General features: G+C 38.4%; 1 protein-coding gene across 4 annotated transcripts; it reads right to left on the bottom strand.

Moving 5' to 3' along the window:
- Positions 1-4,922: 4,922 nt before the first annotated feature.
- LOC103696821 (protein MICRORCHIDIA 7-like) lies at positions 4,923-59,088 on the bottom strand. Of its 4 annotated transcripts, none has more exons than XM_039117594.3 (20): positions 58,544-59,088; positions 53,146-53,223; positions 52,925-52,959; positions 52,752-52,830; positions 47,914-48,006; positions 47,710-47,794; positions 46,553-46,628; positions 39,945-40,070; positions 38,825-38,923; positions 37,451-37,552; positions 23,036-23,197; positions 22,837-22,932; positions 7,480-7,531; positions 7,290-7,401; positions 7,125-7,195; positions 6,466-6,920; positions 6,215-6,312; positions 6,060-6,135; positions 5,545-5,667; positions 4,923-5,363 (listed from the first exon to the last, which is right to left on the bottom strand). In XM_039117594.3, exons 1-20 carry the CDS (start codon positions 58,968-58,970, stop codon positions 5,307-5,309), a joined length of 2,502 nt encoding a protein of 833 aa, XP_038973522.2. In that variant the 5' UTR covers positions 58,971-59,088; the 3' UTR covers positions 4,923-5,306. The 4 variants fall into 4 exon arrangements, with proteins under 4 accessions (XP_038973522.2, XP_038973521.2, XP_088565990.2 ...); XM_039117593.3 differs by having other exon boundaries at positions 6,215-6,351; positions 58,544-59,037; XM_088709864.2 differs by having other exon boundaries at positions 6,215-6,351; positions 53,146-53,217; positions 58,544-59,012.
- Positions 59,089-72,089: the final 13,001 nt, after the last annotated feature.

Here is a 72,089-nt window from a genome sequence, read left to right on the forward strand (position 1 = left end):
CCCGATGATCCTCCCACCACATGCACCGACTCCTTTTGGAGACGATGGTCCTTCTCAAAGGTCTGCAGTAATCCCAGCAATCCGTGGTAATTAACTGCAGGCTTTGTCATTCTATAATGAGTATCAAACAGGCGGTAAGATCCTGGAAGGAAATTCAGAATCGCATCCTTCTCCAATTGATCGTGCAGGAGAAATCCGAGAGTATTTAGATGCTCAATTAACTCGATCATGTACAATACATGATCAGTTACTGAGCCCCCTTCTCTCATTCGGGCGCTGAAAATGGCACAACTGGTCTTATGTCTTTCAACATTGTCGGGAATGCTAAAAGACTCGTTCAACATTTGAAAATTGTCTTCGAACTGAGCGTTCTCGAATTTGCGACTGAACTCGTTGTTCATCACAGCCAGCATAATGCACTAGACTGTGATTCGGTCACTAAGCCATTTATAATAAATTTCTCGGACCGTTCTCCGGGCATTGGGTGCGATCTGCTCAGGTGCCGGATCTGTCAAAACGTACAAAATCCGTTCATGCTCTAAAACTATCTTAAGCTTTCTAAGCCAGTTATTAAAGTTGAGTCCTGTTAGCTTATCGCTATCTAATAGCGTTCTGAGCGACAAATTTGTGGCCATTTCTGCATAAAGAAAAATCATGACACTTATTAGTATATGAATTAATTAAACCTAAAGAGTTGGACTTTAGTCTAGAGGTTCTTCCACTATTTTATATAAATTGTTAACCTCTACATTCAATTTGAAGAATTACCCTAATCCTTTAGTGGGCACTAGAATCCACATGATCGCATATGGGCCCGAGTGTGGCTCGCTAACCCATGTGCATCAATGGGTAGGTTTTTAACCAATTGTTGCATCTAAACAATTTCTAGTGTCAATTTTTACCCCAGGCTCCTCTTCAGCAGGCATGTGGCATCTCTACTGAAAGTCCTGATTAGGTCCAACCATGAACATGACATAATTCAATGTAACCTACTAATAGATAACCAGGCCCGAGTGTGGCTCCGCTAATCTGATCACTTATAGAAGGCACAACTAACTCATCATATTATGAGTGATAATTCCATTGGACGATAAGCACCAGGTGTGTGGCACCTCCAATGATTATCGTACCATTGGACCCATTATTATTCAACTTATGGGAGGCTTTGAGCTAGTTATCTCTATAACTATTTTATTTTAGGGACCTAATAATTTTAGAGCATTTGATTTAATAGAGAAGAGAAGAGATGAACCAGTTAATCTTGATCCTCCCACTGACTTCACCAAGTCAGATTAAAAAGAAACTAGATTCAACCCGGTTCTTAGGCACCTAAATCAGTCGCACTGATTTTTCTTATAAGCATGGATTAATTCGAATCATTAAGTGATCGAATCAAAACGTGATTGACCAAGTTGGCCAGGTAAGTGATATCGGTGGGAGGGATGTGCTATTAACTCGACAAAGACTAATCAGTTCGAGTAGCTCCCAATTAAAAACCACCGGTCAAAACTGTCAAACTTACCTTAGACACCGACTGGTTAGTCAATTTTGATTTTGACCGTCCTAATGACTCGGGCTTAACCATTGAGCCTCAATCAAGTTCCATTTGATCAAGTACAACTATGGTATTTGATTGAGTCTCTTTGACCTAATCTAATTACTACTTTGTTAGATTTTAACAATTACTCCAATTAGTCCATCTTTGATTTTAACCCTAGTCTAACCCAGTTTATTAGAACCTGCTTTGAGCTAACCCAAAAACCCCCAAGATTTATGCAACGTCAATTAGAATTTAATTCACAATTCTAAATCACTTAATTTTTAATTAAGTGTAGGTTTATGAAAAAATTTAGATCACTGCATAAGTCTTAAATCACATATTAATTACAAACTTTTAGTTCTTAAAACTTATTTTCAGATCTGAGTTTGTCAATTAAACATGCTAATATCAAATTTAATTCATGTTTATATCTGATTTTATCATGTTCATACATCATATATATAAACTAACATAGATTTAACCTAAACAATGTACATCATATGCAACTGATTTTTAGATTTGATTTGTCATATAAAAATAGAAAGTAAATCAATCATAAATCACTTTTAGATCTGATCTAAACATATCTATAATTTCAGATTTAATTAGAAAGATTAAAACTACTTTTAATCTTCTTTTCGTGGTTCATCTTTAAGGATTGGATCATAGTAGTACCCGTACACGCCATAAGAGATCCCATTGAATGGGAAGAGAGGGTTATGAACCCTTCTTTTTCCTATAGTCGGACAGCCTGGTGATCCACCCAATCTGATTACTTGACTACTAGGATTAGAAATCATGTTTTAAACATAAACATTTAAACATTACATCGAACCTCGCTCTGATACCATTGAAAGGAACCCTTGTGGGTTGCATGCATGATTTTAAAAATTTTCTAAAAATCAACGGAAGCAATTAAAAATTAAACTCTTTAATTTTCATGCATGCTTGAGATCTTATCTCTACCATAAAAATAAAATTCAAGATTTAAATATTTATGTAAAATATGAAACTTTGATTGTATTCTAACATATAATCCTGAAATTTCAGCAACCCTGAAATTTCAGCAACCATGTTTAAGATCTAATCTTAATTTCTAATGAGATCAAATCTTATACCTGATTCACTGGAGGTCTTTGATGACTTCTTGATCACGCTCTGTAGTCATACATGCATCCGGCCTTTATGGATCGTCCACGCGAAGCTCCAGGAAGATCGACGACTGTGGAAATGCTAGCTCATGCAGAGGTGCTGCAATGGCTGAACCTTTTCTCTTTCGAAGCACTCAACCTTTGATTATTCTTCGAGAAGATGAATGATAGAGATGAAGGAGAGGAAGAAGAAGAGGAGGACAGCCCAATCTCAGAATTTTCATAAACCTTTTGAAAACCCAAAGAAGCATCTCATGAACCCTAGGTGTGGAGGTCCTTTTATAGCCTTGGACCCCCCACGCCACACCTCTATTTTTGCCAACTTATTTGGCTGATAAAATCTCCCAAAATTCTAAAAAATACGGCAGCAAAGAGGAGAATAATCTCTCTTAATTTTATGGAACACCCCTTCTCTAAAAAGGATTACCAAAGGGATAAGGATGAGGTGTCACTTTTCTCCAAAAGATAAAGCTAGACTTCTAAAATTTAGGAATTCTTTTCCTTATCTAACTCTGAATTTTTGGACTCATAATCCTTATCAAATAAGGACTTCTAATTGACTTGGGTCAAGCCCAATCCAATTGGGTCAAGTTCCATCAATTGGGTCAAGCTCAATCTACTTGGGTCGAACCCAATCCAATTAGGTCAAATCCTGATGTAGCCCAAATTGAAGCATATTCAATTTGGCTCAACCTAAGCCCAATCATTCAATCAAATTAAGTTCATTAGCAATCTAATTGCTAATTAATCCTTCAATAATTCAATAATTATTTTATTACAACTTTTGCTTAAGATAATTTGTCAATCGAATTAACCAAATTACCCCTAAATAATTCTTAATCATCAATCAGCCATTTGATCAACCTAGAAACTTCTATGCGTGTGACCCCATAGGTTCTAATTTTGCTTGAGCCTTTCATGCTCTCCTCATTCTGTGACTTTAGCTTTTTGGAGCACGAGATCTCCATGTTGCCCAAGGTGACAAGCCAAGAGGGGGGGTGAATTGGTTTCTCTTAATTTTAACTATCTTACTTATGTTAATTGATGAGTTAGTGGAATTAAAACAAATCACAATACAAACAACAAGAAGTATAGTGGTTCGGTGCTCTCCTGAGCACCTACGTCCACTCCCCAAGCGATCCCTTGGGAATTCACTATAATCCCGCGGATTACAGTTGGATTGTTTTCCGGGCTCATAATCCAAAAACCTTTACACTTTGGTTTTCCGGGTTCACTAAAAACCTATGTTGGTTTTACGGACTCACCAACGAACCTATGTTGGTTTTTCGAGCTCACCAACGAACCTTTACAATTGGTTTTACGGGTTCACCAATCAACCTATACCGTTGGTTTTGCGGGCTAACCAACTAACCTTTACAAGGAGTTTAATAAACAAAGTAAGAAGATTTAAGCTCCTAGATGAGCAAATATAACAATATAATGTACAAAGAAGAGTTTAAAAAATAGTTATCGCTTGATGTGACTTCTCTCTTCTTTGTCAAGAATGCTTCACTCTTCAAGGATGGATGGAGCTCTTAATGACTCTTGGAATCTGCTCAACCACTTTCTTTTTACTCTTGAATGAAGCACTTGGATGAAGAAGATTAGGACACTTGTCTTTCTTGTGTACTCTTTGATATTTTGCAAAAGGATGTTCTCTCTGATGAATAGTGCCACTTTAAATAGTTTCCTTCATCCATTGGACAAGCCCCAATGGTTAGAATTCAAAAACTAGCCGTTACTCACTGTTGAGAAGTCAAAAAGTATTTCTACAGAACTAGCCGTTATGCTTCTGCCCGTGCTTAGGTCGATCCAACTTTAGTAACAAAAATTACATCCTATATGGCTCTTGGGTTTCACATCCAGATGTACGCTACAGAAGACCGCAAAACTGAAAGCCACTCCTGTAGATTTTCTTTGGGATGGACACCAGAGAGATTGTCCTATGGGAAAGGGCAGTTTTGGTACGGTGATGTTAGAGCCCCTCGTAGAACGGTAAAACTTATTTTCTTTTTAGGACACCTCTAAGGATTTGAAAAGAATAATTCTTCATTCATTCCTCTGAATCAATACTTGTATAGGCTATCACCAAAGCAGCCAAACCTACCAATAACAATCCAGTATCGCGCCAAATGCTAAAATATAAAAATATGAAAACTGAAAAGCAAGGTCTGTTTTGAGTGAAGGAATCACTGCCTCCTGCTTAAATTACAAGCACTAAGAGTCCGAGAGAGGAAAAGATGAATTTAATTTTTTCTATACAGCCTAACATTTAAAATTGTTACAACTAGTTACTATTGATAGCATAAGCTATACAAATAAAGGTAAATAACAAGCAGATAAAGTTGCATCAGAAAATTCCCTTGCTACAATGTGATTGTAATTTCTCAATACAACGCAAGCCAACACCATAGAGTTGACTATAAGAAATGTCAAAAGTATCCACCATTGCTGCAGTCAGTTACTGGTGCCATCTCTACGACCAAAATGTGATCCCTCCAACATCATGTGCAGGTGCTTCATGACATATCCATTTGCTGACACCAAATAAAGATATTGGTGTCTTTGAAGGCATACAATCATCTTCGCCTTTACCAACGTCCTATGTCTTGTGCTTACTTCCGGCTAGTACCCAACTTCTCTATCAACTCTTGTATTGTTAAAGAAGCATCCTTCAACAGAGAAGGCAATTATAATATCAAAATCTATTAAGGCTTGTTGAGTGTTTCACAGTGCAATATTGCAATAGTGAGAATAGAACAAAATGTTCGGAGCACCCTCATGCAACAAAATGGAACATTTGAGTAATAAGAGCGGGGTTGAAGTTCAGACCAAGCCCTTCTCAGTTCTCACCTTTAACTTCTTCCGCAAATTTTCCTCCTCTTTGTCTCGCCGACCTCTTTCTTCTGAAAATATTTCAATCAGAGCCTCTTGCTCTTTGTTTGCCGCCTCCAATTTCTGGTGTGCTGCTTCAAGCTGGTAAATTCACAAAGCATAATCATTAGGAAAATAAATGCCAATATCCAAATCCAACATTTAAAGCAAAATCAATGGAAGGTCATTTTTGACTGCTCATCAGCGAGGCACCAAGGCTCCTGCCTCCCATCAGCTGAAAAAACTTGTTTACTAATCTTGTTAGGTGATGCAATTGAAATGAAGGGGTTATTATAATGGATTTATGTTATTATAATAAGTGATGCAATCATTTAGTTTAATTTGCAGCTACAATACTGGCGTTCAACCTAAGTGTTTTCTCTAGATACACATCTATGGGATATTGCACACGATACAACTGAAGTACTGAAACCTTTTGCAAGAAGAACATATAGTTGTTTCCTAGAAATGAAACAATGTATCATTATACTCACTTGCTCATTCAATGATTTATTCCTATCCCTCTCATATTGCAGTTCTTGTAACATTGATTCCTCCATCCTTTTGAGCCTACAAAATGAATACCAAAATTACATATGCATCAATATTTCCTATTTCATGCTAACTGTGTCATCATGTGTTAGCAGACCTGTTGTTCAACTCTTTGTTTTCATCCTTCAACTGTTTGATACTAAGCTCTGACTCTTCAAGATCTTGTCCACTTCCATTACATAAGACAGTGGATGCCTGCCCATCATATAAGTATAACATGAAGTTTGTTGCGAGCTGAAAAATAATTCCAAGCACTGAATTTACCTAGATATTAATTTATCTAAAAATAAAATGAATATCAGCTTGTGAATGATCCAAGATATATCCAACTGAATTAAATCTATTTACCTTTGAATGTGATCTGGTAGTAATTTGGTTGATCCCCCCATCTTCATTTGCAGCATGATTTCCTTTAGTTAAATTATTTGTTGAACATTTTGGACCACCAGAATCATTTACAGTTTTCTTTGAAGGGACGCATTCAATCTCCAGGTCACTATCATCGCTTATGTGTCGTGTTCCATTTGCCTTTGAAAGTGGAGACCTTATATCTTTTTCAACTTTCTCGGCACTTTTTACATTACGCTCTCTTAAAAACAAAGAACGTGCAATGCCCAATTTACCCGAACCAGTGGGTGAGTTTCTGGCATTCCCTGCCTTGACATTTGATCCTGAAAAAGACTTGCCCGTAGATTGAATCTTGATTGAATTTTGTGGTTTGCTTCTGTGAGATACACCATTTGGAGAAGCATACTTCTTAGAATGCTGGGATATTGAATGAGAAGGGGCTTCAGGTGAGCTCTCTGTCAAAAAGTGACTATTTTAGGAAAATAACTAGCAGATAAAGTATATACTCGACAAAAGTAAAAGATTTTATCCAGATATGGTAAGAATGCCGAATGCATCCTCAGGATACTAAAAGTCATTTATCCATATTGCAAGAAACCAACATGAAGTCATTGCATGAACTGTTCTCATTTCTAATAAATGTGAAATGCTTTCGCTACCTCTGTCTTCACAGTCAGTTTGTTTTTTAGTACGCCTTGGAGCATAGCCAATTCTATGACAATTTGTTGACCTGAATGCAACAACAGACGATTTCGATGAAAGAACAAAATAATTGGTTGCTATTTCATCCTCAAGCTGGAGATCCATCGATGATAAGAACAAACCAATATGTTTTCTGCATCTGAACTAGTCGTGTTTCTAGTCTTGAAAGAATAGTTGTCCGTTCAAAGTCTTGCTTATCATGAGCTGGCTCAACAAAATTGGCCTCCAATACACCTGTAATGGAATGTACTTCTCAAGAAATCATATTACAGGGAGATGAAACAACAAATTTGAAATTAGAAAAAGTGGTACCTATAACTCCACGCCCATCACTTCCAGCAGCACTCCATACTCTCCAGAAAGGCTGGCAAGGGTACAAAACAAGTAAAAAATAATTTGATGAGTTACAGAAGAAAACAGCCCAAAAAATGATGGTTTCTAATCAATGATTTAAATCCTTTTCTAGAAACTGAATTAATGCAGAGTAACAGAAATAGCACAGAACTTGCTCGGTAACAATCACTTCTCTGAAATGAGCTTAGAAATGAAAGGGAACACTTTGTAATAGTTATCAGATCACAAACAAGCACAGTAAACTTGACAAGTAGATGCTATACTCCTTGTATCTTGCAAGATTAATCATAGAAGTAAAGAAAAACAGTGCAGCCTTGAGGCAAACCAAAATAAGATCTCTCAGAAGCTCAAAGGAGCAAAGCATATCCTAGAAGATATTCTTGAAAATTTGAGATCCATGAGCAGAACCCAATGAAAAGATCTCTAGTTCTCTCTTTTCTTTTGTTTGCTTTTTTTAAGAAACTAAATGACCATGCTGGCCTGGTCTGAGTTATCCATGACTGCACTAAAAACTGACATTGCAATACAGCATGCTATGAATTCAAATTATATGGTCCCGCTATATCAAAAGCAAAAGCTGCACACTTCGAGGGGATCATACCCCCCAAAGCAAGAGAAAAACTCAAGCAATTAATATAATGGTCTTTGGCTCATAAGGCATTTAGAATTAAATGATTTAGCGACAAAAAAAAAATGATAAACTCCTAAATAGAGTAATTTCCTACTATGATAGGCTTAATCAGATCCTTCATAGGCTCCTAGTACAATAAGGACCAAATTTAAAATAGACTTTCCAAAACATCAAATAAGAATTTTCAGTAAATGGCCACATATCATCAAACTGCAATAACAAAGCTACTAAGGAACAGCACAATTTCAACTTTCTAGAACAAAATATGCATAAATCACATCAATAAAAGAAAATATCTATAAAAGCAGTGTGTGTCATGCTTATAGAAACCCTACAATTTGAATTGTTGTCCAGCATAACCACAATGTTTTTCAGGATAGTTTATTAGTTTGTATCAACGTTCGTTGTCTCAACCCGAATTGCATGGTTTGGCATGTACCAACCCGTTCCAAGCAAAAACAAAGTCAAGACAGGTTTGGTTCCGATGAAGCCTCAAACCAGCCTGAACCGATTTGAACCAAGAAAAACCGCCCAATCCTGCTTTTTTCAGAGTGGTTCACTGCCTTTATAACACCTCCTCCAGACCCAGCCCTAAGTCGCCTTGCCTCCCGCTCTCTCTCGCATTTGGCTTGGGCTAGGGATTCAACACCCGCTCCTCTCGCCACCACCATCACCTCCAAGGATGGTCAAGGTGCGAGCTTTGCCCTCTGTCTCAGCCTCTCTCCCCTGAAGATGATGACCCCAGTGGCTTCCCCTCTCTCTCTTAGTCTCTCTCCCTATAGAAAACAACGATGACCCTAGCAACTTCAACCCCCCTCCCTCTCTTAGTCTCTCTCCAAAAGACAACAACAACCTTGGAGGCTTCACCCCCTCTCCCTTCCTTGTCTTCTCCCTCCCCTCTCCTCCCTCTCCCCCAGTTCCGATAAACCTCGAGTCAGCACATTATGTACTAGTACCACACTAAATCAATCGCTAACTGGTATGACTCTCAAAACTGGTTTGGTGAACCTTGGTTTGTATTGTTATTTCCACAATTCACAAATATAACATCTCAAAAGATGCATAATGGAGAAAAGCACAAGCACATATGCACATGTTGCCATGTGCAAACATAAACTTACGTGTTTATGAGGATGCATATGCATTCACAATGCCCCTTTGCATTAACTAGAACCAGTTTTCAGAGAATGAATTCTTAAGTTTGCCCATGTAATGCTTGTTAAAATGTTCAAAATTTCCATAAAAACAAAAACTATAAGCAACAAAAGTTGTTCCACGTATCTGGCAACCGAATTCATTAATTTATTGCTTGCTTATTTAAGTTGTGTCGCTTGTAGCAAAACTTGTGAGTGTTATCACAAAGTTTTCATTCAGATTGATTCTTCAATTCTTTCTCTGAGATTGACTAGAGAAAATTCACCTATCTATCCAAGACAATCACTGTATTGAGTAATCATTAGAAAATCATGCTAGATCACTGCCTATTATTCCACTCTTATACCAACTGCTCTAATCTTCTGATTGAATTCAATGATGACAAAAAGTAAAGTGCATCATCTCTTCATCACTTAATTATAGTTGTGTTGAATACCATTTCATCTTCCTCTCCTATTTTATTATAGGTTTATATAGGTAGAATAGGAATCTATGGATATATTGACCTTCAAGTATGACTAAAGACTCATTTCTAAATAGTATACACACTTCCACCATTTATAAACTTCAGTTTGGCTTACACCTGCATTCTTGGTCATACCTTCCCATTCTGAACCTATTTTCCAAGGCATGTGATTTTCCACTGTCCACTTTGTACTGGTGTATAGTTGCTAACACCAACAAAATAGGGGGTTCAAAAGTTTTAGCATATGGTATCCATCTACACAATGTCCACCACTTGGAACTTTTCATTATTTACCTAAATGTATCATGTTAGAGAGAGAAGCGAAGGCCGATGCCTAAGTCATAGATACTATCTCCTGGACTTATCCAATGCATCATCATGAATCGAGTTATTTTCTATCTCTATGTTATAAAATAGTCTATCCTTCTTTTCTGTCTAAATGCATATGCAATTCCTGGTTGTTCCTTTCCATTCTGAACTAGCCATCTCTTATCACCATGGCGCAAGATAGAAGAAGAAAGAGAGAGAAGAAGATGAAAAGGGAAGAGGAGGAGGAGAAGGAGAAGAGAATAGGTGGAGAAGAAGAGAAAAAAAAGGCAGATGAAGAGAAAATGGTGGAATTCTCAATATTCTAGAATGAAAGAATTCTCAATATTCTGTAATCTCAATAATTCAAGCTATTCTCCGTTAACATAGCAATAGATTTATTTAGATAACCCAAAACCCAAATAAGAGTCTGGTTAAAAATAAAATACGAGAGCCCATATAAAATACTAATTCTAGAATCCACATAACTCTAGTTCCAAATAAAAATAAAATTCTCTAATTTTTAAATCAGATAAAATTTTCTAATCTCTATATTTGCAATTAACACATATGCATCTAGATCTCTTATTAATAGACAGTCCTTCGTCATACTCTCCCAATTAGAAAAAACTCAACTCCAGAGAGTTTGACTACAAATAATACTTGAGAAACGCAAAAAGGTGCGAAACTCATCCTCTGTAATCCAAAAAGCATCAGATGAAAGGCAGCCTTTCTATTGAACAAAATAATGATAGAAGTCATCATCAAGAGAAGTAACAATCTCGTCATCTAAAATTGTCTCAATTTCATCTCTTTGTTGAGAAAAATGCAGAGCTTTAGGAATTGTAGAACCTGCATGGAATTTTTAGGCAAATGTTCTGGATGAATACAAACCATAACATCTCTTCTACATTAAACTTCTTAACCCTACGATGCACATCAGCAGCAAGTTTTTATAATCCGCATGACTCATAGTAATTTTGCATCTAACTTTATGGTTCAGAATATAGATACCTTCTCTAACAAAACCCCAAGGAAAGTGGCTTATTCTTAGATCTAGAATCTTTACTTCAGGCTAAGTATGGGTCGAGATAGTATTCTTGTTCTTATGCTTAAACACATAAGTGTTCTCCCTACCATGGTGGGTCACATCCATGGGCACCCTGATAAAATATATGCCACATCCATAGGTAACAGATCACGCATGGTATGGGTCGAAATAGTATTCTTGTTCTTATACTTAAACATGTGTTCTCCCTACCATGGTGGGTCACATCCATGGGCACCCTGATAAAATATATGCCACATCCATAGGTAACAGATCACGCTTGGTATGGGTCGAAATAGTATTCTTGTTCTTATAATTAAACACATAAGTGTTCTCCCTACCATGGTGGGTCACATCCATAGGCATCCTGATAAAATACATACCACATCCATAGGTAACAGATCACAATACACCTCATCTTTATAATCTTCCATTTTAATAAACATCTCCCAGTCACAGGAAAGGTTGTCTTATTGACGCAAGCTAACTTCAAAGGCTGGATATGGCTCTATCTTAAGATCCAGTCTAACTATAGTAGCCTTGGAGACAATATTCATTGTACTACCCCATCTATGAAAAATATTAGTATACTTCCACTCATCACTATTCATAGCGGTGGACAAAATATACATCACTATATTGCAATGATGGTCATTTATCTCTAAATCATCCTCAAATTCTCACCCCAGAAAGTTTTCTGATCCTCAACCTCTTGTGGATAATCAAACTCTTACTCTAAAGGCTAAAACTCTCAGGGCTTTAGCTACCCTCTGACTTAATTACTCAAATTGCTGACTCATTCACTCAAATTTCTAATCTATGAAGTTCATAAAGATTTGAGGGTCAAATTGTGGTGCAGAAGTGGAGGGAATGACATTTGAGACAGTTTGATTCATGATGGAGAGGTCGTCACTCTTTGTTTTTGGGTATGGTGTGATGCAAAGATAGACTTAAAATTGCAATAAGCAATTATAAATCCTAAACAACTACGACGCACACACGCAAGACTAGTATGTTCAATGCAAATGATATGCCAAAGTCCACTTAATGCAACAAATGAGGCTAGGTGAAGCAAATAAGAAAGCTAGATGCAAATAAAGGTAAGGTGCAACAGACCAGAATATTGTCTTTTTTTTGTGGCGGAAGCAAAGAGATAAGATTAACTTGGAACTAAAGCAATTTACTAATCACCCAATCAAATAAATATCAATCAAACTTTCAAAGAAAAAAAAAATCTTACCTCAGAAAAGAATTTTACCTTATAAAGAGTATTCTAAACCACTACACATTTTAGGGAAGAAAAACTCATTGTAGAGGCAGAATCAGCGGAACCGGATGTCAAAAATGAATTAGCACATCAAAATTAGCTAGGGACAAGCTTTGGGTGTTCATGTGGCAGACATTGCTAGCATGATGCAAACGTGGAAGCTGACATTGACAAATGGCGTGTCGCTGCCAACTTGGAAAAAGGCGTTGACTGGATGCTGATATGGCACTACTGACCGGCTATTGATGTGGCAAATGATGATGATGTGGTGTTGACTAGATCGGGATCTGACCAAGAAACCGGGGCTGGATCAAATTAAAGACAAACAAGTCTGGGCTCTAAGAAGGTTCAGTTGGATCTAAAACCGTGGATCCGGTTGGATCTGGATTTGAACCTAGATCCACAAGGGGCTTTCTTCCTCACAAGGCCTCGTGCTAACCCTAGACGAAGGAGGCAAGCACAGTACAAGGCTGGCAGAGTGAGAGTAGCAACAGAGGCTAGAGAGGCCAGAGAGCAAAACATGTGAGAGGGTCCGAACAAGGTGCTGGATTGCCACCTCCCATGTTAGCTGCGAGAGGGACCAAATGGCTTGCAAATCACCGGCGAGGGAGAGCGACGAGAGGGAAAGGTGGAAGGCCAAGATGGCAAGTTGTGGGAGGGTGGCATCGAGACAGATCTGCTCGTCAATGCAATAACAAGATTGAGGTTGGTTCAAGGCCTTGATCTAGGCGGCGATAAGGCAGAGGAAAAGGAGAGATTGTAGAGGGAGTCTAAGCAGGAGAAGGGATTTGCAAGGTAACCATAGCTAGAGGCTACAAAGATTGGTGCGGTTGTGATGGAGCAAGAGGGTTCTGGCGAAGGGGGTGGTGGGCCATCGATGGCCAACAGCAAATAGGAATGAAGAAATGGGAGGGACGGCCGCAAATAGGAATGGTTTTTTTCCTCCTTTTTTTGTTTTGTTGGTGTTGGTGTGGTGACGAAGGACCTTCCAATAAGAAATCCAGGTGCGCTTCTATTAGACACAAATATAAAAATTAGAAAAACTTATTTTATTTCAAAATTAAAAAATTTTACTTTTATATGGACTCTAGGACTAGAATTTTATGCAGACTCCAGCATTTCACTTCTATACAGGCTTTTATTAGAATTTTAGGTGATCTATATAACCACATTAATGTGATAATTGAGAATGTAGTTTGGATCATAGTTTACCGAACCGGGCCGAACCGTTCGATTCAGACAGTGTCGAGCCGACTCGGTGCGAAACCAGATCGGTTCCCTTATTATTTTCGGTTTCGGCCCTGATCCGACTAGAACCGGTACCGAACCGGCCGGAGCCAGTCCCGAACTGACTAGAACCGGCCGAAAAGGGTGCGAACCGGCCGGAACCAGCCAAAACCGTTCAAACTCAACGCAAACCGGCCAATTCACACTTAGTCAACCCGGTTCCAAACCGGGTTTCCAATAATGACTTGCGTGAGGCATTATTTGATATTGAAAAGGCCCAAGAAGGCCTTTCCAACAACAATTGAAAGCGGCAGAGAGGTTTTCGCCGCTTTTCCTTTCCAACCACTCAAAAATCTTGCTAATTCAGAAATTCAAAAAAAAGATTCAAGCCTAAATAAGGTGTGTTTTCTTTCTCCTATCTCATTTCCTTACTTTTTTAGAAGGCATGAAAAAATAGCTCGAAAATTACAAAATAAGAAGAGATCATGCCAAATTTTTTATTTGAGCTGATTTTATTATATATTGTAGATCTATAAACGATCTACACGATGACATAAAGATCTTATGGGATGAACATACAAGACTACAATACCGCTTGAATAGAGAGATGGACAGATATGTCTCCTGACTATGCTGATGATCCGAATAGCTATGAAAGGCATCGCCCCTCAATCCGATTTTAGATATCGGTACGTATGTTGTACTTTAAATGGATATAATTGATTATATTATTTTATAATTTTTACAATACTACTTGATTTGAGGATATTTTATAATGTTCCTTGTAGCATGCAACATCTCACTAATCATTTTATGATTTATATTATTTTAAAACAATAAGATGCATCATTTAGGTTAAACCGGAATCATAGAAACATTAAAAAAACATAAAGAAAGCATCAGAAAAAATCAAATTAGACTTAAAATCATTGAAAAAATTTAAAAAACAGTGATTACCAATTATAAATTCTTGAAAACTCAAAAAAATGGGCATGCCGGTTCCAAACCAATACCGATCTGTACCGGCCGCTAACCGGTACGGATCCTAGTATCGGTTCGGCGGACCTTGATTTCGATTATTGAGATTTAAGAATATAGAATATCGAGTTGCCCTTTCCCTCCACATTCTCATCTAATCCCTCCTCTCCTTTCCTACATCAATTTGGTATCAGAGCCCTTTATCGTATGTGAGGATGATAGTGGTATTTTGATGATTAATACAATAATCAAGAGTATGTTACAAGTTAATTCGATACTTCATTTATGAGTCTGTTACTCTCAGTATATTCGTATAATAAGATAAAGATGCATTTCATTGTTTATATGGATGAATCTAACCTTGAGTTGCAGCAAAGTGTGGATTGAGTCGACCCCAAGGTTGATTGGGTCGACCCCGGCACATCAAGAAAGCATCTGGCACACTTCTGCAAAAATGGCACGGATGAACAGTAGTTGGGTCAACCCAAGGAAAGCATGAGTCGACCCAAACCTCAAGCCTCTCAAGCCTCAAGAAAGCAGTTCTCTGAAAACACTGAGAGGGTCGACCCAAACTTGAGTCGACCCAAACACTGAGAGGGTCAACCCAAAGGCAATGACATTCAAAATAGGTTCTCTGGAAACCCTGAGAGGGTCGACCCAAGTGGAAGTTGAGTCGACCCAACTGAACCTTGAGTCGACCCAAAAAGATGTTGAGTCTACCCAAGTGAAGGCTGAATTGCAAGGTTCTGTGGTTCTGAGAGGGTCGACCCAAGGAAAGGTTGAGTCGACCCAAGTGAAAGTTGGATCGACCCCAGTAAAAGTTGAGTCGACCCAAGCACGGACAGAAGCATAACGGCTAGTTCTGCAGAAGTACTTTTTGTCCTTCCAACAGTGAGTAACGGCTAGTTTTTGAATTCTAACCATTGGGGCTTGTTCAATGGATGAAGGAAACTATTTAAAGTGGTACTATTCATCAGAGAAAATATCCTTTTGCAAAATATCAAAGAGTACACAAGAAAGACAAGTGCCCTAATCTTCTTCATTCAAGTGCTTCATTCAAGAGTAAAAAGAAAGTGGTTGAGCAGATTCCAAGAGTCATTAAGAGCTCCATCCACCCTTGAAGAGTGAAGCATCCTTGACAAAGAAGAGAGAAGTCTCATCAAGCGATAACTATTCTCTAAACTCTTCTTTGTAGATTATATTGTTATATTTGCTCATCTAGGAGCTTAAATCTTCTTATTTCTTTTATTAATCACCTTGTAAAGATTTGTTGGTAAGCCCGCAAAACCAACGGTGTAGGTTGATTGGTGAACCCGTAAAACCAATTGTAAAGGTTCGTTGGTGATCCCGGAAAACCAACATAGGTTCGTTGGTGAGCCCGTAAAACCAACATAGGTTTTTGGTGAACCCGGAAAACCAAAGTGTAAAGGTTTTTGGATTGTGAGCCCGGAAAACAATAATATCCGCGGGATTATAGTGAATTCCCAAGGGGTCGCTTGGGGAGTGGACGTAGGTGCTTAGGAGAGCACCGAACCACTATACTTCTTGTGTGTTTGTATTGTGCTTTGTTAAATTCCACTAACTCATCAATTGACATAAGTAATATAGTAAAAATTAAGAGAAACCAATTCACCCCCCCCCCTCTTGGCTTGTCACCTTGGGCAACAGTATGTTAATTTGGTATAAGAGCAAACCTCAATCCACCACCATTATCTTAACATCTTCGCTGCTCCATCAATGTCACTTCGAGAATAGCACCTGTACACCTATAGCACCATCTCGAGATTCATAGTCCATGCCCCACCACACTACATTGGCAAAAGGAAAAAAAGAGAAAAAAAGATAAAAGAAAAAAAAAGAGAACAAAGAAAAGAAAAAAGAGAACCCGATCCCTTGTTTTTCCCTAATCTCTCGCCTTTCTCATCTCCATCTCGACCATCGGCAGCCCGCCACCCTTCACCGGAGTTCTCTTGTTCGCTAATAATTGTACCAGAGTCTGATGTTGACCTAAAGGTCAAATCCACAGTCTCATCCGTCGGAATCGGTTTCTCTGTCGGAACCCCTACCTCCACCAATTACTACGCTAAAGCCCTCACCCTCGCCCTCGACGTCATCTCTCACCGCTAGGGTGGAGATGGCCTTCCCTATTTCCCCTTCTATCTCCTCATCGCCCTCTCACCATGCTATTGTGGGTTCTCACCAGACCGGCTATAGCAAACCAAGCCTGCTAGCTGCTGATCTTCATCTCCCTCCGCCGATCTCCACCACTCCACATCAACTTCCTCCTCTTCACGAAGTCTAACACCAACCCATCAACCTCCGACATACCCCATCATCCTCGTCAACCTCCAAAATGCCCAGAGCTCCTCATCCTCATGAGCTCTGCATCCTTGCCTCCACCATCACCTCTGCTTGTCACCATCCTTTCCATTGACCTCGACCTCCCTTGCTAAATGCCTTCGAGAGGTCCCACACCGCCATCCTCACACTCTTTGATTCCATTGTCACATGGCTGAGGAGCATCACCTAGGGTCTAGGGCTTTGGATCGAAGCCTCAAGAGGAAAAGAGACCTCCGTGTATCCGACTCTAAGCCAAATCCAACCTAGACCCAGAAGAAGCACCACAAACTCGGGTTCACATCCTGATCCAATCCGAACCCCGATCCAATTATGTTAACAAATCCAATTAGCATTCTAGTGCCACATCATGTCACATCACCTGCTAGCATCACTGCCACATCAGCAGTCCCTTCCGTGTCAGCAGTCCTTGCCACATCATCGCTACGTCAACATCTGCAGAATTTTTCAGAAACCTATCCCCTAGCTAATTTCGACATGCTGATTTCATTTTTCACGTCTGTTTCGGCAAATTCTACCTCTATAGTGAGTTCTCTAAAAGGTGAAGCAGTGGTTTAAAGTGCTCTTTGAGTGGTAAGATCTTTTTCTTTTCCTTTGAGAGCTTGCTTGATATTTATTTTGATTGGGTAACTAGTAAATTGCTTTAGTTTCAAGTTCAATTTTATCCTTTTTCTTTCCCAACAAAAAACTATATTCTTGTTCATTGCACCTAGCCCCTATTTGTATCCAGCCTTCTTGCTTGTTGCATCTAGCCTAGTTTTGGGACATTAGCATATCATTTGCATTAAACTTACTAGTTTTATGTGCATGCATCATAGTAGTTTGAGATTCATAATTACTTATTGCAATTTTTAGAGTATCTCTACATACTTTCATTGCCCTACACTTGATTGCATCACATCATGACCAAGAATAGAGGGACCACCATCCACTATTAGACCAAACTACCACAAATATCGTTCCCTCAACTTCTACACCACCATTTGACCCTCAAGCCCTTATGAACTCTATAGACCAGAAATTTGAGCCAATGAGTCAATAATAGGAGCAATTGAGCCAACAAGTAGCTCAAACCCTAAGAGGTCTAGGGGTAGACGAATCTATTAAGCAACCTAATGGGCCCCCTCATATAGTTTGGTTAGTCCAGAATATCCTACCCACTCCCGAGTTAGTAACAGCTACTAATAGGATGAGTTATGCCACTAGACCTACTGGCAAGATCTTCCCTAAGGATCCTTATTATGTGGAATCTAGGCCTGATGAGAATGTAAACGAGGAGAACGAGTTTATAGAGAAATACCAGATTCCAAGAATCAACGTAGACAGGACCATATGCATCCAGTCCATGACTGCTCAGGAGGAATCCATCATTAGCCAGTTGATCGGCATTCTAGATATCCTGCTAGGGTCAACTAGGCATTCCCCTCCATCCCGTAAATATGATCAGGAGGACACTAGAAGTATTACTAGGTTGGTTAAGGTAGATGTGAGATCTTATGATGATAAACTAGATCATGACATCTTCCTATATTGGTTCGATAAGCTTGATGATTACTTTGAATGGTACGATATGAATGATAAAGAGAGAGTTTGTTTTGCTAAGATGAAGTTGGTAGAAGCTGCAAAGAAATATTGGCAGTGTAGCAAAACCTGCAACATCTAGATGAATCGCTTATCACCTAATGGGGATTCACGAAGCAGAAGTTGATCAAAAAATATCTACCTTCTTACCATAGGAATCAATCGTTCAATCAGCTTCTGAACTATAAGCAAACCTCAATAGCGCTCAAGTACATGGAAATATTTGATGAGCTTATGCTTGGGACCAAGACAGAAAGATCCATTTCATACAATTAGGAGGTTTATCAATGGGCTTATCAAAGGTATAAAGAGGGAGGTAGAGTTATATATGCTTGATTCTTTGGAGGAGGCCTATCAAAAGGCCATTGCTACAGCATTAGTTCTCTTCTCAAATGAGTTTCATCAGTCTAGACCTGTTTCCTAGTCAAGATATGCTACCTAGACTAGGATTGTTTCCCAGACAACTTCTAGGGTTAGTACTGCTAGAAATAGGGAACCTCAATTTGTTACTCGTCCTGATGATTCTGTAAGTGATCCCCATTCTAGTGGTTCTTCAGTACAACGTCACCATTATCATAACAGAGGTCACATAGCTGCATGTCCTCGGTGAGCTTTAGTTTTAGAGAAAAAGTCTAATGATCCACAAAAGGTTGAGAATCGAGTAGTGGATCCCGTGGAATATTCTGAAGATGAGAAAGAGTTTGAGAATAATTTAGTAGTGGACCACCACTGTAATGTATTGAGATATGTTTTTTCCACTACTGTGAATAGTGATGAGTAGAAGTGTACTAGTGTTTTTCACATGTTCATTAGATGCAATAAGAGATCTGTTATGCTGGTCATCGATAAGGGTAGTACTATGAATGTCGTCTCTAAAGCTACTACAGCTAGATTGAATCTTAAGGTAGCACCACACCCCAAGCCATTTAAAATAACCTAGGTTAATAAGACAACATTGCCCATCACTAAGAGATGTTTAGTGCCCATCAACATAGAAGATTATGAGGATAAGACATACTAGGATATGTTACCTATGAATGTGACATATGTTGTTAGAACGCCCATGGCTTGATGACTCAGATGCAAGTAACCATGGTAGGGAGAACACTTGTGTTTAAGTATAAGGGTAAGAATATCAACGTGATCCCTACCAATCCCTCAAGTTAGGAGTCTAGATCTAAAAATAAGCCACTCCCTTGGATTCATGTTAGAAAGGGTATCTATATCCTGAACCATAAATTTAGGTGCAAAATTGCAATGAGTAATGTAAATTATAAACTTTCTGCTGATGTGCATCATAGGGCTAAGGAGTTTAATGTAGGAGATAATGTCATGGATCACATTCATCCAAAAGTTCGTTCAAGAAATTGTATACCCAAACCATTGGACCATTCACCATCATTAGAAAACTTGGATCTAATGCATATTTATTTAATTTATATGATCATACGAATGTTAGTCCTATTTTCAATATGGAGGATTTATTACCTTACCGAGCCACCTCTAAGCCGATTCGCTTTGCAATCTAGTGAACCTACAAGTACTTTAGTTTCTAAGATGCTATATTTTTCTCAGTAGAGAGATGAGATTGAAACAGTTTTGAATGATGAGATTGTTACTTCTTCTAATAGTGGCTTCTATTGTTATCTTGTCCAACGGAAAGGTTGCTCTCCATCTGATGCTACTTGGATTACAGGGGATGAGTTTCGTACCTCGAGTCCGAGCTTTTTGAGTGGTACTTGCAAACAAACTCTCCAGAGTCGAGTTCATTCCTACCGGAGGAGTACAATAAAGGACCATACCATAGGAAATCTAGGTGCACTTCTATTAGGCACAAATATAAAAATTAGAAAATTTTATTTATTTGAAAATTAGAAATTTTATTTAGACTCTAGGACTAGAATTTTATAAGGACTCCAGTATTTTATTTCTATGCAAACTCTTATTAGGATTTTAGGTTGTCTATATAAACCCATTACTATATTAATTGAAAATATAGTTTGGATTATTAAGATTTGAGAATATAACATATTAAGTTGCCATCTCCCTCTGTCACCTTCTATTCTCCTCTTCCCTCCTCTTCTCTCTCTTGTCCTGCATCATATGGTGGAGCATGGATCGCAGACATGGGGAGGGTGGTTTCTGAGATTGCCACGGCCTTGGTGATGGTGCAACAGGGATGCTGACAGTGGTGGTGGATTAAGGCTTGCTCTGATACCAATTGATGCAAGACAAAGGGAGAAGAAAAAGGAAGAAGAGGAGAAGAGGAGCAGACGAAGAGAAGTAGAAGAAGAGGAGAAAAGAAGGCAGAGGGAGAGAGAAAAGAGGAATTCTCAATATTTTGTAATCTCAATAATTCAAACTTTTCTCAATTAACATAGCAACGGGTTTACACTAATAAACCAAAACTCTAATAAGACTCTGCATAAAAATAAAATACCGAAGTCCACATAAAATTCTAATTCTAGAGTCCCAAAATTCTAGTTCCAAATAAAAATAAAGTTCTCTAATTTCCAAATAAAATAAAAAATTTTAATTTATATATCACGTCTAACACAAGTGCACCTAGAGTTCTTTTTAATGGACAATCCTCCATCATCCCGAAAGGCAGAGGGTTTTCTAAGGTTGATACTATGTGTTAGTCAATGTTTCATGAAAAGATGATGGGCAAGATAATGAGAATATTTAATAAGGATCTATGCATATCAGATCTAACAAGCTGTTGTGTTTTTTGTTTATAAGAAAAGCCAACCCACAACTACCAAGGTTAATCAAACATGATCATCACATCTGGGAATATTTTGAAGACATATTTACCTTGTGCTCAATAAAGCAGGCGAAGCCTTACACCAAGATGAGTTCACCACATGGATCCAGATGATAGGTTTATTACAAGTTGATATTGAATGCTGAGCCAAAACCAGGCTCAGAAATGTCAATATGTATGGTAGAACATTGGTCTGCTTAAAAGATCCACTTTCTCTGGCATAACTTCCAAGAACAGTGTTAACTTACTGCTTGTAAAATTGGTAAAAGGTTGGGAATGGGAGATTTTTACATTTCCTATTAACTCTTCAAGAAGCAACAAGGTATCCACGTATTTACTAGCAGCCTGTTTAACTGAAAAAACATCTCATTTCATACTACTGAGATGCAATTGATATCAACAATCCTAGTACCAACAGTACAAGGTAAGGAAAGAAACATATTATATATATTTGTACTTATAAACTCCTGTAATGTTGTCGCAAACAAAAAGATTCTGTAGCACTAATAGGAATTGGATCTAAGGACAAGAGTTAACAATGCCGAAAATTTCCTACAGGTTTGGTCAATTATTCACTTCATTCACTCATGCCACTGTTCATTTCTGATTTATTGCTCAAAACACCACAAATCTTCATCGCATGTTACAGATAAGTCATTTTTTTATCAATTTATATTTATATTCTTTCTTTTGCTCAAATGATTATTCCTCTTCCTTTTCTTCCTTCCACTTCCTAACTGCACTTTAAGCATCAAATTCACTGCTCATGCATGATGTAACTCACATCAAAACATTTTTTAGCTAACAGCAATTCAAGGATCAAGTAAGATAATGCGATAGCAAGATGATGCCTCCATATCAGACATTGCACTCTAGTTTTCTTCTAAAGTTATTAAAGATAAAATAGATACAAGAAGATGGCCTCAAAAATTAGAACTTGGAATTCGACTGTCAATGCAAAACAAAAAAAAAAGACTTGGATAAGCGAACTCTGAGAACGAAATGCATAAATTGGGGGAGAGGGTGAGTTACATTATCTGCATATATTGTCTAAATAATAAAATTATACTTTTAAATAAAGATCACTTCACATGATTGGATCACATTGCTTACAGAACTAGATCATTCAACCTATTAATGCAATCATTCTTCATATTAGAAAGCAATAAATTACATGAGAATGTGAATTGTAAATATTATGTAGAATTCCTACATATTAGTTCTCTACATGGTACCAACACCACGTCACATTTATCTCACAATGTAGAGAGTGTAAAAGATCCTGGTCTCCCTGGCTAGAAAATTTTCACATAAATTTAGAGGACAGGTTTTATGGTGATTTATGAGCAGAGGCACAAAAGTAAGCACAACTCAACCTATATTTTGCACCAACGGGGATGAGTACATTGAATTCTTTGTCCATGTTTGAGAGAGGAAAACTCATAACTTGGTATTAAATTCTCAAGCCAATGGGAAAATAAGAAAAAAACGTGGAACTCGAGTATTTTTTTTAAAGGGGGACAAGGCTCACCTTTATCAATCGATTCTTGTGATAGACATTAAATCCCTGAACATCAATGTGATTTTTAGCATCCTTAACAAAGCCAATTGTAACAACTGCAACCATCTACACAAAGAAAACAATAAAAATCAAAAAATAAATCAATGGCAATTATAAAAGCACTCCTCAATTTAAGAAAAGAATTAGAAAAAGAGTCAATCAGAATTACATTTGGATCCTTCGGAACCCCATCAGCACCTGGATGTGGCTTGTATGTGACCTCTTGTTTTAGCATCATATCCTTTACAAGATTGTGGTGTTCAATTTCTTTGCCACGCAGAATCATTCTGAAGAAATGAGGAAGTCTGAGATAAAGAATTGAGGCATAACTCTGCATATATGGGAAATGTTAACAGTGATCAGAAGGAAATTCATATTAACAGAAAAGATAAGTAAAATGCATGTAAGAAGGGCAATTCCCTGCTGAAAACTACATACTGCAAATTATAGAGATAGCATGGTTCATAAAATTCAAACAATCAGTCTAGAGCAATGACAATAACTATCAAGCCTTGTTTGAACCATATGGGGTTGGCTTTACAGATCCTCATTCATCAAGCATTCAGGCCTATTTATAGTTATTTTTATGCTATTTCAAGATTTTCCATTTTATTTCTCACAACTTCTGTCCGTATTCCCTTTAGGTCTATCCCTCCTACATCCTTCAACAACCCCTCCTTACTCGAACGCCCTTCAGGTCTTCAGTTACATGCCAGTACCATTTCAGTTGATTCCCTATTTCTTTATCTTTATTCAATTCCTCCAGTTCCTCCAGTATATCATTTCTAGAAATAAATCTTGCCCTAGTAATGGATGTATAATCTGAAAAGAGGAAAATAGATGATGACTTGTAAAATGTGATTGTAAACAAAATAATGACAGAACCAGAATATGTCACAGCCATAAGTAATTACAAATTGATTTTTTTCATCACATTAGAGCCCATACCATTAGCATTTGTCCGTACAAGCATGTCCATACATCATTTCTTTTAATTATATCTACCAATTTGCAGCATATAAATCAATTCAATGGCATTAGCCTCCTTCTCATTGGCCAGATGCATGGGGCTAGTAGCACAGGCCCAGCATTGAATCCCTGTGCTGACCATGCGCACCTAACTTGAGATTGTCTTTCTTCAGCATTCATCAAATAAAATCAGCAAGCAAGCCCTCCCAGACTCCTACTGTTGCCCAAACTGTGGCAACTGTACAGCTGACAGTCTTTGATTTATTGTAGATGCAGCACATCAGGGAAGCATTTAAACAACGACATTGTACTCAAATAATAGGCCCATTCAAAACTATTATCTTTTGGCTGTTGTTTACAATAGCTTCTTTGGAAACAAAACATCGGCACTAATAATGTGTTTTTCCCCATTGCAACAGGAAATAATGAGCAATGGGAATATAATACTTGAATCACTATTCACTAAATAAAAAATTATTATTTCAAGCTCACAAAGAGATTTAAATTACATGAACGATAAAGATATTAAATGGCAGTTTATATTCCAATTGTATAATACTACTATAACATAACAATGTTATCCAAAAGCCTGTTATATCTGTTCCATGATGATATTTCTTGTTTTATATATTTACTTCAGGTAAAGAATCAACACTCTGTTACCCTCTTAAAATCATTAATTAAAATAACATCATTAGAAAGCCCTTGTTATGCTACATATAGTATAATAGATAATATAAATCAAAGTTTATAAGGCTGTCATTCTGTTATAACAGCTCTTGTGGTCATACCCAAATAATGTTATCCAACCACTATTTGTTCAATTGTTTCTGACATTAACTACTAATGATGGATGTTATAACTGTCACTATATTGGTCATAAAACTTTTGAAGGCTAACTTGGGCAAATAAGATGTCATAATGATGAACAATAGCTCTACGAAATAATGGCATCATACAAGATTACAAAATACAAATTCTAAAATAAGTCACACTATTTTAACTTTAGCCACAATACTGTGGTCTCATATAGAGAGAGAGAAATATAAAAGTTTTACTTGACTCCACAATACTGATAAGATCAAATAACACGTGTTATAACTGCTACGCGACAGCACTGTAGTAGTGATAATGCATATATGGTGGCAGTCATGTTATTTGGCTGTGATGCATGTTAACAAAGTAAATGTTATTTGAACCATTACACTGGTTTTAGCTCATTGTGTTCCACCTTTACTAGGGCTGAAACCGGATAAGATACCAGTATATCCATATTTATATTCGTTTTATTTGATGAATACAGATACAGATACAAATATTAGTCAAATGCAAAAATTCATATCCATATTTGTTTTAAATGGATACGGTACAAATCGAATACTGAAAGTATGGATACAAATATGGATATAAGTTAGATAATTAAATTTTATGACCAAAGATGAAAGATATTACTAAGTGGATGGAAAATCAAGTTAATAGCATGTTAATGCAGTTATATATTTTCCTTACAAGTTCATAAGTACTATATAAAATTAAATAGGGTTAAAAATAGAATCGGATATTCGAATACGAATCAAGTAGTTGTCTATCCATATCATATCCATGTTTCTTTGACGAATATGGATATAGATATAGATATTAGTTGTATACTGAGGATGATAATGTTATTTTGATGATTAACACAACCATTGAGGCCATATCAAATTAGAAATGCAAATTAACTCGATACATCATTGATAAATGGCACACCCTTGATACACTCATGATACATTAGGACTATATGGTCAAAACCACTCTCAAGAATTGATAAACGAGATAAAATTTGTAATAGAGAATGGTAGAAAACTCAAGAATCCATTTTGGCAAAGTTTCACGTTAAAAATACCTAAAAGGGCAATTCGGTAATTTCTACTGTTAAGGGTATGAAACTCTATTGTGCCATGCATCGTAATTTGCTTGGAATATCATATTGTTGTTTCAATGTGCATAACTAACCTTCAAAGTGCAGAAAAACATGGTTAGAGTCGACCCCAATTAGTTTGGAGTCGACCCCGATACATTTGGCACGCCTTGGAACGAAGTGACACGCCTTTGGAACACTTGGCACAGAGTAGGAGTCGACCCTAGAAGAGATGGAGTCGACCCTAGCACGTTTTAGAAACATTCTGGCACATTCTAGCACTTATGGCATGGATGAACAGCACTTGGGTCGACCCAAGTGAAAGTTGAGTCGACCCCATCTTCAAGCTTCAAGAAAACAAGTCTCTGGAATCTCTGAGAGGGTCGACCCCAATGGAACTTGAGTCGACCCCACCTTGAGTCGACCCAACCTTGAGTCGACCCAAGTGAAGGAAGGCTGAAATCATGGAATACCGTACCGGTCCGTACCGGCCGGTACGGGCCGGTACGTACCGGTCCGGCCGTGGACCGGTACCGGAACGGATAAAAAACCGGTATTTTCCGGTTTTTTATCCGAACCGGCCGGTACGGGTGCGTACCGGCCGGTTCGGGCCCGTACCGGCCGGTTCGGAGCCCGTACCGGCCGGTTCGGAGCCCGTACCAGCCGGTACGCACCTCGTACCGGTGCGAACCGGCCGGTTCGCACCGGTACGATTTTTTTTTTTTTTTAGAACCACAGCACCGCGCGCTGTGGTTTTTGAAACCACCGCGTACCGGCCGGTACGGGACCGGTACCAGCCGGTACGTACCGGACCGGACCGGTACCGTACCGGTCCGGCCGGCCACCGGTACGCCGACCGGTACCGGTACGGCGGACCTTGGCTGAAATACAAGGTTCCGTATTTTCTGAGAGGGCCGATCCAAGAAAAGCTTGAGCTGACCCAAGTCTGATGAACAATGGTTTGGGTCGACCCAAAAAAAGTTTGGATCGACCCAAGCACGGGCAGAAGCATAACGGCTAGTTGTGCAGAAGTGCTTTTTGGACTCCCAACGGCTATAAACGGCTAGTTTCTTCAATCCAACGGTCAGGAAGGACTATTTGGAGGTTGGAGAAGTATTTAAGAGAGAGTATTCATCAGAGGAAGCAAGCTTTGGAAAATACATCAAGTGCATTCAAGAGAGAACCCTAGCAAGGCAAGCTTCATTCAATTGCTTCATTCAAAGAGCCAAAAGGAAGTGGTTGAGCAGATTCCAAGAGACATTAAGAGCTCCACCAACCCTTGAAGAGTGAAGCAATCGTGACAAAGAAGAGAAGAGCCTTATTAAAGGGATAACTATATTCTAAACTCTTCTTTGTAGCTCATAATTGTTTTATTTGCTCATTTAGGAGCTTTAGTTCCTTGTTCTTTATTCTTGTTGTAAGGTTTGTTGGTAAGCCCGTAAAACCAACATTGTAGGTTGTTGGTAAGCCCGTAAAACCAACGTAGGTTGTTGGTAAGCCCGTAAAACCAACGTAGGTTGTTCGTGAACCCGTAAAACCAATTGTGAAGGTTCGTTGGTGAGCCCGTAAAACCAACATAGATTTTTGGTGATCCAGAAAACCAAAGTGTAAAGGTTTTTGGATTGTGAGCCCGGAAAACAATCCAACTGTAATCCGCGGAATTATAGTGAATTCCCAAGGGGTCGCTTGGGGAGTGGACGTAGATGCTTAGGAGAGCACCGAACCACTATATTTCTTGTGTGTTTGCATTGTGTTTTGTCTTACTTTACTACAATTACTTACTCATCAATTAACTCGATTAAGGAATCAAAAAGTTAGAAAAACCAATTCACCCCCCCTCTTGGCTTGTCACCTTGGGCAACAAGTGGTATCAGAGCAGGTGCTCTATAATTCCTTGCCTTTTTGATTTTGACCTAATCGTCAAAGAGCCAAAGATCATGACAATTCAAATAGACAGTTTTCTAGGAGAGGGACAGTTAATTGATCGACCTCCACTATTTAATGGCATAAACTACACACATTGGAAAGCACGCATGCGCATTTTCATTCAAGCACATGACTATGATTTATGGAGTATCATAGTCAACGGGCTACACACAAACACTAATCATGATAAAAAAATGGCTCAGCAAAATGCAAAAGCCATGAATATTCTATATTGTGCATTAGATGATAGTGAACTTAATAGCATATCTTTTTGCATAACTGCTAAGGAAATCTGGAATATGCTTGAAGGTAAATATGAATGCACTAACATTTTTAGTGAATCTGAAACTAGCTCTGAAGAAGAAGAGCAGCAAACAGAAATTAAAAATCCTTGCTTTATGGCACATGAAGATAAGGTATGTATTGGAACACAAAGTGATTTCAAGTACATGCTGAAACTCAATCTAATTTTACATTTGATGAACTTCATGATGCTTTTTCTGATCTATACTTAGAATATAAGAAGCTTAGTTTAAAGAATAAAAAGCTAAATCAGAAAAATCTATCTCTTGCTGAAAGCTATGATATAACTCAGAAAAATAATAAATTACTTTCAGAAGACAATGAAAGGCTAACTAAAGAAGTTAACAAATTTAAGCCTATAGTTGAAAAATTTACTATCAGCTCTGAAAAACTGAACTTAATGATAAATAATCAAAGAGCTGAATTTAAAAAGGCTGGATTAGGATATCAATCTTGGTACACACAAAAATCCCTTAATGACATATGTGTTAAATCCTCCACTATCTATCATAAAACGGATTCTAATTTATCTGATGAACCTAATGAACAAAAACAAAAAATTAAAAATCCATCATCTACTTATATTAAATCGATGTTTGTTAAATTTAATAAGAGTATGCAGAAATACATTCCTTATAATCATAAAATCTGCAAGCCTATGGACAAAATAGCTATTAAGAAAATATGGGTTCCAAAAGGAACAATAATAGCTAACCTACAAGGACCCAAAAGAGCTTGAGTTCCTAAGTTGAAAATCTGAATATTTTCTGTAGGTGTGTCTAGCACTCAAGGCTCCAACAAAAGATGTTAATTTAGACATTGGGTGCTCTAGACATATATTAAAGAATGAAACTTAAAATATACTTAAGAAAAGTAATTGAAATGAAAAGAATAATGAAATTAGTAATCCTTGCATCTCATCATTCTCTTTGCCTTAGTATCTAATTAAAACATAAATTGCAGGTATTAATCAATTTTGTGATATAGGTAATATTTTTAAAAATATAATCAAATCACTTCATTTTATAGTATGCTTTACTTACTGCTGGATAAGTTGCTAAATGATTAATCAATTTATTAAGAATAACTCTATGAATTCTCTATATGCTTGATTGAGAGTTTTTATCAATGGTATTATCTTTTATTGATCATAGACATGAGAATATATACTTGGTATGCCTTTAAATATATGCACTATGAATACCAAGATTAAAAAAACCACTTTTGGCATATAAAATCAACTCATACTAGTATGTACTTAATCTCAAAAGACCTTGTCATTGGCTTACTTAAATTAATTTCTACAAGATCAAAGTTTGCTATGCATGTCATCTAGAAAAACAAACTAGAATCATTTCGAAATCTGAAAACATTGTTTCCACCTCTTAGTCTTTGAAAATTCTCCATAAGAACTTATTTGGATCTCTAGGATAGTGAGCCTAGGAGATAAGCTTCTTGACTTTGTAATTATGGATGATTTTTCAAAGCTAACGTTGGTTTTATTCTTGGCACTTAAATTGAAATATTTTCTGCTTTGGCACAAACTTACAAAAGGTTTCAAATGAAAAAGGTTTGCAAACTGTGAAAGTATCATGGCACAGTTTTGAAAACCAATTTGTTAATAAGGTTTGCACAGAAAACGGTATTGAATACAATTATTTTTGCACCAAGAATACTATTACATATAGGGGTTATAAAAATATAAAAATAGAACCTTTGTTGTGTAAGAACAATGCTTTGTGATAGCAGTTGATTAATGTTATCATCACAGCTTGTCATATTATAAGGTTTCTATTAAATCTATTTTTGAAGAAAACCCCATGTGAACTCATGAAAAACAGAAAATCAAATGGTGCATACCTTCATGTTTTTTCAGTTATACATGTTATGTTCTCAAGAATGAAATATATGCCAAATCTGATAAAACAAGTGTTTCTTTGGATATTACTCTCTAAGCAATGCATATAGAATATTCAATGAAAAGATACCACTTGTAGAAATGTCAATTCATATTATTCTTATTAAAACTAGATCTTTTATTGAGAATATAGTTTGTCATTTTGCTTCTATTTAAAAGACATTAAGAAGAATGAACAAGATGATAATTGGTTAAGTTAAACTAAATCATTTTGAAAGGGATAAAATTTGAAATCTTATTGAAGAATCTGAAAACTTTTTATATTTGGAACAAAACTGAGTTTTTCAGAAACACACTTAAGAAGAATTTGTGATTACTAAAAGAATTAATCAGAAAAGATGAAATAGATCTTGATGAAATCTTTGCATGATTAGAAGCCAAAGATAACCACTTTCATTTGATTGTTTTATGAGACTTGTATTTTGTCAAATGAATGTGTAGAATGAACTTCTGTGTGGTTATATTATTAAAATTTTTATGTAAAAATAACCATCTATATTTGAAAAATATTCATTACAAACATGATAAAATACTATTTGATTTAGAACAAGCACCAAGAGCATGATATGAATGATTAAGTAACTTTTTGATAGAAAGTAATAGTGATAAAACTATGTATCAAAAAGAAAAATTCTGATATCATAATTGCTCAAATATATATTGATGACATTATTTATGGTGCTACTAATGAAGCTTTATGTAAAGTTTTTTTTTTCTAAGCTCATGCAGGGTGAGTTCGAAATGAGTAAAATGGATGAACTAATCTTTCCTCTCGAACTCCAAACTAAGACAAATAAGAAAGGGGATCTTCATTGGCCAAAGTAAGTTCACAAGAATATTCTTACAGAAGTTTGGCATGAAGAAAGGTATATCTATGACCCCATATTGTAGAGTTTAAAAATAATGAGCAAGGTAATTTTATTGTTTGAAGCTGTATTACTATATCATGCAGCTTGTAGGCCAAATTATATGCTCATTTTGTGCTTATATGCAAAGATATCAAACTAATTCTAATGAATCACATCTAATTGATATCAAAAGATTCATAAAAATCTGTTAAGATAATAAAACTAAGTTAGTACTCCATTCTTAGGTAAAAGCAAAACAAGCATAATATATTCTGCACATTTGTAAGAATTATGTGAGCATTCCTTTGGATGGGATAAAATCCATAATCAACTATAATAGGAAGAGTTTGGAGTGAACATTTTTAAAGAGAAAAGTTTAACCTTTCTACATTGCTCATCATAGGGATGGTGCCAATGGAGAGGCTAGTGGTAGTACCCGGCACTATTTGACCCAACTATTCGGTGCAGGGTATATTAGGGACGGAACAAGAGGGAGGCTAGTGGTAGTACCTCGTGCCCCTTCCAACTCCACCGGATAGGGAGCAAATAGAATATAGAGCATAGAAAAGTAAAACCGAAAAACAAATGAAGATAATCAAAATGTTCATTGAGTGGTTAAAGGAAGAAATTAAAAAAAAATTTGGAGAATAACTCAATATAATTCCTAGATGAAAACTACGGTTTAAGAAAAATAGAATTAATTTTGATGCCTTGGTTGTTTGCTCCGATACGCATATGAAACATATCTTTTTCTATCTTATAAGTATACTGAAATTGGTCTAAATGATGTGTTTTTCAATAATCTTGATTGCGAACAAATAGTTCTAAGCATATGATTTTGTTTTGATATTAAAAAGATTTATTGTGCTACATGTATACATTGCTAAGAAAACATGACTAAGAAATTGAATTTTATAAATATACACTTGAATGATTTTCTATATGCTTTTCTCCTACATAATTAAGTGCTTCTATCCTTAAGAGAAAAAGCTATTTTTAGAGGAGAGTGAATGATCTTAAGGCTAGTAATATTTTAGCTCACTCAAATGATTCATAAAGAAAAGAAAATGTACTTGCTTTTGAAAGAAATTTGAGCTTCAAAAGAATTATTTTCAGATCAATATTTCAGTGCATATTCTCAAAAGTTAAGAGGAAGTATAACTTGTTCTTGGAAAACTTAAAAGAGTGATTGCTATAAATTTTGAAAAACTCTAGATCACTCTATATCACAAAATTTCAGTTCATTTTAAAATCTGAAATTCAATAAAAGAAAAGAATATTTAAAGAAGAATGTATCTTTTGAGGGAAAGCCTTAAATATTCAATCTTCTTGCATTCTGCATCTTTTTCAAAAGTCACTTACATTTGATGCATACTTTGAATGTTTTATGTTTGATTCATATTCATTCTTGTCAATTTCTAAATTTAACCGCTTTACTTACAAAGCATGAATTAATATCAAGAGCCTTACATAAATGAAAGAGAAATGAATTTTCTTAAAGCTAAATCATTAAAGGTTACTCTATGTAAATTTGGCAAAGAACTTTTAGTATGTTTTTAATGTCTAACTGATCTAAAACTGATATCAAATTTAAGCATATTTTGGTATTAGACTTTGTGATTTATTGAATATCTTTTGAAAGTTGAATTTTCATCTGTACTTAATTGGTAAATCACTTGAAAAGAATTCCATTTGTCTTAGTATTGGAAATTTACTTTGGAATCTATGAATAAGCTCTTATTGGCTTGCACTTTAATGTTTCAATCCTGAGCCAATCCATTTTAATTGATTTTGATGCTATGATCTTTAAAGGAGTAAAAGAAAGTCTTTAAGAAAGCTTTAAAAGAACTTCTAAAGCCCTGAATTTTATGTATCCTACATTGCATAAATTCATATTTTAGTATCTATGCCCCAATACTTTTATATCATGAAAGAACTTTGAAGTCATTAAGAATTAAGGATTCAACATAATCTTATGTTTTTCGAGTATATAAGTTTTGATCTTTATCTGCTCTTATACTATACTCTGAAAATTAATTAGATTGCTCTCATGTTGCTATATACTTAATATATTTAAAAAAAAGGGTGTTGGATTTTCATTCGTGCTTTCTTTGAATATTATTCTTGATACTCCTTGAAATAACTTGAAAAAGATTCTATCTACACTTGATTTGAAAACTATCTTTGGAATCTACATTTAGATATCACTTCTGGCTCACATCCTAAATGTCTCATTCTTAAAGCCAAACTTTTCATCCTTGATTTTGATGATATCTGTTACCCCTGAAATTGTTTCAGATTTACTCTTTTTAAAAGAAAGGTAAAAGAACTTTAAAAGAATGTTAAAATCATCAAATTTGATGTAATCTCATCATAATTTTGAAACTACCTTAATTGGCTCTGATCTATACTCATTATCTTGCCCTGATATTATTGCCTTGAGTTACGTGATTCATATGCTTACAATAATTTGACATACATTGAATGAAATATTGTCTTGTGCTTAATGTTTCATTATTTTGCAATCTTTTTGATATTGTCAAAAAGAAAAAGAAATATCTGAGTATATGCTCATAATGCTTTATATTTTGAATTGAATATAAATCAGCTTAGATTGAAATATGTTGATTATGTTAAAGCTGATTAACTCTAAAGCATTATCATGAAGTATGTTCTTAAAGTATCTCCCAGACTTTGTATTTATTTTGACTTATATTTGCTCTTGTGGTAGTTTGTATTTCTTCTCTAAAACATAGTGCTTTTGGCATAGACAATGTTTCTCTTGAATTATGATCTTTGCGATTGTCATTACAATGCTATCCATTTCATTATTATTCATTCTTTTTGATGATAACAAAAAGAGGGAGAAAATATAAGGGAGAAACTAGAAGCAAATTCTACAAGAAAAACAGTATAGGGGAGAAAATATAAAAGGTATATATTATATACTTAAGGGGGAGACATGTGACAAAAAGAAAATCTAAATTCTGGCACATAATCATAGAGATTTTTCTTGCCTCGATACATGTGACAAAAAGAAAATCTAAATTCTGGCACATAATCATAGAGATTTTTCTTGCCTCGATACATGACTTGAAACTCTAGCTTTGACACAAACTTTTGAAAATTTTGTTGTAATGAAATACAAGAGTAAGGGGGAGCAAAGCTAAAACTCATTTGGCATCCATTTGGATAGGATAGGGAGAGTTTTTGGTTCATTTATACAAACTCTAAATAAGACTACTTTGAAACTCTTGAACCAAAAGTACTTTATGAATGCTAAATCTAACTTTTCATATGAATGCCAATTTGCTTACACTCAATATTTTGTAATCATCAAAAAGGGGGAGATTGAGGATGATAATGTTATTTTGATGATTAACACAACCATTGAGGCCATATCAAATTAGAAATGCAAATTAACTCGATACATCATTGATAAATAACACACCCTTGATACACTCATGATACATTAGGACTATATGGTCAAAACCACTCTCAAGAATTGATAAACGAGATAAAATTTGTAATAGAGAATGGTAGAAAGCTCAAGAATCCATTTTGGCAAAGTTTCACGTTAAAAATACCTAAAAGGGCAATTCGGTAATTTCCACTGTTAAGGGTATGAAACTCTATTGTGCCATGCATCGTAATTTGCTTGGAATATCATATTGTTGTTTCAATGTGCATAACTAACCTTCAAAGTGCAGAAAAACATGGTTAGAGTCGACCCCAATTAGTTTGGAGTCGACCCCGATACATTTGGCACGCCTTGGAACGAAGTGGCACGCCTTTGGAACACTTGGCACAGAGTAGGAGTCGACCCTAGAAGAGATGGAGTCGACCCTAGCACGTTTTAGAAACATTCTGGCACATTCTAGCACTTATGGCATGGATGAACAGCACTTGGGTCGACCCAAGTGAAAGTTGAGTCGACCCCATCTTCAAGCTTCAAGAAAACAAGTCTCTGGAATCTCTGAGAGGGTCAACCCTAATGGAACTTGAGTCGACCCCACCTTGAGTCGACCCAAAAAGAGTTGAGTCGACCCAAGTGAAGGAAGGCTGAAATACAAGGTTCTGTATTTTCTGAGAGGGCCGACCCAAAAAAAGCTTGAGCTGATCCAAGTCTGATGAACAGTGGTTTGGGTCGACCCAAGAAAAGTTTGGGTCGACCCAAGCACTGGCAGAAGCATAACGGCTAGTTGTACAGAAGTGCTTTTTGGACTCCCAACGGCTATAAACGGCTAGTTTTCTTCAATCCAACGATCAGAAAGGACTATTTGGAGATTGGAGAAGTATTTAAGAGGGAGTATTCATCAGAAGAAGCAAGCTTTGGAAAATACATCAAGTGCATTCAAGAGAGAACCCTAGCAAGGCAAGCTTCATTCAATTGCTTCATTCAAAGAGCCAAAAGAAAGTGGTTGAGCAGATTCCAAGAGACATTAAGAGCTCCACCAACCCTTGAAGAGTGAAGCAATCGTGACAAAGAAGAGAAGAGCCTTATTAAAGGGATAACTATATTCTAAACTCTTCTTTGTAGCTCATAATTATTTTATTTGCTCATTTAGGAGCTTTAGTTTCTTGTTCTTTATTCTTGTTGTAAGGTTTGTTGGTAAGCCCGTAAAACCAACATTGTAGGTTGTTGGTAAGCTCGTAAAATCAACGTAGGTTGTTGGTAAGCCCGTAAAACCAACGTAGGTTGTTGGTGAACCCGTAAAACCAATTGTGAAGGTTCGTTGGTGAGCCCGTAAAACCAACATAGGTTTTTGGTGATCCCGAAAAACCAAAGTGTAAAGATTTTTGGATTGTGAGCCCGAAAAACAATCCAACTGTAATCCGCGGGATTATAGTGAATTCCCAAGGGGTCGCTTGGGGAGTGGACGTAGGTGCTTAGGAGAGCACCGAACCACTATATTTCTTGTGTGTTTGCATTGTGTTTTGTCTTACTTTACTACAATTACTTACTCATCAATTAACTCGATTAAGGAATCAAAAAGTTAGAAAAACCAATTCACCCCCCCCCCCTCTTGGCTTGTCACCTTGGGCAACATATACTCAAATTTTTATCCATATCCAATATTATCCGGTCCACTTTCACCCCTAACTTTTACTAAAAAGAATTCAACCAGTTGGCACAAAAATAGAATTAAGTATTCACCACAAATGGAACTTGGATTGTATCAACTATTCCAATAATAAGCTGCTAAAATTAAAAAATAAAACAATAAACTGTTCTGTACAGACTGCAGACAGCAAATGCTTTAAACTTCAACCATGGATTGAGCTTATAAACTGTAACTATACAGAAGTTGTGAATTGCACGTGCAACTATACAAAAGTTGGGAATTGCACGTGCAATGCAAGTGCTATATAATTAGCAGGGAAAAATGGTAGGATATTTGTGATGCGATGGACAAGAATTTCACTGACACACTAATCATGTAACTAATCACCATTTACATTCAAACGAATAATCTGCAATCTTCACACACTCACTAGGTTGAAACAACCAAATTAGCCCTGATGAAACAGACTACAAGTGAGGCCCAGGGTAACAAAGTCAAAGTCCCATAGGAATTTGGCAGGTTTCAACTTGACCCTTCAAGAAATTTAATCTATGCCCTGAATTTGAGCATAATTTTGCCAAATGCAACTCTACCATGAGCCAAGTTCCTTTCTAGTAAACATAGGACTACTTTGGAACAGTGTTGCATGAACTCACATCCAGCAAAAAATCTTTTTTCACATGCAATGGTAAATCAAATACCCATTAGACACCTCAGAAACTTACCAAATTATTTAATTGCAGACTTTAGAAATTGATCAAGGGTTGAATTTGTCCAACAATCAGTCCAACCCACTATAGTGGCAATAGAAGCAGGCTTTTGTTGTTTCTTAATCTAGGTTATGGATCAGAGGTATTAACCTTTATGACATGTCATACACCATGTCATGTCTTCTTGAGCTAAATCTGCAATTTGCTGATGAACAAGTATCTCAAAAGAATACTATTATTCAAAATATAATTCAACATATAAATTTATTTTATGCATGTAGGTGACAACATGCTACCTACATTACCTGTTAATTTATTTTAAGCATTATGGTTTGACGTACCACCCTGTACCATCCAGTACGGGGCATACCGTATTGTACCAGATGCAAACCTACATGAAACACAAGTTCAGGTTGGTACAGGCCCTGTACCACCCCATACCAAGGTCTACTGTGTATTTCAGTGCAAGCTTTTCCAAATTCTTTCTCACTTCCATTCACTTTACCTCAGATCATCCCCTACTCCAAGCTATTTGACACAAATGCAAGTACCTTTCCTAACCAGAGCTTGATTTTTGTTGCACATGCCAAACCCATCTCAATTCTCCACTTTTTCTTTGTTTCATGAACCACAAACACCTTCGCTGATGTTCCTGTTCCTCACCCTTTTCTTTTATTTTAGTACCACACATCTATTTCAGCATCCTCCTCTCTATAGAAATCATTTCATGGTTTAATTTCCTTTTCATAAAGGGTGGCCAACCTAACATCAAACATCCACCTTATTATCCAAAAGTAGAGGCTAGGACAAGCAAAGTCATAAATTGAATAAAATAAAATAAAGCAATAAAGTTTTGGGGAAAAGATCAACATATGCATGTACCAAGCCAAAGAGAAAAATGGTGCCAATTCTACTAAGTAGTATATCAGAAGTGCAGATGATACCCTTAGGGAATGTCTATATGTTAGAAAATGTCTGGAGTTTGGAAATTGTTTGGCCATTTGAATCTTTTTCTCATCGCGGTTAACACCTCCAACTTGAATATCCTGCCATCTCCAAAAAAAAATTTCTTAGGAGTTAGGAGTGCACTTACAAATCAAGAAAGAAAAGAAATATGATAATACATCGAGGACTAAAAATAAATTTATTAAGAAAACTAGCTCTAGATACATACGCACAAATAGAGAGAGAACTAGACTTGGCTACACTCGAATGGATATCCACTAAAATCTGGTCAAATTTAGATTGGACAATAAAGGTCCTACATTAATGACTGGAGCCATTCAATGTGATCTACTATCTCTAAACTGCTTACATACTAAAAATCATGTGATTGGAGATCCCTAGCTTCTACATCAAGTGGTCAAAAAATTGGACTGTCTAAATAACATGAATATATATATATATATATATATATATATATATATATATATTATCTCTTGATGTATAGACTAGACGCCTCCAAATCATATGATTTTGGTGTGCAAACGGCTAAGAGATAGTAGATCACATCAAATGGATCGAATTATCAATATAGGACCCACATTTTCCAATGCGAACCTAACCGGATCTGAGTGGAGATCCACTCAAGTGGTGCCAAGTTCAGCTATATATACACACACACACACACACATATATATATATATATGTATATGTGGGTGTGTGTATATATATATATGTATGTATGTATGTATATAAACATACATATATACATACATAAATATACACATATATACATATATATAAACAATGAGATTCATACATATATATAGGGAGGGAAAGAAAATTATATAGATACACACATGGTCACACACATATATGTATATGTGTGTATATATATATATATATATATATATATATAGAGAGAGAGAGAGAGAGAGAGACTAGAATCCAGTTGACTAAACTTGACTTCAAATCCGGCAATTCTGATCGAACAATGGGGTTTGACATTAATGATCCAAGCCGTTGGATATGATCTAGCACCTCTAAACTGTTTATATACTAAAAATAATATGATTTAAAGACCCTTTACCTATGCATGAGTGGTCAAAAAAATATGCGATGTTTCATGTTATTTGAACTATATAATTTTTGACCACTTGATAGATAGGTTAGAGGTGTCAAAATCATATGATTTTTAGCATCGTAAGCATTTAGCAGTAGTAAATTATATCAAATAGCTCAAATCATCGGCGTCGGACCCTCATCATCTAGTCAAAGGTAACCAGGTCCAAGCTGAAATCTAGGCAACCAGATTATAGTACATACACACACACCTATCAATAACCACATTTCACAACTTAAGGAGTTGCACTCACATATTTATCAACATCAAAATCAAGTTCCAGCTGCCCTTGGTCATCCTCCCATAGATTGTATATGATTATTCGTGTCCCTTGATCTTTCATCGAACTAAACTGCAATAGTAGTACGAACAACAACTGTAAGTAATAATTCAGACAACATATATGCTACACAAGACTTCACATTTATGCTATTGTTGAACTTGATATTTCTGCTTAATTATTAATAATTATTTTTTTGAGTGTAGATATAATCATATACATATCTAGATGGCCTCAATTTTTTAAGAAGGAGAGATCTGGTTAATGTTTTCTAGCTATGAACTCAAAAAGATGGGGGAAACAAGATCTTGTAACATTTGGACTGCATTGATGTCATATCTGGTCTCCAACTACCTGGGAGCTAAAAGACAGAACCATCAGATCAGCAGGCTATCCATTTCATGATGGTGTCGTCTAATGCTTTTTCATGAATACAAGCAGTAGGGATAACTACAAAAAAAAATAATATATATAGATACATGCATAATTGCATCCATAAATACAGTATTAATGTGTGTGTGTGTGTCTATACATACATACATACATACATACATACATATATATAGAGAGAGAGAGAGAAAGAGAGAGAGAGATAACACTGTCTCATTCTGATGCGTGCACTTTGGTTGGTTTGCCTCTCCAGTAGAACATCATTCAGATATAAATAAAATCAAGCAGATTTAATGTACTAGAAGAAGGGAGGGTATCTATAGTATCCAGAGTGATAAGCAACTTCCCTAAAGGCTTGCAGTTTATATAATAGAAAGTTTCCCTTTCAAAAAAAATATATCAATCCAAAATCTGTTAGAGTTTAAGAGTTGTTTTATACCATCATATGAGTCCTTGACACCATACACCAATGTGGAGAAAGTTGTAGTGATTATGAAAAACAACATTAGTAGTAAAAAGTTGGAATATAATAGTCACATAATAATAGTATCACGTTTGAAAACTTCTCAAATTCAGTGCATCCAGAGGGTTTCTATAGTAATAGCATCACAATAAAAAAAAAAAAAAAAACTAAATAGTGGCAGCATATCATGGTTGCAGATGTCAAAAGCCACTACCCACCTACTTAAGATAATAGCCTCACCTGTTGAAGAAGATCTGCTTCACTTGAATACGGCGACCATTGTAAAATAGTTTCTAGATTTGTACTCCAATCAGCTAAAGAAGATTGCACCATCTTATTCCAAGTTTGTCCTTTCTCATAATAAAGCTGCCCATTAAATAAGTGTCAGATAACTTAAAAAGACTAGCCAAATTAAAAATTAGATGAACTAAGGCAGCTAACAATGAAAGTCAATTGTATACAGAAAACACCCTTTCATGAGGGACAGCTAGGGGCATTAATGAGTTGACCTATCTCAGCCTAAAAGCTCAACCTGTTATAGGCAGAGCTCACGATTAGATCTTTGAGTTCAAGAACCATTCTTGAGCCTTGTAGTAGTCCCAAGTAGCACAATGAGCTTAGGTTAAGAGCAGGTGGGTGCAGGTTGTATCAAACTCCGCTTGTATTATATGATATAAATCGATGCATGTTACTACACCAACACTCCGTTAATCTCAAACATTTGGTATAGGTTACAAAGTTTTGTTTTCCAAGTAATCCATGGTTTTGTTATATTACGAATATTGCAATTATGTCCAAAATATGAGATTTGTAGATGTTGACTATATAGCATCTGATTTGACTTGGACAGATATGATATGAAACAAACCAACAATGAGTTTGAAAAACAACCTAAAGAGTTACTTGCCAAGCACAAAGCATCAACCACCTCAGTTAATATGTTCAAACAATATAACAATAGAACTTAAAGAGAAAAATCCCACTAAAAAAAATTTACAAAGCAAAAAACCAATCCATGAATATGACAATGTTGATGTATAAAGCTCGATATTCTGCATTGTAGTGAGAATATCACTCCTCACTAGTTGGAGTTCGACTCCTAGACATCCAATCAGCATGTCCCTGGCATCTCAATCATCCCCAAATTTTTAAAAACTGGTACATGATGTGGTACCAGTCTTTTGTTGGACCAGTATGGAAAAGGTCCATCTTGCACTACCACATGGTATAAGGCAGTGTCCCAATTTCATATCGGGACACCCAAAAATCCTTTTTTTTCAAAATGGTTACTTTTTATATATTTCAAGTAAAATATTTGCCTCTTTTGAATGAATGTCCACCTGATTAAAAGGAAGACCATGCACATAGGTGCAAGGGTTCGAATCCCATTTGCAATATGATTTTTACCACCCAAAAAAATAAATCTTACATATTGATATCCTCTCTCTCTCTCTCTCTCTCTCTCTCTCTCTCTCTCTCTCTCTATAAAATACATACATACACACACACACACACACACACACATATATATATTCTGCACAAAAAAATAATAAATATTATATATTTATATCCTCACAATATATAGATACATATATATTCTGAACAAAAAATATTTTATACACATCCTTAAATTATTATGTACATATTGGTATTTTTGTGCAGAAATTAATATGTTGATGTCCCCCACACAAATAATTTTAATGGTATACCTTTTCTAAAATATTATATATATTATTCTGAAATTAATACATTCATCAAATTATTAAATAATATACAGGAACTTATAAATAACAATTTAGCAATACATAATTGCTATCTCCCCTTTTTAAAAAATTTATTCAAACAAAACAATGATGACAAAAATAATCCTAATGAATAATCAAAATAGTAAATAATGATTTTATTGACAAAAAAAATTGGAAAAAATATTCTTCCTGATGGAAAAAAAGAAAACATGCAAAAATTTTAAAAACAACCAAATAGAAATAATTTGAATGATGACAAAAATAATTTGATGATGCATCCAAACAGTAAATAATAATTTTATGGAGAAAATATTTTATCAAGATAATAAAGAAATATTTATTATAATTTTAATTAGAACATATGAAAAGCCATTGGCAAAATTAATTTTCTAGATGGGAGAAGTTCAATCAAACATACCATTGCTTTGATTTGGACCCATGTGTTTTCATAGCAAACACATACCTCCAACCACCAGGACAAATGTCCAATATTGTAATGATTTAGTGTGGTTTTGTATATATTTATATTGTACTGATTTCTAATTTTTTTTAGGAAAAAGGAACTCTCCTTTACTCATAATTTGCCTCCCTAACCTCATACCATGACCTCCATTACCCCTCCAGTCCTATCCGCTGCCCTACACTCCCCAGTTTGCTTCTCCCCACCTCCCAATCTCGCCACCAGCCCCCGCACCATCATGATTGCCCCTTCAAAGCCAACACCATGGGTGTGGTCTCCCTGATCCTCTCTTTCCCACAATTTTCTATATTAAGCCCAATTGGACACCCTTCGAACTGGTTGAATTGGTCTCAGTGCTAGAACCTATGCACCTATTTGCATAGGTTGGAATCCCAGACGCAGCATCTTTTTTCCCAAAAGCAATTTTTTTACATAATTTTTATAAAAACACTCTTTATCTTCCCCCAAAAGCAATTTTCTAGGTAGAAGAAGTTATTTAATAATACTGCAATAGTACCAACCATCCCGTATCGACCATGATATGTGGCAGCTTCCCAATCCAATTCTAGGATGCCTGACAAGTCCAAATTTATTAATACTACTTCACTCAATAGTTTAACTATATCATCTATTTCTTCTAACCATATCCTCTTTGTTGTAGTGGTTAAAGGGGAGACTCCCATGCACCTATGTGCATGGGTTGGAATCTCATATGCACCATACTTTTTCCCTAAAAGCAATTTTCTAGATAGCAAAAAAATTTAATAGAACATGTTTCATCTTAGACTCAAACCCCAATTCTCTTATTCTAAACACAAATCCAACGTTTGCCAAAACGATACCAAAGAGGATACCTATTCGCAACCGGTTCAGCACAGTACGGGTCCATATCATGGCGTTCTTGGATGTATCGATACGAGGTGATCCGAAGAGGGAGAGAGAGGAGAGGGAGAAAAAGACAGGGAGAGAGGGAGAGAGGGAAGGAAGAAGGGGGAGGGCCTCCTCATCAAACCCTAACCCTAAGCTGTGCTTGCATGCACACGAGAGAAAGAGAGAGGAGAGGGAGGGGGAGGACCGCCTTGGCAAACTCTAACCCTAAGTAGAGCGCAAGCACGAGAGAGAGAGAGAGGGGAGGGGAGGGAGGGACCTAACATCAACAGTGGGTGGACCACCGCGAGCAGCCAAGCAGGGGGGTGGGGGGTGGGTGAATCGAATAGCCAGTGGTAACCAACTAAATCAAATTTATAGCCGAACCATGTCGGTCCCCAAAAGATCCGGTTCAGTACACCTCAAACCTGCCAGTTAAGCACGGTTTGGCAGACCTTGCACAGATCCTTTGCCACTAAGACAAATATATAGAACCGATAATTTCTTATACTTCATATTATATATTATATTATTCAATGCAAGGTACATCGTCATGATACCGGTCCCGTACCGGTGCCACTCTATCACTATATCGATACAATACTGTATAGGGCAGATTCGGCATATCGAGGGACAGTATGCCCCTTGTATTGTGTACTGGTACAAAATCGATGCAGTATGGTACATCTAATACCATCCAGTTCGGTACGGTATAGCGTACCATGATTCAATGGTTACAAAAAAAAAAACAAAATCGTTACTCCACTCTCCTAACACCTTGCCATAACCTCAACTTAGCTCCTCCCATCTGCTCCCCTTCTCAATGACTTCTATCACCATTCGTAACACCATTGCAACCACCCCATACCACCAACACCATGGCCACCATCTCCTCTCATGTTCTGGTAAGTACCATTCTCATCTTTTTCCCCTTTTCTCCCTCTCGAATTCTCATCTCCCATCTCTCAATGATCTCGGTCTTGGGACCTCAGATTGTTCAGTATTGCAGCCCACCATCTGTACCGGCTTGGTGCCAGCCAAACTAGGTTTGTACCGATATTGTGCTAGTGAGTACCGACCCAACCAAGCCAAGACACTCCAATTTTATGTAGGGCAGCAAATGGGTCAGGATGGACTAGGTTATGAGTGACCCTGATCCCATTGATTCCTTGTTGGGGCCCTAATGTTGGACCCAGACCCAACCCAATAGAAGATCGGATCAAATCGGGTCAAGTCCATGGCTAAAATTGTTGACCCAACTCATTCAGGTCGGGTCGGGTCCATAGATAACCCAATCCCAACCTAAAAATTTCAGGTCCAGGTCTAGATCGGAGATCCAAATCACACATATGGAGTTCTAAAGTAAAAAAAGTTAAATTTGGACAAAAAAAAAATCTAGCTTTATCACAAGATGAGTATCTCTTTGGAAGCATATGACACATTTAGCACGATAATTTTTTTCCAACAAGAGTCAGAAACAATTGAAAAGAGTTCCAAAAGTCGAGCATTCCCTATGGATTATACAAATTATTATGTTTAAAGATATCTAATAGACTAAAACAGAGCATAGATAAAATGCCAAGTCAGTCACAATATCAATTTACAATCTAAAAGTCTAACTTTCTATCCAAGGATATCACCCAGTTATCTAATTTGCCACAACATCCCTTATGTCATATGAATAAAATCAGATTAAGAGGCTTAGATTGGTGGGATGATAACACCATTTATTTCAAACCAATTAATTGATGATGGAAACCACTATTAAATGGCTCTACAAATTCTGGCATATAATTCCTAGTGCTTCCAAGCATTATGCTTTCATTTGTACCATATTGTGCACAGATGAAGTTTATAAATGTAGTTCACTGATTTTCTGCTAAAACCTATATGTGGGCTAAACCGTCAATTAAAATAAACTTGCACAACCTATTCTATGATTAGTGATTTATAAATCAATAAATAAAACAAAGAATAAGATCAAGAAATTTGACAACTAAGGTAATTAGAGATTCCATCATTTATAGTTTTCAACATTTTAACCTACGTTACTTATTAAAAAATTCAACAATTAAAGTTTGCCCAATTATATGCTAACATAAAAACTACAAAACTTACGTGGGTTGGGTTGAAAATAGGTCAAAAGACTCAAATTAGACCCATATAACAATTAAGTCAAGTCAGAACTCAATAAACCCAGACCCAACCCGAAATATGGAATGGGACCAATTTAGAACCTGACCCGGTCCCATGAGTCCTTAAATCGGGTCCGAATTAGGTCTAAGCGGATCAGGTTGGGTTGGGTCATAGGTCAACCTGACCCATTTGCAACCTTAGTTTAATGTGTTTCGGTGACTCGAGGGGCATTCTGATGCTAGAATCTTGTCAGAACATTACGAGACCAATTGTGCCATCCCATTCCGTTGTTACTTGAACTCTAGATTGCCATAATGTGTATTAGATGCAGAAAAACCAAGCACCAATGTTTCATTTTCTATAGTGACAAGGTATGTCGTACTGGTACCGGTAGGCGTACCGGTCGCCTATTGGACCGGTATGGTTCCAGTTCGGACCGGTATAAACCGGTACCGAACCGACTAGCTCTTTTCCGTGGAAGTACGTGCACCCAGCCGGAGCTAGGGAAGAAAAGGAGAAAATGATCGGGGGAGGAGAGGCCATTGCCGCCCGCGGAGGGCCGTAGGGGGGGTTGGCAGAGCCCGAGGGGGGTGGCGGAGCCCGTGGGGGCCAAGGCCACGCCCGCGGAAAAAAATATAGAATTTTTAAGTGAAGTCGACAAATCGCTTGCCGACTTCACTTAAAAATCTCCAAATTAAAAAACCACAGCCGGATCCCTTATTTCGAAAAAAATAGGAGATGCAGGCGCAGCCTCGGCCTCCGCCATGCCCCCGCGAGCTCCCCTGCCCCCCTGCAGGCTTTGCCGCCCCCCTCGACCTCCGCCAGCCCCCCGCGGTCCTCCACGGGCGGTGAAGGCCTCTCCTCCCTTCCTCCCCCCCCCCCCCCCCCCCTCACTCACTCCTCTTCTTCTTCCCCAGCTCCGACTGGGTTCTGCATTTACAGGCCCTGTACCGATTTCTATGGCTCCACCGTACCAGTCAGAGCCCGGACCGATACGGTACGTGCTGAACCGGCCGTAGAAGTTGAATTTCCCATCTAATACATGAGGTAGCAATATCTAAGCAAGATTATCTAGGTATCCAAGACCTAACCTTCATCCTTGCTTGACATATGTAACATGGATACTTTATGTTTTTGTTGTCATTTCGAAATTATTTTGTTCCTAAATGTCATGAAAAGAAAAATATGGATCAAACATTGTGCCATTGCATATACCGCACAACTTGAATTTGCACATATTTAACAAAATATATCTAGGTATTTTACAATTAAGTATGCCATCTTCCACTTTTCCAGTTGCCAAAGCAACTATGCAGGAAGCAATGATGAGCAGGTTCCATACATTAATTAAGATCTCCTATGTGTTATGAGAAATTGCATGATTTTTTCTACATATTAGTGAAAAAAAACAATTGCCCAAAAATATTTCCTAGAAAATATTTTTAAAAAAAATCTCAATCTACCACAGTTCACATCAGATAAACAATACACTAACAAATTCATATTAGTTTTTCTACTTCGACAAAAAATAAAAGGACATGCAAGTGCACCAGGAAGAGCAATTAGACAATAGGGATAAATACATACATCATCACTGCACAAACTATCATACGAAATAAAGTTGGTGTGAGATGGCTTACCATTGGAACTACAATATCTTCTTTGGCAGTGCTCCTCAGAAAGGTATAGGACAGCATACCAATGCTTTGTGTAGGCCTAGATGACAGATCCCCATAAATGTTTCATGTTGCGTAGACACAACATGAAACAACTTAATATCAGCAAACAAATTGAAACATCATAGACCAAAAATTACGGTCATCTCTATGATAGCATGAGCGATATATAGGGGAGGGAGGGGGGCGAGAGAGAGGGAAAGGCTGACCTTTAAATAATCACCTGTCCTGTCTATGTCAATGATAAAGCAAGACATGTATTCAAAAAACTAGTTGATAGGATACGCATATTTGACCATTATATGTTCACATAGTCGCTTATGACATCATATATTCTTAAAGGGGGTATCATATAAAATTCCTTTATTAAAAAACTGAATAAATAAATATATGGAGAGGGTGAGTGCATGGGCGTGAGAGAGAGAGAGAGAGAGAGAGAGAGATAAAGGGTGATTAAGTTTACAAAAGAGGATAAGAAAATCTAGGATAACATGGATAACTTGTTACAGTAGAATTAAAAAAACTTTGCTTGTCTAAGGATATACATCTTCTCTGGTAAATGAAGTTTTTTGTCTTTTTTTTTTTTTTGGTACTAAGGATATACATCTTCATAATGCATGAACGACGAACAAGGAACCAAAAACCTAACTCAAGTAGATGGGATCATGAGTGCATTGGTCACCGTTATAGATATTCTCCAATCAAAGCCATGAACCACATTCCAGTTTCTCGGTCCAGATGTATTACTCTTTCTAGGCATTCATCAAAACGAAGCTATATATATTGTCACTAGAGTTTTTCTTTTCTTTTTAGTGTCACAACTATAAGCACTTGGCTTCCTTGCTAGTCAAGTCTAAATCATTACAACTTTTTATCTTATACCAGCTTTGGATATCCATCCTCCGAGCATTTTTTGTTCTGATGCATGTATTCAGTAGTATATTAAAATAATAACAAAAGGATTTAGAAACTTAAAACTTTCAAAGTAATCAGGAATGTGTTCGTCTATATCTGTCTACCCAAAAGTATATCTATATTTAGTTACAAAATATGTATGAATATATGTGCATATATGTATGCATATGTCTATCTGTATAGTAATTTAGAAACAAGATGACAACCTTCTTCCTCCTTTTGCACGGCTACAGGAGAAGACAATGACGTCGGCACCGAGTCTCATGGTACTCGTCTTAAAGCCATTTCCATCTGATAAAACAAAATGGTTTAAAAAAAGTGTTTAAAGGAAATATACCTCCGATTTTAAAAAAGAAAAGGTGTATTTCAATATGCAAAGCATCTTTTACTTGTCAACTATAGCAACTCACATTGTCCAATAGTACTTGCTACTTTGGACTTCGCCGAATATCCCAAGGACATGCATTGCCGCATTTTATCTGGGTCCATCCCACCACCATTATCTGCAATAATGCCAAAACAAATTAAAGCAATTAAAAATAAAATTAAAAGTATACTAAATATGATGAACTCATAAGTTACAGCCAAAGTTTTAATATAGCTGGCATCCTTGGGATGAAAAATGAAGGCTATATATTAGAATGCTCATATTTTCGTAAAAATATATTTTTCTAAAATAATCATAATAGTCAGCATGGTACGAGACTATGTACCGGTTTGGTACCGCTATGGTACGGTGCACTCGGTATGGTACGGTATGCCTAGTGCAGTATAGTACCGACCGGAATGGCAACCTCAACTTCAATAGTTTTTTTCTTAAAAACATAGATCATCTCAAAGTTGAGAAGAAAAATGATGTTACTTACATACAAAAGATCTATAACACCATTATGCAATTCTTTAAGCTAGCATATTTCATTACTACGTGCGTTATTGCTATGAGAAGTCACAACCGCTATAATGCATTAATAAAATATTACAGAAAACTGAAATTTTGGCCAAATAGCCAAATCTTAGTATCTTATAACATTACAATGACCATAACACATTTGAGTCATGGCTACTATATAACTATAATGACAAAAATGCATGGTGGCATGAGCTTACACATAATGACCTCCATGCTCTTTAGCAAACTCAAACTTGGATTTTTTGTTCCTTCGCACCTTGGTAGAGGTCCCATCTTTACCAAAGACTACAATGGTTCCACCAAGCAATATAATGTTCAACTAAAGGGACATGGCACCTAGGACTACAGTGTGAATTATAAGACTTTTGCTCCCATTGACAAGATAACCATTATGCAGCTTTGATGTTGTTTCCATCATTCAACATTTGCTTTTGTATCAATTGTGAAGATATGTGTTCCATCATCATATATAAATTAGGCCTAGTTGCATCCTCCTCTTCTGGATCCCTTGCAACATATTATTTTATCTGCACCGAGGCATTTATGATCACAAAGCAGCTCCTTTGATCTAGCTGAGATGCTTGTTTACATGATCTTTGCAACAATCTCTTAGGCATTAGCAAAATGAGCATTATCATGCTGTCCTTCTCTCCTAACTTGACCATACAATCTTAATGCTGTATATGAATGACAAGATTGCAGAAGAAGAATTCATTATGTTCAGTTTGTTAAGTGTAGAAAATCATGGTCCCCTTATTGTTTTCCTTGGGCATGACATTGCTATAGTGCTCTAGGATATTTATTTTTAGAGAAGTTGTATACTACTATTAAACTTCACTTGAGGTTTGAACCAGTCAATGATGAACTTATGTCTGATCCATCAGGTTACATCAGCTTGTTGCCGGCCTAATTTATTAATGAAATTGTTCACACATTTCCTCAATTGTCCATATGATGGACCCGTCAACAGTCACAGACTACTGACTTTGTTACCGCTCTTTTATGGCTTTAATTCTTCAAAAAATTCATGGTACCACCAAATGAGAGTTATTTCCATCTTTGTCAGCAATTCAAATTGATGATCCTAGCCTGATGTGGACTGGACAAGTGCTGTCATGAATTGTCAATTCAGGACAACCCATTTTGTCTACCTTTTGGTATCCTCAGAAGTGGGAACGCAAATAAGCCTACTCAGTTGTAGCTGAGTATCGTGCCATGTTTGATACCTCCAATATTGTTTGGCTTCATTTTCAATCACAAGACATGGGGATCCTCCTTGACAGTCCTACCCCCTTCACTGTCTCAGGAAGAGTGTTGTTCAATTTCAAGCAATATCCTCTCCAAGAGCATAGCAAGCAGACAAAGTTTGTTATCGTTTAATGTGATAGCAACACTATCTCTTTAAGATGCTCCCCTTGCCACAAATCCTTCTGAACAAGTTAGAGTGTATACTTTTTTCAGAAACTTGCATAATGTTCCAGGATTCTCTTTTCTCCAAAGCAAACCGAAACCTTTGAACTCTGACCAGTTTGTTACAGTATATACAAATATCATGTATGCATAATGTTCCAGGATTCTCTTTTCTCTGGTTTCTATTTTTTTCATTAATTTTTTGTGAGCTGACCACCATGATGCCTACATTATATTTGGGTCACTGCCAACCAAAAATTAATGCACTTTAAGTTGGCTTCTTCTCATCTTCTTCAGGCTACACACTAATGATTAAATATCCAAAAAGGTAAAATCATGTGGTATGTCAACTTCCAAATGACTGAAGGGCAAGAAAAATGCAATTTGAGACACCAAACCCAAGAAGAAGAGCAAACAGACCTTAAGGTGGATCACCAAATCCTAAATAAAATTGATTAAGCTGGCAAAAGAATGCACAAATCAAACCAAGAATTCAAAATGCAGGATACAACTAAAATTTTGAGTCAGAATCTGAAAGTTTGATACTTCATCAGCTAGTGCAGTATTACCAGAAGTATTTTGGGAAGTAATGCAAAGCATGGTCGACCACTATTTCATGAATAACAAGCATGAATGACAGTGGGGAGAAGAAGGCCTAAAAATTATGTGCAACCTGGAGAAAGTAAGGTTTTCAGGTATATATTAAAGAGGATCAAGGAAAGCAAGGTCATAGAGATTTTGTTTCCCTTTTAACATTTATTTTACAGCCCAATTAGCTTAGTAATTGACATTATATATGCAAACAAATGCACCAATCTCTTTCAGTTTGGAAGATTACTCTATTTCTGCAAATCCCGCACATAAAAGCAGCAACAAAAAGACTCATGAGTTGCCCTAAACTTCAGCAAGTCCAATGATTGAAATAATAATTTGAACTGCCAACTCCATCAATTAGGAGTGTCAGCGGGTCACATTTGGGTTGAGTTTGGTCATAACCATTACCCAAACCCAAAATATATATGTTAGACCCAAGCCCAATCCAAAACCCAATTAAAACTCTATATCTGCACCTAATATGATATCCAAAAGAGACAGTACTGAGTCAGATTTCGGGAAGAAAAGGTTTTGTTTCTACACTTTCGGGCAAACAGTACTGAGTCATACAATGTTATATAAAGAACAGAGTCAGAAGAAGCACGAACTTATGCTCCTGAGGATGTGAGCTTGGCAGATGAGACTTACGAGTGGTGGGCTCATGACGTTGGTAGAATGCATATAACAAACAACAATAGTCCAAATTATACACTAAACCTTATATGATCTCTGTGCTACCCACTCAAACTTCTTACAACAGAAACATGATAAAATGTATGGTGCTTCCTATGTCATTGCCCACAGTTTAATTGCAGATGTATATCCACAGGAGCCTACTACATTTTATTTCATATATTCCATTGAGTTCACTATTTATAATTTGTTCATCTTCTAATCTTTCCTTCGTGACACTACTTCAAAATCAGTCATATTTCCATCTCATCGATCAAACTATACCACCTGCAAATAACTTCAGCATCAGAGACTCCCGGATATAAATAATTTGGTAAGTACCGACATAGAGTTAAGGCTGCAAATGGGTCGAGTCGACCCGAGACCCGACCCGTGTAGACCCAACCCGAATTTTAGGACCCACGGGTCTGGGTCGGGCCCTAAAATTAGACCCGAATCATTTTCTGGGTCGGGTCTGGGTTTACCGAACGGACCTGACCCGACCCGAATGGACCCGAAGAGAGAGAGAGGGGGAAAAGCAAAAGAGAGTTTTTTCTTTTTTTGTGTGTGTGGGTCATGGCACTATTGGTCCGTCAGGATTCTCTCTCGATCTATTACACTGTTGATACCTCTGGTGTCTCGGTAGCTAACTTTTTTTTTTTCTTCTGTTTTTTGGTTTTTGTTTTTTTTAAACTTTTGCAGGGAGGAAGTGAGGGAACACTGAACTGAATATGGGTCATGTGCCAGTTTTCTGCAATGGAATTGGATTTTGGAAGAAGGTCTGGGATTTTTTTGTCCTAATGAGAGGGGAGCTGGGAGACACCAAGTTCCGTCCAATCAGCCATATAGACAAAAAATAGTGTGATATGAAATTTGGCTTGTAGACCGACTTAGTTAGTAAGTCATGGGTCATCTGTTCTGACTGGAGGTCAATTGCAAGTCTTTCAAGTCATGGGTCACCAAGCACCTCATAATTATGATATGACCAAATTAGATTTGCCCAAATTCTTTCCCAAAAGCACAAAAAAATGGACCCGATTCGGACCCAAACCCGACCCGACTCGGACCTGAAACTGACCCGAACCCGACTCGGACTCGGACCCGACCTGAACCCGACTCAGACCCGACCCGACCCGATCTTCAACCGGGTCGGGTCTGGGTCCAAAATTAGGATCCGAACAAAAATCGGGTCGGATCGGGGTCACCCAGGACCCGACCCAACCCATTTGCACCCCCGCATAGAGTATGACAAATACAAAACAAAGCACAAACAAAAATTGCTTGTTGGAACAACATGCAAATATGAGAAACAATACTCAACAAATAATACAAAGAGGGCATTAACAAAAATGGGAATAAACAGGCAACATGCAGTTTTAAGCCCTACTCAAATGTTTTAAGTCGTATTGACACATAAAGATACCTTGCCTGCTCCAGATTCAATATGCAAACATCAGTTTGCACATATTTAATGCATGTGATCGTTAGGAGTTAGGACTTATGAGTAAAAAAAAATGATGCATCAAAAGCATGTATATACAAGTCAAGCCTCATGTCAGATTCTCTTAACACCTGTTTTTCAAATTATTGTCTGTGGCCTTTGAAAATTCGAATTATCAAAATTTCAATTTTTAATAAAAACTAATAAGTGCAGCACCATACCTTCAACAAGCAACATTCTGGTTCCATCTTTCTTATTCTCTAGCATATCAATGTTCACATATGTAGCCCCATTGCAAACCTTAAATTGGAAAAAAAGAATACAACTCTAATCACTAAAAAAGCAAGTTATCGAGATGCATGATGCACAGCTTTCAGTAGATAAAGGTAAGTACCTCATCCAGCGAATTGTCCAAAAGCTCAGCCAAAGCTGTTAAGGTAAAACAACATAAACTGTAGTTATGAAAAAAGAATAAAGACCATCAACAGCACATATGACCCAATCCAGCATTGCCCATGCAAATATAGTACAATACATGTAGCTATAACAAATATAACCCAATAAGTAAAAGCAGATGATCCTGAATCATGATTTAGGATGATTTGCAAAGTTTACCTCCAAGAGCCCACTTGTGACTGGTAGCATTAGAATGTAGAAACTTCGGGTGAACTCTCACACGATCCATCCCTGATGCTGAAACAAGAACACCTTTAGGCCTCTAAACCAACAAATATAAACAAGAAGAAGACAACAGAAGTACAAGAGATACCTGACTAAATAAATTAAAATGATTTAACATTATGGGAAACATATTATAATAAATTTATCCATCGATAGTGGCAAATGACAAAAGTTCTTTATATTGGCCAAGACATAGGTGGGTGCTCCAGCCATAAGCTAATAACTCATGTCTTGAAGCATGAAAAATTACAACATATGACCGCCCAAATAACAAAGAGTGAATAAATGATGACTCAAGACTATAGCATAGTATCTGCTGCCTCCCTTTTTATTTGACCCACAGTTACAATGTTGCACATATCCTTACCAAACTACTCATAATGAATCAGAAGCCTATAACTAGCTATTTGTTTGCATGGGCAATATTCATGGGATCACTTAATTCAAAAGTATACATTTATGACTCAAACATGATGCATCTAATGCCCAATGGCACTACCATATAGACTTCTCGCCTCCCATAATCACACCCTCATGATTATCAAGTATAGATCTGTAGAAATTCATTAACTAAGGAATAAAGCATTCAATAGGAGTCCAAAAGTTGTTGGAACCATGAAAAGTGAAAGCATTAGATAACCACAGAGTAGCATGAACCCATTAGTTTTGAAAGAAATACCAAGACTATTATAGCAATTATTGTAGAATTCTGAACAGTTACATGAATAATTTTTTTACTATATCATGAGATTTGTGAGTACTGGTAAATAATGTACCAAGTTGACCCTTTTCTGTCTCCTTTTGTATGTCGAAAAAACCTAAAAGAAGTCATTAGTACACCACTAGGCAAAGTCACTTAGTAGTGTGTGGAAGATAACAAAAGAAAGGTTATCTAGCTTATAGGCAAGGTGGACCATATCCAAGATGATCATCCGGCATGTTCTAGATCAATCTAGCCATTATGGATAAGTCTGAATAAGTTTCTGGAGTAAAATTCATTGCATGTAGAATTCAATTGAGTACTGAAACTTCAAGAAGCCACAACTTCTAATCCAGGAAGAACTTAATGATACAACTCCAAACAAAGTTGATATAGGAGTCAAGATCTATCCCCTACCCAAGTTTGAAAAAATTTTAACATATTTATTGTTTTCGTAATTTGTATCCTTTTTTTAATTAAGGGAAGAATCACAACCAATTTGGGCTGAACTTGAGTAGTATAATAAAGACAAGTTTCTATCCTCTTCTAACTAGAAGAAAAATCCAACCAATTAAAAAGAATGAATCTTTATAGGATAGTAGTACAAGTTCTCCTCTTTTAGCTAGATGAAGAATCTGATTCAAATAAGGAGAACCTCACTAGTATTTTTACAAGGCATATGCCATGGTTTTGGAGAATGGGAATAACGAGAGCGAAAGGAAAGAGCATGGACTCTACTTTCTACATAATAGTATCCAACAAAGGGAGCGAAAGCAAATAGCAAAAGCTCTACTTTTCACTCACAATATGTACTGAAATTTATAGATCATGAAAACCAAAGAAAACTGAACCAACCTGAACCATCTAGTTCGGGCTATACCAAACTGGACCAATCAAGAATCGGAACAATTTGGACCAAGGTCCGCCGTACCGAATCCGGTAGGCGTACCGGTTGCCTACCGGACCGGTACAATTCCGGTTCGTACCGAAACCGGGCGGTACGAACCGAAAAGCTCTTCCCCGCCGGAGCCGGGGAGGAAAAAGAGAACCAGAGAGAGCACGGAGAAGAGAAGGAGGGAGACCACCTTCGGCTGCCATTGGAGAGCCACGAAGGGGCATCGGAGCCCGGCGGGGCGCGAAGGAACCCGCGGGGGGCGCTGCGGAGGCCGCGTCCACTGTTTCAAAAGAAACAGGGGATTCGAAACAGGGGACGCGGCAGCGGTTTTTAATTTGGAAATTTTAAGTGAAGTCGGCAAATCAGTTGCCGACTTTACTTAAAAATCCCAAAATTAAAAAATTCCCAAATTAAAAACTGCGGCCACGTCCCCTGTTTCTTTCGAAACAGTGGACGCGGCCGTGGTCTCGGCCTCTGCAACGCCCCCGCGAGTTCCCCCGCCCCCCGTCGGGCTCCGCCACCCCCCACCGGCCTCTGACGCCCCTCCGCGGCTCTCCGATGGCGGCCGAAAGTAGTCACCCTCCCTCTCTTCCCCGCGCTCTCTCTTTTTCTCTTCGTCTTCTTCGTCTCCGGCACGGAACCAGCCTGTACCAATTTTCACGGCTCTGGCGTACCGGTAGCTGGCCGGACCGATTTGTACCGGCCGGTACGGGCTGGTTCGGCATACCATGGTTTGGACAGTCGGATCAGTTCAGGCCCCTTGGAGCCTCCCAAGCCTCCTTCAACCTCCCCCCCAACTAACTCGATGCCCTCTAAGGCCCTCTCTCTCCTTCTCCCTGTCTCTCCTCTCAACCCCTCCTCCCAATGCCCTTCGAGTTCCTCTCCCTCTCCTCTCTCCCTCCCTTTCTCTATAAAGCAAATCCTCGCCTGCATCGTCATCACTGGACTCCTCCGTGGCCCCCTTGAAGCCTCCCAAGCCTCCTTCCAACTCTCCCCCCCCCAACTCGATGCCCTCTAAGGCCCTCTCTCTCCCTCTCCCTGTCTCTCGTCCCAACCCCTCCCGATGCCCTTTGAGATCCTCTTTCCCTCTCTCCCTCTCCTCTCTCCCTCCCTTTCTCTATAAAGCAAATCCTCGCCCGCGTTGTCACCACTGGACTCCTCCATGGCCCCCTTGAAGCCTCCTTCCAACCCTCCCCCCCAACTCGATGCCCTCTAATGCCCTCTCTCCCTCTCCCTGTCTCTCCTCCCAAACCCTCCTCCCGATGCCCTTTGAGATCCTCTCTTTCCCTCTCTCCCTCTCCTTTCTCCCTCCCTTTCCCTATAAAGCAAATCCTCACCCGCGTCATCACCACTGGCCTCCTCCGTGACCCCTCGTCTCTGCCTACACAATCACCACTGCTAGCCCCTCCGACCTCTCCTCTCGCCCACCTCACATTCCATACCGCCTCTCTCTACCCCTCCACTTTCATCTTCACCGCCAACATCGGGACTCACCTCAACACCCAAGTAAGCTCCTCCACCTCTCTCCCCCTCCCTCCGTCCCTCTCTTTCTCTCTTCTTCCCACTGCTTCTCCCTCTCCCCCTCCTCCCCCAACAAGGTACCATATAGATCCATACCACACCGAACCGATCACCGACCGATATAACCTCCGATATTAATTTGGCGAATCTTGATGAAAACTTAATAAAAAAAATGGGACCTAGATTTTATTTTCATGAAGTTTTCTATTTTATTTTTCAAAAAGATTCGAGTTGAGCAGGTTAAAAGAATTTCTTCGTTCACTTTGATAAGCTCAAGTGGTATCAAATCCTAGGATTCCTACTTTGTACAATCCTAGTTAATAGTAGAGATCTGTGAGCAGTATAAGCAGAATGATAGTAATGTTTGGTACTCAAAGTACACCGAAAGACAAAAGTGAGATAGCTACTACTACTTTGACAGATGATAAGATAAAGAGATGTCTCATACAGGTAGAGGAGAAAATTATCCAACTTGCCCAGCTCGTATCTCAACTAGCGACACATTCAACTCAAGCAACACCAACTCTTATCATAAAATTATCTCCCAATAATTGGAGATAAAGAGAAGTTTGTCCTACTAATGCTAAAAAAAATGGATACTTCGCCGTACAACATGAATCCAAATCAGAAAGCAAAACTTCACGTAGGTCTAAATAAACTTCAAGAGTGAAATCCAACACATTCAAGACTAAGTCGAGTAGCAAAACTTCAAGAAGCCATAACTTATAATCCATAGAAAATTGGCGATGCAACTCGAGATAAAGTTGATGTAAGAGTCAAGATCTAGCTTCTGCCCAAATTTAAATATTTAAAATATAGCTACTATTTTTATACTCTGTATTTTCTTTTAATTAGGAGAGGCATCTAACCCGATTTGAGCTGGACTTCACTAGTATAAAGAAAACAAGAGAGAGAAATTTTTATCCTCTTCTAACTAAAAGAGGAATCCGATTAAAGAGAGTGGACCTTCATAGAATAATAGAGAACTTACAACTTATCTTCTTTTGCTAGAAAAAAGAATCCGATTCAAATAAGGAAGATCTCACTAGTATATAAAAAGGTATATATCATAGTTTTAGAGAATACGTATAGAAGAAGTGAGAGCAAGAGCATAGACTCTACTTTCCAACATGATATATACCACAATTTGGGGATCATGAAAATTAATGAAAGCAAAAGAGATCCAGGGCCTAGCTTCACCAATTTTTCTATTCCTTTATTTTTCAAAAGATTCAAGTTGAAGAAATTTTTTCTTCTACCTAATTTGATCAGATGCATACCACATAAAACAGCTACAAGCAGTTATGTTGCCATGGTCGAACATGCTTCTCATAAACCTCATGTAGAAGAATGCGTCTATATGGGGGACTTAACACCATTATTTTGTAAAGGTACAAGCCTTATCTAGTGATTTGATCTTTTTAATTTAGTCATCTTAGACCTTCATGGATCCCGTTCAACCTATTTCATAATAATTTTGCTGGTGTAATCCCAATTACCTAAGACACTTCACTTGCTATAAGGATTGGAACTGACCTAGATGAAAGAACAGCAATTTGTTTATCAAACCAAATAAGTGACAACCTGAGTCTAATAATCTGAATTGCTTCATGGAAAGAAAACAGATACCATGTCAACAACTTGTACCTAGAAATAAGTTATCAAGGATACAGAATTAGATTATTTAGTACATTATTATATAGCTAAACCATTATCAGACACTTAAGTGGGTTGAAATAGCCCTTGAATGGCATCTTTACACCAGCAATTGTTGTATAGACCTTGCTACAGCACAAACATGCATCAATTATAGAAATTCAATTTTAAATGTAATTACCACCCATCACATTTTGCTTGACATTGCAAATCAAAATATCGAATGAATTGGTATAAATTTTACACATTATCAGAGAACAGCTTCCATTTCTAAAGTCAATAGTCAGATGGGAAATTGCATTATTCCTCTCAAGGCTACACAAATCATATGATAAAATCCAGTACTGATGTTACAGCATGATACATTTTAAATAACGATACCCCATTTGTTACTATGCCTATCTTTTCCCAATCGCTTCCATTCTTGGTGAAATATTAAACCACATTATCACCAAAATTGAAACAAATTAGACACCTAGGTACAAACCACCAACATCCAAGCGCCAAAATAATTAAATCTTAGTTAAAGGAAAAAAAGGAAACCAAGAAACCGGACTAACCATAGTACGGCGTGGAATCAGCGATCGGGCTCTCTTCGTAGTCCCCAGCCTTCCAAAACTGCTTGCACCCCTGGAAACCCGTCGCCGGCGGCAGCGGCCGCGCGACCGCCAGCGGCACCGGCCGCGGCAGCAGCGGGGGGATATCCGGGGGGAGAGGATCAAGAAAACCAAGAGGGAGAGCGGCGGAAAGGCCCCCCTCCGCCCGCAGCTTCTTGAACGGCCCTCCGTCGTCGGAACCATTGGGAACCGCAGATCTCTTTGCCCCGCCACCGCCGCCCTCTTCTGCCTCGGAGTCGCTGTCGCTGCTGCTGAGATCGATCACCGCCGGGGGCTCCGACGGACGCCGCGGTGGTTCCGGTGCTGGCAAGGAGGCGGACGCCGGCGGGTCGCCGGCGTTGACGATCTCCGCCTTAACGATCGAATCCATGGGAGAATGTTATTTTTCTTCTTTTTCTTCTCTTTCTTAACCTAATTATGGAAACAGCGAGTATTTTGCCCTTGCGAGCGAGGCGGTTGCTTGTGGCCCAAGAAACTGATGCAAAATTACGTAATTATCCTCACTTGGCAAGAGATATTACTTTGGAACCGACCTCCGTTGGGGGAGCGTGTGGGGTATAAAGGAGAACTTGTGCGGAAGTTGCCCCGACGTTTTGCCCGTCGGTGTACGGGTTTCATAAGCGCTGATCTAATAACCAAAGATAACACTATTATGGTGCAGGACTCCCCCCTCTTTTTTTTCTCTCTCTCTTTCTTTCCTTTCTTTCATCCTGCTTTTTTTTTTTTCTTTTTTTTCTTTTTTTTTTCTTTTTTCTCTACTCACATCCGACGAGTATGAATGCGGCTAATAAAATCAAAAAATAAAAGACTACAAAAAAGCTCCAGCATAGACTTATAGTCCATACAGATGAAGCTTCTCGAGTGATGAGCAACAAATGAGACAACCAGTCAGCAGCACCGTTTACCTCATAGTAAACATGTGTGACCAGGTAGGAACCACACTCCTCTAGTCAGGGGCGGTCCAATACATTTAGAGGCCTAAGGCGAATCCAATAAATGAGGCCTTTTTTTTAATAATAAAATTTTTGAATAAGTATAAAATATTTTAAAAAATGATATGAAAATAGATAGCTATCAAGTACACTATTTCAACAAAGATACATGAATCTATCAAACATAGACAAGAAGCCTTTTCAATTTAATATAATTCTTGAATGGAAGCATAGAAAAGTAATTATCCTAAGAAAAGAGCTATGAAACTGATTAAATAATTGAGATAATGCTTGATAATATTTTTACCCTGTCAAGCAAGAGTAGAATAGGAAAAGGTCATCCCATGACACTTCATGGTCAAGATAAAGGAAAGAATTTGTCCAGAAAAGAGCCTCTCTATAAAAGAAAGTAGGGGCATTATGAGAGATTCACTGGATCTAATTAATAAAAATCCCATCCCACCATCCCTTTCAAGTGAGTACCGAAGCAGCAACTGCAGCAGCACAGCAGCCATTAAACACGCCCACCTTCTTTTTCTCTCTCTACCCTCAAGAAGTCCATCTCCAATCCCCCTATCTTTCTTCCCGATGGCCCAGCTGGATCAGGAGTAATGTGAGGAGGGAAGGAAAACCAAGACCAAAACCAAAAAAGAGAAGGGATGAAAAATAAGAGTGGCTTCAGGCGTGTATCAAGCCAACCAAATCCCTCTCTCTCTCTCTCTCTCTCCCTCTCTCCCTCCCTCCCTCCCTCCCTCCCCACCCAAAACAAAACTATTGTCCCCAACTTCCCAAATTGCCCCTCTGCAGGCCAGGAAACTCTCCACCTCCCTTCCGTCAAGGGAGAAGACTCGTAGCCAGCTCCTGTTCCCGTTTTATATGGGGCCTTTGCTTCCTTTTGGTCACAACGCAAAAAACTTCCCTCTCTCTCTCTCAATCTCTTTGCTAGCTTCACCTCCCAGGGGCCTTCCATTGGCCCGAGGTCTTAGGCCACCGCCTCAATCGCCTAAGGCTCGGGCCGGCTCTGCCTCTAATAGGCGGCAGATCTCATAAAGCAGCGGTCACTCCTCCATCGCACACCCTCGACCTTGCACTCACTCGATGATTGTAGCCAAGTCCCCCTCCAAGAAGATGTAGTCTGCGCCTAGCTGTCATCACGCATAGGTGACACCCTCCCATGTTGTGCGGAGCTCGGCACACACCACGGACATGTCGAAGACCCGTCGCCCCCTGCTGCCACCAGTCTAATGTCGTGGTCTCTAATGACAAAATCCACACCTCGTTGGCTCCCTCTCTCGCCCACAATACTGTCGAAATTCACCTTGAGAAAACCGAGAGGTGGAGGCACCTAGGACACAAGAACAGACCTAGACACTATAGTAGCGAAATGAGTGCCCCAGATTTCTCTAGCTAGCCCAACAAGCGAAACCTCCATGATCCCGAAAATCTCCACAGCATGCAGTAGAGTTCTGTTCGCTACTGCCCTCGGGTGCGAGCCGCTACCCTCAAAAACCTAGGCATTCCTATCCAACCAATAATGGGAGGCTAGGTAGGTAGCACGTGTCCCCTCTCCTCATGTTTGGGACCCTGCACAAAACCCTCCAAGAAGGCCACAAAGTCCTCGATGGATGACCACACCTACTTATGGTTGGGTTGGGGCAAGGCACACTCCCAAATCTGACTGGCGTGCGGGCACTCAATAAGGGCGTGGTAGATAGATTCCTCCAACTCTGGGAAGACCGCACAGACTGAGGGGATCCACACTCCCTACACCACTTTCTAGAGGAATAGAGCAACGCATGGGTGGATCTGCATCCTCCAGATCTACCTGTCATCCAGCTGTCGTGTTGGGAATCCGCCCATGCCGCAGAAAATTAAAAAAAATTTCAGATGGCAACGGAAGAGGCATGCGCGGGATCGACGTTCATCTCATGAACGTTGTTCAAAAACCGTTCGTAGATAGATTAGGATTAAAAACTTTTAATAACATTAGGAAGATCAGATCTTCACCTTGTGTGGGTAGATGATCACCGCAAACTGAAGTTCATGGTTTAGGATGAAGGTTTGCTTGAAGTCGTTCACGCGTCCAGCCTCTACAGGTATCCACACGAAGTAGAGATCCGATCAAAGCTTCCTTGTCTCCCCGGGGTGCTAGCTCCCTTGCAGAGACTTCTTTTAATGGCTGATGTCCTCCCTTTGAATCAACCCTTGATTGTACTTGGGAGGAGGAAGAAGAAGGATGAAGTTTGAAGGAGAATCAAAGCCCCTGCAGCCTTCTTCCTTTGCCTTGCGTTGGAACCAAGGAGGAGGGAAGAAGATCAAGAGGAGGTGCACGACTCCTCTTCTTCTTTTTTTTTCTTTGCTGATGGTGGCTGAAAACCCCAAGAGAAAAGGTGGCTCACGGCTGAAAAGAGGAGGAAAAGAATTGCCCTAGGGTTTGTTCCTTTACCTCCTTATAAAGACACATGAAGCTCCTACATTTTAGGAGCTTTATGTTTTTCCTTTTGGAGCCAAGAAGAGGGGCGCACGCCCCTCTTCTCTTCTCTTTGATTTCGGCTAAGGGAGAGGGTTCTCTTCATCATGCATGCCCCACTTGATCCAATCAAGTGGGGCTTGGGGTCTAATGCAAGGTGGTCTAATCCTCTTCCAAAGAGTATTAGGTGCACCTATTTTCTTTTCCTTCAAATCCTAATCCAATTAGAATTTGATTGAACCATGACTCAATTGAACCCTTCAATCCTAATCAAATTAGGAGTCATCAGAATTCATTAGATTAATAATTAATTAGGACTTAAGAAAACCTAATCTAATTAGGATTTGTTCAATTTTAGTTCTAATCCAATTAGAACTCTAATTTGAATCCGAAGTCCTAATCTAATTAGGACTTCTAGAAATTCTATTCTAAGTAGGAATCTAAATTGAATTCAAAATCCTAATTCAATTAGGATTGTAGGAATCCTACTCCAAGTAGGACTCCTAGTTCTAATCCAATTAGGACTTCAGAAATCCTACTCCAAGTAGGATTCGTGTTTAAGTCCAATTAATCAACTCCCATTGCTTCATCTTCAACTGATTATCAATCGAATTGATTACTCGTGATTCATAATCATATTTCAACCATCGGATCGGTCAATACCTCTAGTGTGTGTGACCCCATAGGTTCTATTCTGACTGGTAGTTAGATATATTGTGATCTCTATCACAATATCATTGAAAACTTCTTTCAATGGGTTGGAACAGTTCCAACTTAACTCATTAGGGTTTATCGATCATCAAGGTATTCCCTGTGAGTCTCACCATCCTCCAGTGACACCTAGCAGCATGTAGTGGCTACCCAGCAGACTGGAATGATGAACCTCTAGGTGCAGTTATTGTGTGATACAGTCCTTATATCGTAGATCCCTACAGGATGGAGGTCATGGACAACTCGTCAAACCCCATCATCTGTCATATATCAAGATTTATTCGACTTAAGCTCGAGAGTGGAAAACTCTTTCTCCACTTACAATCTGCCCCGACCGAGGTCTTATGAACTCAGTGTTATAAATCACATAGGATCTCTCCTTATCTATCAAGGTCGATAGATTCCTTGTAGGTGCATACCCTACTCCTACAGTGAACTTACTGCAGCCAATCTACACTACATGGACCCATATGTCTAGAGACCATGTATACGTGCAGTCAAACTACAATAACCTCACTGTGAGTAGCCGAAGCACTGCAGGTCAAAGGACCAGTCATACTACTGCAACATCAAGCAAGTCACTGACGAGTGGATAGACATCCAAGTGACTTCTTGTCTTGGTCACGCTCAGTACCCTTGTTCTCTAACAAGCACCTACACTATCACTTCAATGTCCCTACACTGTGGACTCGAGTCTCGTCCATCCATAAGAAAAGCGATGTGTGCACTGATCGGATCGATCACCGTCCTCGTGATGATCCATCGATCAGGAGCATTTAGAAATTAATCACCAATGATGCATGGCTCAAATTCTTAACTCTTAAGAATATGCATCATCATCTTATTAATTCTTGGACGACTCATAGACACATAAACAATATGAATGAAAAAGATGTCTTTTATTTATTCAATAATAAATAGTCAAGTACAAAATTATGTCCTAGAATTAACAATGTGTCAGCCAGATTGGCTTCTAGGGCATACATCTAACAATCTTCCACTTGCACTAAAGCCAATCAATCATATATCTTAGTCCCATCTTCTCAAGGTGGGCTTCAGTCTTTTGCTGACTCAGCTGCTTAGTGAATGGGTCCGCCACGTTGTCCGCCGAGTCTACTCTCTGCACCTCGACATACTTCTTCTCAACATAGTCGCGTATGAGGTGGAAGCGCCGCTCTATATGCTTGGACTTCTGATGAGACCATGGCTCCTTAGCAAGAGCTATGGCGCCATTATTATCGCAGTAGAGTGTTATAGCATCTGATGATATTACATCCAATTCCGCAATGAATTTCTTGAACCAGAAGCCTTCCTTAGCAGCTTTAGAGGCGGCAATGTATTCAGCTTCAATGGTAGAATCAGCAATGATCGGCTGTTTAGAATGTTTCCAATTCACCGTACCACCATTGCACAAGAACACATATCTAGATGTAGACTTTCTATCATCGATATCAGTCATGAAGTCTGAATCTGTGTACCCTTTTACCTTTAACTCTGATGTTCCTCCAAAGACCAAGAATAAATCTTTAGTTCTTCTTAAGTACTTAAGAATATTCTTCATAGCTGTCCAGTGCTCTTCACCTGGATTCGACTGATATCTGCTAGTGATACAACAAGGGCTATATCAGGTCGTGTACACAGCATGGTATACATGAGGCTCCCTATTGCCGATGCATAAGAGATGTTGCTCATACGTTGAATCTCTTCAGATGGTTGGGGCACATCTTCTTGGAGAGATGAATTCCATGCCTTAGGGGTAAGAGACTGATAAGTCCTGAATAATTTATAATTTAGTTATCTTTCCATAGCACTTATCAATGTTCTTAAACTGATAAATACATATTTTACCATAAAATTGAATAATTATTGAAATAAATTTAAATTATGGTAAGAAGTAAATAATTCTTTTCTTAAACCAGACTCTGAACTTGTCTCTCTTTTGGTTGCGATCTTTCATGAAAACTACAGAAAAACATATAAGGAGGAGATTGTGTTGACCCGGTTCGGTAACCTGATGGAATTGTAATCAAGCTAAGGGTATAATTAAATGGGTTTTGGTCCTGATTAGATTGAAAGTTATAATTAATTATTTTTGTATGGGGAAAAGGTTTGAGTAACCCTTTTTATTAAGTCACAGTCTTGTTTATTTTATCTGGTTGAGTTCGGTCTGAAGTAGTTTAGCAAGAATTAAATTTAAATAACATTGGGCTCGAGAACAAGTTCAAGCAAATCAACGATCATGACCCACCTCAAATCCAAAGCCAATTTCCAACCAATTCCTTACCTACCTTCGTATAAAATTTATAATTTTAAAACTAAAAAGAATAATTAAATATCCACAGTAATTTCGGAAAAAATTATTGGAAACTGTTCATATGAACAGTGTTCCGTGAAAAGCACTATTCATATGAACAGTGTTACAAAAAAAAAATATATAAAATATAATCCACTGTTTATCTTCTTCCTCCCGCAGTGCATCACGGTCGTCCACCTTCCTCCAGTCGATCCCGTGACCAGATCCGCCGCCCGTTCCAGCCGCATCAGCTGCATGTCTTCCGCATCCAGGTAGCTGCGGCATCATCGTCGTCCCCGGGTGTTCCGCCATCAGTCGATGCAGCCAGCGACCACTCCTCCACGATCCCAGCCGGCTGCAATCAACGAGCCGTTCCAACCGCACAGCAGCCGAGATTCACGTCCTCCGATCAGCCCATTCCAGCCAGCGACCGAGTGGAAGACCAATCTCCTCCGCAATCATCATCCGCCCAGCCACCAGCTGCCGAATCACAGAAATAGCATTCCGTCTCTTCCTCTTCCGGATTCCCATCGATCCTCCGATTGGCTCCTCCCAGCGTATCCCCTGCATCCGTGAAGGAAATCCCAGCAGCCGGTGATTCAGCCCTCCCGCATCAAGCCAAGGATCATGCATCCAAATCGGGATATGTATTCAACCCCTTCTCCCGTCCGTATTCATCTTCCACGGACCACTTTTCCGCGACCAGCTCCCATGATCCAGCCTCCGCCCAAGGATCATGCGTCCGTTCCCCTTGGATTCATTGCCAGGGAGAGATCCATATAAAGGGTAGAAGAAGAGAAAGAGGGGGGGGGGGGGAGCTCAGTTCGAAAGAAACAGGGGAGACCCTGCTTCGGTGAAGAGAAGAAGAGAGCCGAGAACCAGAGAAAAGAAATTAAAAAAAAAAAGAAAGGAGGGGGGGGGGAGAGAGAGTATTTTGGATATTTTGGGAATAGAGGGAGCCGAATGGGAGCGGAAGACTTTCATTTGAAGATGGGAGGTCGTCCGAAAGCCATGCTCGGCTAAACGTCCAATCTAGGGTTGGATGAAGCCCTAGCAATGTATCAGGGCATTGTAGTTCTTACTTTTTTTTATTATTTTGGAGCTTGTTTAAATTCTTATCTTCAATGAAATATTTCTTTTATGATGTTTAAACCTCGAGCATGCCATTTACTATTCATGGTTGCTAAAGTAGTCTAAGATGATCCATGCCTAGGAAGATGAGGTGTGCTGCACCCTAGATTAACATACTTAGGTAGACACTTCATGCTATACCGAAGATGGATCTTCCTAAAACTCTTTATGTTTTTATTTTAAAAGGCTTGTAGCCAAATTGCATGCCTCTCCAAAAGACAAAAATTAAGAATACGGTCCCTAATGTAATGTTATGTGGTGGATTCCAAATCCTAGATCCATTTACTCTGATAAATTCTAATTCGTACTCATAGTTTAATTTAGTTAAATCAAGTTAGCAAATCCTTCTTCTTGATTTATTTTTAAAAGAAAAATAACTTATTCTTCAATCCCTGTGGACCGACACCCGTAATCACTATCCTACAGGATACGTGCTATTGCGTGGTTTATTTTCAAAATTGAAAGAACCGATCAGAGACCCCTTTTAGAGTTTTCCATACTGAATTTTTTCAGCACTCCTCTATGTACATCTTCTGTGATAGGCCAAGAATCCTTTTAGATCTATCTCTATAGACCTTAATCTCCAAAATAGAGGATGCTTCCCCAAGGTCTTTCATGGAGAATTCTTTTGACAACCAGACCTTGACCGAGGTTAGCATGGGAATATCATTCCCTATTAGGAGGAAGTCGTCCACGTACAGTACGAGAAACACGATAGCACTCCCACTAACCTTCTTATAGACACACGGTTCCTCTTCGTTCTTGATGAAATCAAATGTTTTGATTGCATCATTGAAACGAGTATTCCAACTCCGAAATGCTTGCTTTAGTCCATAAATAGATCTTTGCAGCTTGCAGACCTTGTGATCTCCATCACTGGAAGTGAAACCCAAAGGCTGCTCCATATAGATATCTTCATCAAGATATCCATTCAGAAAAGCTGTTTTCACATCCATCTGCCAAATTTCATAATCATAAAATGCTACAATGGCAAGCAATGTTCGGATGGATTTCAGCATGGCTATAGGTGAAAAGGTTTCCTGATAGTCAATGCCTTCGCACTGACTATACCCTTTTGCCACCAGTCTTGCCTTATAGGTCTCTACTTTTCCATCCGAACCTATCTTCCTTTTGTAGATCCACTTACATCCAATAGGTACAATACCTTCTGGTGGGTCCACTAAGGTCCAGACTTGGTTGGAATGCATGGAGTCAAATTCTGACTTCATAGCTTCCAGCCATTTCTCGGAATCGATATCTGATATCGTCTCGTTGTAGGTTTTAGGATCCTCTATATGTTCCCTATCTCCCATGAGGAACATTTTCTTAGTATCCTCTTCAAGCATACCTAAGTATCTATCAGGAGGATGGGAGATCCTACTAGATCTGCGAGGTGGAGGAATAACATGTACTGGCTCTGTATGAATGGGTTCTATAGGATCCATGACTCGTTGCTTTTCAGAGACTTTCTCTTCAAGCTCAATTTTCCTCCCACTGCCTCTATCAAAGATAAACTGTTTTTCCAAGAAGATGGCATGTCGGCTCACAAAAACATTGTGATCCTCTGAGACGTAAAAATTGTATCCTAATGACTCTTTAGGATATCCTATAAAACGAGCACTTATAGTTCTAGCCTCTAGCTTGTCCGCCTGTAGTCGTTTGACATGGGCCGGACATCCCCAAATCTTGAGATGACTAAGACTTGGTTTCTTACCATGCCATATTTCATACGGTGTGGTATGAACGGATTTAGAGGGAACTCTATTCAGTAGATATACTGCGGTAAGTAAGGCATCTCCCCAAAGAAACATAGGTAAATTAGTAAAGCTCATCATGGACCGGACCATATCCAATAGAGTCCGATTTCTCCTTTCTGACACTCCGTTGAGTTGAGGTGTACCCGAAGGAGTCCATTGTGAGGCTATGCCATTCTCTTTGAGATAGTCCCGAAATTCCCCACTGTTGCCCAGAGATGGTCACCCAAGAGGGGGGTGAATTGGGTGTTTTAAAACTTTTTGACTAATTAAAAAATAAAACACGCAAATGTAAGAACTAAAGTAAAGATAGAGGGATGAGAACAGTCAATCGCAAACACAAGGTTTTATAGTGGTTCGGAGCTTCCACTGCTCCTACATCCACTCCCCAAAGCACCTTTGGGAATTTCCACTATAATCCAAGATTACAGTCCGGTAGTTTTGCGAGTGCACTACCCAACTCGTTGTTTTACACCGGGCTAACAACAAACCCTATAACCCCCAATTTCACCTAGGCTTGGGACGCCTTTCCCTTGTTCCAAGTCCCTTGACTGGAACAAGCACAATATTGAAAGAGTTTTACAAATGATTGGAAAGCTCTAAATAAGCAAATATAACAATGATAAACTTTAAAACCCGGAAGAATCCTTTTGCCGTTGGAAGCGTGGGAAATGATGATTCTTCCGATGTGGATCGCGTAGGCTTGAGTGTGAGCTTTGAATGCCGAGCGGAAGAGAGTAGTTGAGCTTGAAATCAGTTGGAAAACTTGAAAGCACTTGATTTCTTCACTTGAATGCACTAACTCCCTTGAACCTCTTTTTCTTTCTTCTCTCTTGAATGATCTTGCTTTGGGTTGGTGAGAAGTTGTTGAGAAGCACTTAGGAGCTCCCTTTTATAGCCCAAAAAGCAAATATAGCCGTTAGAGATAAAGTAAAAGAGATTTGAAATTCAAACCAAACCTGCAAAAGTTGTCAGTCGCGTCCCAGGCGCTCCGGAGACGTCTCCGCTTCAACGCGAGACGTCTCGGCTGTATAAATTTACTTTTCACTTTGTTTGGGGTCGACTCGGCACTTTACGGGGACGACTCCGATGATGAATGGTTTGAATCCTTATTTTTCTGTTTTTCTGAGAGGGTCGCCTCGGCGCTTTACAGGGACGTCTCGGCTTGTTTGCACTTTTTGCATGAGGACGACTCCGCTGCCTTGGGGACGACTCCGTCGTTATAACTCCGAAAAACATGTCTTCTAGAATTCTCTGAGAGAGTCGACTCCGCTCTTTCAGGGGACGTCTCCGCTGCCTTAACTCCGAAAAAGACATCCTCTGGAAAACCCTGAGAGAGCCGACTCCGCTACACTGGGGACGACTCGGAAACTCAGCTTTTTAACTTGCGGGGACAACTCCGCGTACTGTGGGGACGGCTCGCGCGTATCACTTGAAATCTGCCTTTCTGCCGCCACTGAGAGAGTCGACTCCGACCCTGCGAGATGCCTCGCCAGGTGCCGGGGACGTCTACAAGTGTGCCAGTTCTTCCTGTTTGTGCCAGAGACGTCTCTGAGACTATCCGGAGACGTCTCGGCTGTCCCTGATCTGTTTTCTTCATCTCAAAAATTCTTCAATAAATCCTTAAAAATTATGGGAACTTGCCTAGACATTTCTTAACAATATTCTTAATAAAACACATGAATTCCTCAATTAAATTGTTAAGATAAATGGAATTATACTCTAGTGTTTTGTATTCATCAAAATCCATTAGGGGGTCAACAATCTCCCCCTTTTTGATGATGACAAAACACTGAGTATATGCAAAATTCGAATTTTAAACATATACACAGTATTTGATCAGATGTACAAGTCTAATGTTTTGATTAGAGCTAGATACAATGTGCATAATTTAAAATAGTCAATTTTCAGTTCTATCCTTATGCATAAAATTAATCTTAATAGCTCTTGAGCAATTTTAGCATATCAACTGAATTTGAATCAAGTTAAAATGAAATATTGATGCTAAAGATAATTAAAAGCTAAGTTCTTTTTGACTCCCCCTTTCTTTTCCAGAAGGGCAATTATCTTAAAGCCAATATTCTTCAATTTTATCTTTTCTAATTCAACTTTGGAGTATAAATTTCGTATTTTGCATTCCAATGTATCCAATATCCATATTGGTTCTACTCCCCCTTTTTGCATTTCATAATTAAGTTCTACTCCATATACTCCATATATATATATATCTACTTTATTTTCCCATAAATTTTGCATTCCAATGTATCTAATATCCATATTGGGTCTACTCAATATATAAGTTCTATAAGTTCTATTATATCGACTCCCCCTTTTTGTCATCAACAATGAAGGGGACAAATTATCCTTAGGTGCTTAAAGCATACTTCCTAGTAAAATTCAGCATATTTTCATGAACCACTCAAGGATATTCAAGTTGTGCTCCCCTTGTCCAAGTTATTTCTATTAATGAATTTAGTCATTCATATCACTCCCCCTTTGTTTTGGTATTCATTTCAGACTCCTCTTTTTGTTAATCATAGTTATCACAAGATGTGCTCCCCCTGTGTCATATGCATTGATAAGTTGTGTTAAATTTTACCACTTAAGGCATGCTATGAGATTTTTATGGCACATCACAATCACAGAATCACATACACAGAGTTAGCAATGTACACAAAGTTTCAAAAGAAATTGTATTCATGTATCATTGTAAACCTTTGAAGTCAGTACAAAGTTAAGAGAAGAAATCATTACAAGTATTGATTTTTAATTAAAAAAGTGTTTCAAAATAGCCTAGGGTTTACAAAAAGAAGATCCCTAGATGTCTACAAAATGTCCCTCATCGGCGACGTTGCTCATAAGCCCTAGCAGCTGCATCTATGAAAGCATTGATGGAATCTAGCAGTGTTTTGAATTGATCTCCCTGTGACTGATGGAAGGCTGCCACTAGTGCTTCAAATTCTATGGTTGCCCTTTCAATTCTTCCTCTAAATTGGGCAACCAAGGTGCCCACATTTCCTCCAGGGCTTGTCAACTCTTGAAGGCTATTTGAGATGCTCCTCAAGTCATCCTTTAGCTCGATGGATCTGAAGGTTTGGGTGGCACTCACACCAACTAGTTCTTGCGCTGTAGCTTCTATTTGAGCTCTAATTTCCTTCAGCTCTTGTAGAATCCCTTCATGTGAAGCTCTGATGGGGGCCAACTCAGTAGAGATCATCGATCTCATTTCCTCCCTCATTTGCTGGCATATCACAGATGCTAAAGTGCGCATCTGGTCTTCGGATAGGGAGAAGGGCCCACTGACTGGAGGAGGTGGTGGCATGGATGTGGAAGGTCCAGCTGAGCTGGAGGGTACATCAGGATAGTCCATGTGGCTATGTGGAGGAGAGTGATGGTCAGGCTCCTGAAGTGGGAGCTCAGGCTCTAGGGTTTGAGCTTTTCTCTTTGGTACCTTGACCCATGACCCATCTACCTTGTGAAACTCCATTCTACGCATTGTGCTCTCATTATAATAGTCGGTGTTTCTCAAGGGTTTTGCAGGCTCATTTTCTGGAATGGGTACTTTGAAATGTTTGAAGAGTAGGGTAAGGATCATCCCATAAGGTATGCTAAACCTAGAATACCTATGACATGTAGCAATGTAGTTCAACATGAGTCTAGGGAGGTTTAGAGGAGTCCCTAGTAGGATATGGTGCATGATAACTAAATCTCGCTCCGAAACAAAATCGAAGCGACCGGTTTTAGGAAACAAGACCCGGTTGACAATACTTAGAAGTAGTCTCATTTCGGCATTTAGGTCTTGGAAGTTGACTACATCAAGAGGGCCGCAGTCCTCTCTTCCTAGAAGCAAGTTTAGGGCTATTTCCCTTTGGGGATGTGAGGTCTGAGCCTCACCATCTTTAGGAATTTGCAGAACAGTGGATAGAATATCCTCATTAATTCTACCAATGTCCCCCGGACATATGCAGTGTACCCTAAGTCTCCTAAGGCCATATTGCTAAATAGTTCTCTAACTAGGCCGGGGTAGGTCGAGGTATTGAGGGTACAAAGGTATTCCCACCCTTGGGCACGGAGTCTCTCTCCAATAGAGAACCCCTCACTATCTAGAAATGCAAAGTCTATGTACCTACCGGTCGTCACTGTGCGATTTGTACAGGAAATGGTCGTGGTTGGCGGAGCAACCGGAGGAGACGGCGCG

Source organism: Phoenix dactylifera, chromosome 13 (genome assembly GCF_051530095.1).
Source record: "Phoenix dactylifera cultivar Ajwa chromosome 13, Ajwa_hap1_PhDact_Kaust_v1.1, whole genome shotgun sequence".
NCBI lineage: Eukaryota > Viridiplantae > Streptophyta > Magnoliopsida > Arecales > Arecaceae > Phoenix > Phoenix dactylifera.

Coding starts and splice junctions, on each gene's coding strand:
- LOC103696821 (XM_039117593.3), bottom strand. CDS start 58,970: ATGGATTCGATCGTTAAGGCGGAGATCGTCAACGCCGGCGACCCGCCG. Junction 38,924..39,944: donor AAGCAGATCTTCTTCAACAG/GTGAGGCTATTA, acceptor CTACTATTGCAG/TTTAGTTCGATGAAAGATCA. Junction 5,668..6,059: donor ATAAATCATTGAATGAGCAA/GTGAGTATAATG, acceptor TGAATTTACCAG/CTTGAAGCAGCACACCAGAA.